The sequence below is a fragment of the Marmota marmota genome, unplaced genomic scaffold (assembly GCF_001458135.2).
Source record: "Marmota marmota marmota unplaced genomic scaffold, marMar, whole genome shotgun sequence".
Classification (NCBI taxonomy): domain Eukaryota; kingdom Metazoa; phylum Chordata; class Mammalia; order Rodentia; family Sciuridae; genus Marmota; species Marmota marmota.
This window is the reverse complement of record NW_026000026.1, coordinates 75,890,625-75,962,713: the sequence shown is the minus strand read 5'-3', so window position 1 is coordinate 75,962,713 and position 72,089 is coordinate 75,890,625.

The following is a 72,089-nucleotide window of genomic DNA, read 5'->3' as shown; positions in this document are numbered from 1 at the left end:
AAGAGAGATGTCACAGGAGGCAGGAACTTAGTAATGTGGAGTCTTCTCTCTTGTCAAAGAGTAAGTTCAAGAAATTCATAGAGAAAGAGAAGCAAGCCTTCAAATAGCATTATAAAAGAGGTGTGCCTCATAAGTCACCAGGAAAGCATGAGATTAAATTACAAAGTCCAATGCTAAGCTATTAGATTGGAGAAAACACTACAAAGTGTTAGAGTAGTTGTAAGGAAATAAGTACTATCATGTGCTCATGAAACTTTACATTAGTTCAAGCATTTTTGAAGGTAATTTGTTCATATCCATTAAAATAGTCAATGCCTCTTCTGTAAGCTCTAACAATTTCACACCCTAGAATCTATCTTAGAGATACTGTTTAATAGGTTCAAGTACTGTTCTTATTAGCAAAAATCTATAAGCAACCTGAATATCCATCAGTAATAAAATTGTCTAGTTTAGATATTTCCATGGAATCCCCAATGTAAAAATATTGTCAACTAATCTAGATCTATAAAAATAAACAAGCATACGTGTATACAAAAACCCAATCATCATTCAAATCAAATAAAACATGGTTCAATAATTATTTATATCCTTTCCATTCTTAAATTCAAAATGAGCCTTTGGGAAGTGAATAATACTAGCAAATGCACTTTTACGAGCATCTGCTAAGTATGAGTTACCATGCCTGGTATTTATGATACTTTTTCTTGTCCTTGCAAGAACCATGAGAAACAGTTGCTTTCTCAATTTTACCAGTAAGATTGTGAGATTGAGAATTCCTATTTACAGAGGAAAAGTTGTCTTTGTCAATGCTCTAATCTTGAAAGGTCTCAGCCACAGTGGGACTCATGATTCCACAGAATGAGATTTGGAACAGAGCAAATCCAAAGAGCTTAATGAAAGAAAACATTTAAGGTAAATGGGTAGAAGAGCTCAATTAATACAGAGATACACCTTTTATGTTAAGACAATAAACAAAAACAGGCAGAGTTAAAGCCAGCTAAGGTGATCTGAATGTAGTCTGTCTCTGTCTCTGTCTCTTTCTCTCTCAAAATATCTTATGGGATTGTACTCATTCTTCTTTTTCTGATGATAATGTGAAATGATGCAATGCCTCTGTGATGAGATGAAGTGAGGTTCCTTGCTTTTGAGTGCAGTATGTTGCTGCCAATCAGATCACATTTTCTGTTCATATCTTCCACCCACAATCCAATGCCTTTTTCATCTTAACTAATCACCATTATGCACTAGAGACCTAACTAACTATTGTGGTTTAAAGTGAGAGAGCAAAACTAGCAGGAATTTTTTCCTGTTTTGCATTTTCACAAATAGAAGATTCATTTTTACTATAAATCTTAAAATACTCAGCATATTGTTTTCCTTCCTTAACTTGAAAACTTTCACCTTTTCACTGAAGGAAGTACTTTATGTCTTCTCCTTGGCATATTGGAACTGTCAGCATTGCTAGTCTTGGGCTTTGGGAACATTATTAAGTAAAATGAGAGGTACTTGAACACAAGCACCATAATACCACAACAATTGGTCTGATAACCAAGACAACAATTACGTGACTAATGAGCAGGTGGTATATAAAGCATATATTTGCTGGACAAGGAGATGATTCATGTCACTCTTGGCAGGATAGAGAATGAGGATGAGAGATTTCAGTACACTAACTCAGAATGGTGTATGATTTAAAATATGTGAACTGTTTGTTTCTGGATTTTTTCATTTAACATTTTTGGACTGTTGTCAACTGTGGGTAACTGAAAAGCAAAACTGTGCATCATGGAGAAACTCCTGTATTTTCACAATTTCTGTGATCTTTGAGTGCCCAAACATTAATCATTTTTTAAAACTCCTCTTTCAATCTAACCTTATCCCCTTGCAAGTGACAGAGCGCTAACTCATATGGGCTTAAGTATAAACAAATCATTGTCTCAGTCATGAAAACAAAGTTTAGCGATATTTAGGCAAAGTGGAATTTCAATGCTCAACAATATCTTCAACTGTTGAAGGCCCTGAATTCTCTCTCTCTCTTTTTTTTTTTTTTTGCCTCCATTTTTAAGCTGAATCGCGCCCCCCCCCCACCCCGGCCATGAAATATATGCCAAATTCAGGGCTACATGCTATCCAGTATAAAAGAGTACTATTCTCAAATAGTTTCATCCAAAGGTCCAGCATTGTTTCTTGATTAAACACATTTGTATCACTTAACTTCCTTCAAATTCATCAATATGGCCTAAAACATTCAAATGTTTCAAAGAGGTAGACCTGAATCCCATGGCATCCCACTAAAGTCTCGAGTACTTAAAGGTGGAGAAATGGTTCTTCTAGAAGAAAAGTGACTGGAGGAAGTGGAAGCTCTTCAGGCAACACTGAGAAATTTCCACAAAAGAGGTTTACTGTCAATTCCATCGACACACTGTTCTGTACATGCACTCAGCATACAGAATTTTTTGTCCTTGTTTTGAAGCATGTGGTTTCTTGGACTTCATCTTATAATTCATTGTAGCTTATGCAAAGTAAAGTCAGATTCTCTTTTTTTTCCCCCCAAACCTACTTTCAATCCTTATAAGTATGCATTATAGATCTGCATAGGAAAATACTAGAGTATGAATTAGAACAAGATATATTCCATGATTGTATAATTAGGTCAAAATGGATTCTACTGTTATGTATAACTAAAAAGAACCCCTCCCTACAAAAAGAAAAGAGGTGACAAAAGCTGTGTAAGCTTTCCAGTCTTCCTATGTCCTAATTTTGCATCCTTTCTGAGATTAATCATAATCATTTCTATTCAAACATTGCCTTATGCATTCAAAAGTTATCATTATTTTCAAAAGACAATAAATAAAAGTAGACCAGGACAGCACTGTCAAATAAACTGCTTCACATTCACTGAACACTTACTATATAACAGATGGGATGTTAAGTATCTTCTGGCCCCAGTTTCCTTTTCTCTCCTCCTGCACTGCCTACAATGCAAAATTGTCTATAATTTTCCTCATTCATTTCAATCTAGCCACACTAGCTCTCTTGCTGTCTCCAGATACCCAAGTTTATTTCCAAGATACACGCTTGATAAACCCTCTCACTAGAATGTGTTTGTCTCAGTTACTCACATGACTGCTTCCTTCTTGCTATTCAGAACTCAGGCTAAATAGTAGATCCCAGAGTGCTCAATATTAGTTATCCACATACCTAATTCCATTTTCTTTTTATACATTAACCTTTCTTTTCCTTCCCCCTCCTCCCCTCCCTTCTTTCCCCGCTTCTTTCTCCTGTTTTTCTCTTTCTTTTAATTTCATCTATCATTCTTTAGCTTACCTTGGATATTTGTTTATCTTTTTCTCCCTCTTTGTACTTTCCCTTTGGAATATGATTTTATGAGAGCAAGGACTGTATCTGTCATGCCTACTATCTTATATAGGAAAATATGCTTCACATTTAGCTGCCAATGCTTTAACTGCCTTATAAAAGCGTCTTGTTTAACAATCCCATAAGAGATATTATTAATTATCCATATTTTATAGATAAGAAGATCAATGCCTGGAAAGCAAAGTGCTTGACCCACATCACACAATTAGTAAGTGGCAAAGCCAACATCTGAACTGAGAAAGCTTCCCTGTGGTACCCAGGTTGAAACCCAGGGTCCTCCTCTTCTCTGGTCAGGCTCTCTGAGAAGGACTTAGCATAAAAAGACGTACAAATCACACATCACCAATCACTAGTGAACTTACAGTCTGGAGATGGCTTGAAATCGACAAGTAATCAAAAATTATAGAATTAAAAACTAGTAAGCAACAGGAAGGAAAAACACAGACTGTTACGAGGAGCACACAACACCAAGATTTATTTTATGAGGGAGTTAAGGGGACTTGAGATTTAAGGATGAGCAGGTTTCAGCCCAGGGAAGGAGAACAGGAAGAGAGCCTGTCGACAGATGGAGAGGCACAGGCAAGTCTCTGAGTCATTAACCCAGCGCTAGGCAGGAAAAAAGAACTGGAGTTATAGAAATGTGACCATCTTCACCCTTGAGGTGCTTTAGTTGATGATGTGAAAGAAGAAAATAGGTGTCAGGAGAAATGTGAAGTATGATATGGCTCTAAAAGGCTTTTCAAATTTTTAAAGATCAAACGGGCCATAAATAGCTATGAAAATGGAGAAATAAAAAATTAATTAGGTTGATTTATAACTACATATTGAATTTTTCTGCCCTAAAAACTGAGAAGAGACCCTCTTCGAAGGACCCATCAAATATTTGTAAAACATTGACCTTCTATTTTTCCAGAAGCATAATTTGAATCAATAAATCAAGAATCAGGAAAAGCAATACTCTGGTCCACATTCTCCACGACCACCTAATTTATAACTAACATGAGCATAAACAAATCAATTCAAGTCTATTGGAAGTTAGAATAATAATAACTAACATTTACTGAATGTTTGCTATATGATTGCAGGGTACTGAGTTTTTTGTCTTAATTAGCTCACTTAATCTTCACAAACTCTTTAATATTATTGCCATTTTACAGATGAAAAAGACAAAAGACAGATTATTTAAAATGTGTCCAGTTACACAGCTAGTAATTTATATGTATGGATTTAAACTGAGCACCATAATTACGCATGTGTGTGTACACATGTGTGTGTTTAACCACTGCTATTCTGCCTCCTTTAATTAGTTTTTAGCTAAAAGAAGGAGTCAAAGTGCAATATTATTTACAATAGAAAATAATAATATAAGACACTAAGAAAAACAAGAGGACACAAGAGTAAAATGTTGATGATTCTTGAAGTTTGTAACAGATACACCAAAGTTTGTCTATTTATGTGTGTTTAAAAGTTTACATAACATAAAGTTGTAAATAAAAATAAGAAGATAAACTAATTAAATGTAATCTCATAGCTCTAAAGGAGCATCAGCTTAGACTTCCTTGTGTTGCTTATTGCTCTCTTGCTTTTTTTCTAGATATTTATATCCATCTCCTTTGTAAATAGCAAGTCTTCATTAAATATTTACTATTACTTATCTACTATATGAATGTATTTAATCTTAATAGCAACACTATGCAGTAGAAATTATTACTTCATTTTATAAATGTATCACAATGAATCACACTTTCATACGTAATTATAATGTACCAATAAAAAAATGAAGAGAAAAGGGGTTGAAATGTTGCAGCAGCTTGCCAGAAGGCATCATTAGGAAATGGAGAAAACAAAATTTGATTTTAAATCTTTTAATTCTGAAGTCCTTACTCTGTACACTATACCACATTTATGTAATTATTAACTTTCCAATGGCAAGGCACTTTTGAGCTATCTTTTTAAAAAGTCCTACAGCATCTAATGTAGCACCTGCCATGGAGAAGGCACTTGATAATATGCTATGAGAAGATTGAGGGAGAGCAGAAATGAAGGTGAGCCTACAGCGGCTTTATCTGTATGTGTAAAGTACTGGTAGAATTTAATCTTGTTTCCAGGATAAACCACCAATTGACTTGCTCAAGATTGAACAGTTTATTTAGTGATAAGACTGCAGCCCAGTTATTTCAAGCTCTATGCAGTTCTCTTCACAGGATGTGTTACCTTCATGGACTGAGCCCACATGATGGAAGCAAGGTGAGGTTAGCCACAGTGAAATAATTTTAAGATCAAGTTTGTCGTTTTTCCAAATTTCATGCATGGGTCACATCACTCAGAATAAGTCCTGAGTCTGCACCCACTTGCTCTCCTTAATTGTGAGTCACTTGAAGAACGTAGTATAGAGCTCACTTTAGTTTTGACCCAGTGACAGATAAAACTTTCATTTAGAAAACCCACTTAGGAATGGCCTCAGAATCATTCTTCTAAATGAATTTAAAAGATAATAATCCATGCACCCTCTTTCCCCAAACCAGAGTAAGAATGACTTTGTCAAAAATTTTTACCAATTTTTTTTCTGATAAATCAAGTTGAGAAAATTTCTATCATCTGCAAGTTTAGAGAGCAACTTAAAAACCCAAGCAATTAGTGCAAGATGATTTGTTCATTGTGGATCTCATCTTCATGGGTGCCCCAAGGGTACCACTTTCTTTCTATACACTCAAAACCAAGCCATAAATAAGCTACTTATGATTTTTTTTCTTTGTGATCCTAATCGGGTTAGCTGCTTATAGTTCTGAAATCAGTTTTTACAAAAACTGGCACAACATTTACATATGTAAGTTTCTGATCGCTTGTTTTCTTGAAGTACTTCTCATGCACTTGGTATTATATTTCTCTATTTGTGGGAGTTAGAAGAAAACAGGCAATTTATCAAAATGGAACCCAATTTTACTCTGAAACCCCTCATACCACATTTTTATGGTTACTGTGAAGACTAGCTAAAGCCATGTGTTTGTCTTAAATCTCAAAGATATATGCCTTCAGTGCCACCATTTCTCCTATATACATTCTACTGTCTACTTCATCCGATGGTAAATGTCATCAAAATATCTTCATTTATCTCATTTTGACACATTTCTCCCTTTTAAAATACATGCTGCAAATATGTGCTTAAACTTTTGCTGTACTGTGGGCAAAGAACACTCTGACCTTTAAAATATGTACTAGCATTTAAGTGACTTTAAGATGTTTAAAATGCTCTCATACTCATTATTAATGTAAAAAGAATTATAATATAATCTCAGTTGTATGTCTTTTATTAATATTGTTAAAATATTAGAAAAATTTGCATCCATTCTCTATTGTGTTCCTTTTTAATTTGAGAGAGTTACAAATTCAAAATAAGCTTAACAACCAGCATTGTAATATATAAAATCATAGTTCATCAGAGTAATGGACAACTAGGTAGAACTTGAAAATAATGGACTTTCTTTGTATAATGACTTCTAAAATTCTCTAGGTCATTTTACTGAGACAAATTTAATCACTTGGTGAAGAGCAAATGTATACCTATATGTGTATACATACATGTGTATATATATATATATCCATATACTCAAATACATATATACACATACATGCATGCATATGCCTAAGCATATATGTATGAATATACATGTAAATAAATCTGAAAGAATAAACCCAGATGATCTTGGAGGTTTAAAATTATGAGAGATATTTATTGTCTGACATATTAATGTTTTATCATTTCCATTTTACTGTAGGCACATATTAACTTTATAATTAGGAAGTAATATTAACAGTAGAATGAAACTGACCAAACTATCTTATGTGTATACATGAATGTACCACAATAAATTTTACTTTATGCATATTTGTAAAATACTAATTTAAAAAAACTAAATTAAAAAAATGTAGACTTTTTCTGTTTGGGGAAAAATGTCATTGTTGACTGTGAATGATTTCACTTTTATATGTCATAGGTAATTTGGTGGTGTTGATGCCTCAGAAATGATTTCTTCCATTAGAAAGATGAATGTCCTCCAACAATAATAGTAGAAACAAATATCAACAATTGGAGTAGTTCATTGAATTGTTAGTATGTGCTAAGCCCTCTCTATATGATTATTTTCAATCCTAAGCACATTATTTTAGGGAAAAAAAATCATTATTGATATTTTACAAATAGGGCACAGATGAAATTCAAATCTCATTCCCATTAATGTCAAACTCATGCCTCATATTTACTGTCCTCTTAAACAATGCCCACAGAGAAATTAACAAGGACAAAACCCATAATGATTCTCCAGAATTCAAGACGATAAATTTCTTGCACTTATTTTGGGTAAATTCAGCAAAGCTACCAAATAGCCAGAATTAATAAAATGCTTAGTAGAGACAAGAAGAGAATTAATATTTTCTCAGGCCTATGGCCCTGAGGTCCATTTCCTTGATGAAAACAATGAAGCTGCAGAACACCACGTGCATCCAAGTCACCCCCACTCTCTTTCCAGAGGCCTGGGGACGTTGTGCCAGACCACCTCAACCTCAGGGCCAAACTGCCCTTGACTTTCATGCTCTTTGGGAGAGTTCTGTGGAAGTCTTCTTGGATTCTGTTCTATTTTCTGTAACTACTTAGGAGTCTCTAAAAAAGAGATTTTATTTTAAGGAGCTCAATCATTATGAGTCTTTTCTTGACAGCCATCTCTAGGATACAGTATCTGTGTGCACAATGTCAAGTTGCAAAGGAACCCAACCAGGCATCAGGTTAACTCAGAGTGCACAAAGCATCCCAGGTTACTTTGTGCAGCTCTGGAACATAAGAAAATGGATGTGAATGATAGCCAACCACCTTAGTACAAAGCTGTCCCTTTTTGGTGTGTTTTAATACCCAATATATCTACAGGAGGTCTTCTCAGTACCCCTTCATACTGCTTAGCATTCAGAGTCACTGTGTCTGGGAAGAAAAAAGACTTGAGTTCTATAGAACAGCAACATGAGACAGACTGTTTAAAAAAAGCAAAGAATGTGTTGCAATGGTAATTGCGCTCTGACTGAGGGTGATACTTTGTCGATATAGTAAAGAGAATATCTTCTTGTAGGGTAATTCTGTCTCTGCAGGAACCAACACAGAACAATCCAAAAAGAATCCTGTGCATATTTCTTCTCAGAAAACTACATTACCATTTCTTTTTACTCTTCTGAATGCTGTCAGCAAAGAGAGAAATGAAAGTTTAGTATCACATAATGCTTTACAAAAGAATTTTAAGCTCCTGTGATCAGTTACTTTTGTTTTTTTGTTACTAGCTGGGCATGGTGGTGAGTGCCTGTAATCCCAGCAACTCGGGAGGCTAAAGCAAGAGTATCACAAGTTCCAGGCAAGCCCCAGGAATTTTGAGGGACTGTAAGTAAATTGGTGAGATCCTGCCAAAAAATAAATAACTAAAAAAAAAAGAGCTGGAGAATATATATCAGTGATTAAGCACCCCGGGATAAACCCCTGGTATCAAAAAAACAAAAAAAAAATGTTACCAATTTATTATGGCATGTGTAAGGGAGTCTGCATTGACTATCCAGTTTAGATTCAAATGTATTCTCTTTGTGAAGTTCTTTTGGCCATTTAGTTGACTATATCACAAGGGTAATGAGTTAAAATAGAAGGTAGTCTAGGAAATATTTTAATTGGCTTAGAAGTTTCCTACACGTAGGGAATTTATAGAATGCCTGCTTATGAAGGCCCAATTTCTTTTATCTATTAATATTCATTGTTTTTTTTCTTTTCTTTTCTTTTCTTTTCTTTTCTTTTCTCTTCTTTCTCTTCCCTCACTCTCCTGAAGGCAGGTTCATCCTATGTTTTGAAGGCTGCTCTGGAATTCCTGGGTTCAAATGATCTTCCTGCCTCAGCTTCCCAGGGACCATAGGCACATGCTAATGCCCTCAACTATTCACCATTTCTTTTAAGTAGTTTGGAATTTTTTTCTCCTGCTTCTTCTCTTTTATTTTTAATCACATCATGTGGTATGTATGTCATAATGCCTTATTTGGAGCCTTGGTGTTACATTGCTCCAAAAATATTCCAGGGTTTATACTGAAAAGGCATAGGATTATTCTGAGCATTTTCCTAAGTAAGACATTTGCACACTGATGATTTCTGAAATGTAAACAATAGTAATAAATCAGCATAGTTGATAATGAGACTTCAATGATAAAAAAGATTATTGAAATTTTCTAACTTTATGTTTAGGTTTATAGTTTTTAAGAAACAACTGTATGCATGGGAAATTAAAGGATATTGTACACTTTCTGGGAGATAATCCTGTAAATATAAGTGTGGTTTATTATTTCAAAACCAACTACTCAGAGTGGAAATAAGTCATGTAAATTATGTGGCTCTTGGATATCAATAAGTATAGTATAATGTTAAGAATCAATCCTTACGTGGTGATAAGATACAAAAGAAGCATTGAACTGGTATTTTTGTCACTTATTTCTTGAATTACTACCAGATTAATTGAGTTTTCCCACCCAAAAAAAAAAAAATGCACAGGACTTAAAGAAGTGACCTGGCTTCAAAGGACAAAATCCATCCTGAATTATAACATGCCTGAGACCTTCAATCATGGCCTGGGAAAAGGGCATGAGCTCTGTCATTCTGATTTGTTGTTGGATTGATTGTCTAAGCTGGAGAAAATTCTGCAAGCTAAGTTTAAGTTTGTCTGGCTATGGACTATTATACTGTAAATAGCACAAACGATTCAAGAATATTCTTCAAGTACTTGAGAGGTGTTACCCAACAAAGAAGTTGCTACGTCATTGATGAAGATGTAAGTTTCAAAAATGGGCCTTTATTGTTTCATTTACATCTTTCACATCACTTGGCAATATAAATAAAGGTATCAACAGACATTCATGTCTGGACTAGATTGGGAGATGAATGACAAATATCTACTGCATGGAGTTCTCACTCAGTGAGAACATTCTCATGACCGAGTTCTATTGCTCTTATGCTTCAGAGGCTGTGTCAAGGCTGGTTCTGGGAAGCGCTCCTGCAGGGATGTGCAGTGGCAGCTGTAATAGGAGAACGAAGCCACATTACCAGGGAAACCTCTTTTAAAAAATCTTTCCATGTTTTAAAACGTTTAAACAATAAATATCTAGCATTTTTGTTGAATGCATGTTTTAATTATTAAAATAAATAATAGATTTCATGTGTGTGTAATGGGAAAAGCTGAGGCCTGTCCTCTGGGAAGGGGTGTGTGTGTGTGTACCCACATGCACACATGTGCATCTTTGCACCCACATGTTTTGCATGGCTCTGAATATGGGAATACAAAAAAGAGTGGATGTATATGTGTCTGTAACAGGTAGGCATGGGTGTTCAGAAGTGAGGTTTTTTTTTTTTTTTTTTTTTGAGCCCTTTAATATAAATACCTTTCTTGAACATGGACAATAACCCATTTAGTTGTGCAAAGTTTTGTTTGTGTTTTTCAAATCAGAGATGTGCTTATTTCTGAAGGCAAGAGTTTGTTTTGATAAATGAACCTCTTTTAATCCTGTGCAAAGTTGATCAATAAACAAGTAACTATCTCTCTTTATCATGTTAGCCTCTTAAACAAGTGAAAATTAAGGCTACTAGAGGTAGATAAATTTGCCAGTGGTCAGGCTCCAATTATAGATCATTTCCTACTCAAATTAGTAATATAAAAACATTGAATTCAGCCAAATAATCCAGACTGGGATTCCAGTTGAGATGGGTGAGGGAAAATGAGGAGTGTGAACTTCTGGATGAAGCATCAGATGGAAGTGGCTGAATGCCTTCTCTTCAAATCTTAACACGTTCTAGGAATAAAATTCACAGCTTCCAGCTGCCAGCAAAGGATTATTTTATATCACAAGTCCTTAGCACCAGAAACTGTCTCCCCAAAGCCTCCGTGGTTCCTGAGGTATGATTGGTTGCCTGATCTGGTGATGGGAAGAGACTGTTTAAATTCAGCTCTCTTAGTCTTGAAAGACTTTGAGTGGAGGCTTTTCAAAGAGAACCATTCTGAGAGGAAACTTACGAAACAGGCTTTTGCCATTTTGCTCATAAAATCCACATCTCTTTATTTTTTTTTTCTATGTTCAATCCCCTTGTACTTTGAGGGTGAGTTTAGCCATTCAAGGATACCACATTTAGTACCTGCTGCATTCTAGACACTTTACAGAACATGTACCTAGTGTGTTTAGTTACTATGCTGTCTACCAATCCATCATCATAAAACTGTGCATCTTAAAACAATGACTTATTATTATCTTTCTTAATCCTGAGGGTTGCCTGAGATTAGCTGGTCAGCTCTTTCTATGGAATTCTTGCAGGTTTCTGATCAGACAGCAACTGGGACTGGAATCATCTGGGTGGAATCTAAGAAAGTCTCTGCACTCAGATCTGGTGCCTGGTGGTGCTCCTTGACCCTATCCTTCTTGCTACATGCTCTCTCATCTTTTGAAGGCCTCTCCACATGGCATGGTGATTTTAGTATAGTCACTCTTCTTATGGGAGGTTTAACTCCAAGAAAAAAAAAATGAAACTAAAAGCTCCTCCCAGTGCTGCCACAGAGTCATTTTGGCTATATTCTATTGATGAAAGCAGTCATGGACACCTGCCCACCTTCAAGGGCATGAGGTAACAGAAGCCATCTCCTGATGACGGAACGACATGTCTACATTGCAGCAGACAATGGCTATGGGAGATTTTGTTGTGGTTATCTTTGAAAGGTATGATATGTTGCACTTGGTGTCTCAGGCATGGAAAGTAGCAGGGCTATTTTCTATCCATGTTCCCTATTGTGTTTCCAAGCCCTAAAACAATCGGAAATAGAACTTCTTTCCTTTCTATGCCTCTCTCCCTCTCTGTTTCTCCTTCATAAAAAAATCTATTTAGTTCCTGAAAAAGGTTAGACTTTCTGTTACAGTCACATCATTTTAGGTAATGGTCTCAGTTTTATGCTGTTTTTAATAAAAAATTCTTTTTTTATATTTCCCTCCTCTTTTTATAATTAAAAACTCATGGTTAAGATGGAAGAGAAGAAATAATATAGGAATAATCCTGCCATGTTAATGTGTTAATACCCTCACCTGGTAGGATGCTCTAAGAAGCACCACTTTTTAATTTATTCATGGATCTGATGCTGCTTGAGAATTGGAGACCCAGTGGTAGGCAAAGAAGCATGGTCTTCATCATGGGGTAGGTCATGTTCCCAACATTTAAGTTAAAGTCCTGAGTTCTGGTACATTAGCATGTAGTGGTACTTGGGAACTAGTTATTGCAGGTGTAATTAGTAAAATGAGGTAATTAATTCTATATGACTAGTGTTCTTGTAAAAAAGCATAAAATTTGGTATGGGAGTCAGACACAAAGAGAGGAAAGACTATATGAAGAGACCCAGGGAAAAGTTGGCCATCTACAAACCAAGGAGAGAAGTGATTCTGTTCATATGCTCTAAAAGAAATCAACCATGCCAGCACTTTGATTTCAGATTTCTTGCCTCCAGAACTGTAGAGACAATAAATTTATGCCATTTAAGCTACTCATTTTGTGACTATGTATCTGGTTATGGCAGCCTGAACAAACTATATATGATCTGTATTCTCATTGAGCTTATGAGCCAGATGTTAATCAAATAATTCTAAAAATATACATATAATTTAAAATTGAACTAAGAAATCTGAAGGAAAAGAATGAAATTCTATGACAGCAGAGACCAGAGAAATCTTTCTTAGGCTGTTGAGTCAGAGAAACTTTCCATACATAAGTGATATTTGAGATGAAAGATGAATTAAGAGCAATCACTTGAAGAAAAAGCAAGGCAAGCATGTCCGGGTGAGGCATAATGGTGGTGGTGGTGCTGATGGCAGTGGAGGTGGTGGTGATGGTGGTAGAAATGGCACTGGTACAGCATAGTAGCAGTATGTGCAAAGACCTCTTCCCAGAGAGAGCATGCTGTAATTGAGACAGAAAGGAAGGGCAGTGTGGTTTTAGCACAGAGAACAGGAAAGATAGTGCAAAATAAGTCTAGTAAAGTAAGCAGAAAAGCCCACGCCCTCATAGCCCTTGTTAAAGACATTTTTCAGTTACTCTGTATAAATGAGAATCCTTTAAAGGGTTTTAAGTTGGAAATAACCTGTTCATATTTGAGCTGTTTTTTTTTTTTTTTTTTTTCAGGCTCTTCCACAATGATGTTCTGNTGTTTTTTTTTTTTTTTTTGTTGTTGTTGTTGTTGTTTTTTTAAATCAGTCCCACTTTCCTTAAAAAAAAAAGAAAAATCATTTGGAAAGTTTGGGAGTGGGGGAAGGTTTAGTGTCAGGGAGAAAAGGTAGGTGAAAAAAAAAAAAGGACCAGAGATGATATATAAAAATTGATACATTTGAAACATCTTTAGCAGAAGAAAAGGATAAGACTTGCTAATGGTAGAGGTCAGAGATGAACATGCCATTTCTTTCTACCATCCAACAGGAAAATTAGAAAAAGATTCATTGGGAGAAAGCAGCCTAGAGGCTTTATACTGCCATTGTTTCATGAGCTTTCAAAAGCTTCAAGCTGAGAAATTGAGAAAGCAATTGGATACAGAGGGAGTTCAAAAACTGAATTCTGGTTAGAGATGTAAATTTGAGACTCATTAGCAAATAGATGTTGATTGGAGTTTTGCGTGTGTGGTTGAACTTGCTAAGAAAGGAAGAACAGAGTACCTAAGGTGGCAGAAGTGAGACTTAATTAACTACAACATATATTTGATTTTTCTGTTATTTCATAAAGGAAATGCTGGAGTTTGTATCAAATTACTCCTGTCAGATCATTTCTTAAAATACTGAAGCTTCTGAAACAAGTCACATATCTCCAAGTTATAGTGCAACTCTAGGCAGTTTTTAATCATGTGTGTTTTTATCAAAAACAAAACAAGCAACTGCAGTTTGGCTTTACCACTGGAAAAATCCTTTCGTGAGTATTTTAGATAAAAATAAAATAAGAATTGATTTTGCTTTTCATAACTTAAAAAAAAAAAAGGTATCTTTAAAAACAACCTATGCCCACAGGGAGAAAAAGGCCTTATCTGATTATAATGGTGATTGAATTTTTGTGTGTACTTACTGACATTTGGTACAGGCCCTATCTTTGAATCATTCCATTTCTAGCAGCATCATGGTATTATTTGTAAGAGTGTATTGTCCCCGATAAAACAGAAACACGAACATGTGCTGTTTCCCTCTTAAAGGAAACGCGCTGGAGTTGCACCACTCCATTGGCCTTTGGAAAATGTTAAATTATGTCTTCGCTAGTGTGGCAAGAAAATTAAACCTGCTTACTTCACTGTATCAGGAGAAAGGCTCTTAGGCTTCCATATCTACTGTAGTCTTGAAACAGACAGAGCTGGAATAAAATAGGATTAGACAGAACTTTCGTCAGAGTAGGCAACAGCATCCCATCATTGGATGGGTTGATTAGAACACACACTCTTTGATGTTGAAGTCCACTTCACCAACTTTGTAACTGGTTTTAATAATGATACCCAGCAATAATGAAAGGGAGGTGAAGTGTTCATTTCTTTGATTACTCTTGGTTGTACTAGTTTGATAGTATGCCATTTTGTATTAAGAATAAACATAAAATTTACACCAGCAGTTTTATCTGTAGAGATTTAATTCTAAGAAGTTCTTCATAACATACTGAAAAGTTTAATCTATGGGAATATTAATTTCTATTTGTTTATTAGAATCCAAAACACAGAAACAATGATATTTCCCACAAGAACATAGCTTACAAATGGTAAGGTCCATCTGTATTATGTAATAACATGTGGTATTAAGTTATGATGTAGAAAACATGATAAAATACAAATGGTCAAAATGTAAAATCAGTTTATAAGTAAGTATATAGAGCACCACTTTTGTGTGTGAAAATGCCTAATTATAGAAAATAATCAAAATTGTATGCAATGACTTCTCTTTTCCTTATTTCTCTCCCTTCTTCTCTATTTCTTTGTTTTTTTTAAGACTGCAACTAAAAATTGTTTCTATGAACAGTATGAGCTGTTGATATCTATACACATTTTGGATGGCTAAATCAAAGTAATTAATGTATCCATCTCATAGAGTTCTTTTTTTGAGCTAAGAACATTTAAAATCTACTCTCTTACCAAACTTCAAGTACATAACACATTGTAATCAAATATAGTCATCATGTTATAGAATAGATCTGCTGAACTTGTCCCTCCTTTCTAAATAAAATTTTGTATCCCTGCCCCAATGTCTCCCTGTCCCCTTCTGCATATGGGCCCTGATAACCACCATTCTGTTCTCTATGTGTTTGACTTTTTTTCATTCCACATATAAATGAGATCAAAACGTATTGTCTTTCCTATCTGTCTTATTTCACTTAGCATAATGTCCTGTGGGTTTATTTGTGTTATTGAAAATGACAGGATTTCCTTTCTTCTTAAGGCTGAATAGCATTCCATGGTATGGCAATAACATTTTTTTTTTCTTCCATGCACCCATGAACTGACATGTATTGATTCCACATCTTGGTTAGTTAGTGTGAATATCCTGCAACCAACATGACACTGTAGATATCTCTTTGACATACAAAATTCATTTCTTTTATATATATATACCCAGTAATGGGATTGCTGGACCACATTAGTAGTGCTACTTTTAATCTTTTTAAGGAACCTCCATAGCATTTTTCATAATAATGTGCTAATTTACATTCCCATCAATAGCCCACAATGTTGCACTTTTCCCCACATCCTCACCAACACTTTACTATATCTTTTCATTTATAGTTGAACTAACAGGTTTGAAGTGATATCTCATTGTGCTTTTGTGCAAAAATATTTAAAGATTTAAATCTGAGTATACTGAAGACTCTTATTTTCATTTTTATGACTTTTTATATATTCATAGCTTACAAATGGTAAGGTCAAAATTTTATTAATGAATGTATAAGACTTTTGCATAGACATAGCAAATAATTTTTTTTAAAGTGATCCTTTTACCCCAAAATATTCATATTCCTTTGTTTATTATTTTCTTGTTAATGTTTAACATCCTAGAACTAAAGATTTATTCCTCTTAAATCCTATAAAATACTTCCTTTAGAAGATTTACAAAGCAATATGAATTTCTTTCACTCCATTTTAAATAAGCTCATCAGTTCTATCTAGAGAGTAAAGTTTGATGGGTCCACAGAGGATCAAAAGATGGGACAAGAGGGCACCTAAGAGGAAGGTGGTGTGCATAGCAGACAGATTCATTGGGGTAAGTCTGCCCTTGGGTATTTCTGACTTTTTAATATTTTACTCATGAAGGGAGAAACTGGCAGCAACTTATTAACCTAGGATGTCTGCTCAAAGACCTGGCATTTTGAAAATTTTATAAGCATGTTTTGAATTTAGTATTTGTTTTTAAGAAAATTCAGATGGAGACCCCCTTATTGCCCTGAATTTTATATACATTAATAAATATGAAACCAAGGTGCATCCATTGACTCTGGCATAATAATAAGCTCTGGCATATTAATTCTGTAGGTCTTCATCTGTTTACAATAACCTGGAAATTTCTGAATCTTTTTCTTCTTTTAGAAAACAAAATTCTAAAATTCTTAGAATAAGATGTGTTCCATTATTATATAATTACATCAAAATGGATTCTACTATCGTGTATAACTAAAAAAATGAATAAATTTTTTTTAAATTAAGTAATTCCCATTGGAAAAATATTATTTGAACAACTTAAATGCTAATTTTAGACAACAAATTAAAGCAGAAGTAGCCTGCATCATTAAGAATATTAAAACACCATACTTCTTTTAGAACTTTTAATATTACTACTTCCACTAGTGATGGAGATGATGGCAGAGGGGAAAGTGTTTATTGGTCATTTTTGATGATTCCTGTAATTTATACAATTAAATGACATATTAATTACTCATAAATATATTTACGTAAACTAATTTAAATATGTAATTCAATTTTAACAGTAACTCTTTAAAGTCAGAATTTATCCTTATTATACAGGTGAAAAACTGAAACTGAAACTTTAAACAACTTGCAAAGTACATGGAACTAGGATTCAAATTGTGGTCTTCATAACACTGATGATTCACTTTTATACAGTGTGTTGTCTGACCAAGGCAGGTTTTTGGAAGATATTAATGGAGACCTTGCCATACAATGGTGTCACTGCTGCTACCACCACCTGCTGGAATGTGATGTTTAGGGCCATTTTCAATAGTAAAGCACACCACTGCAGCCCAGCTGACTGATTGCCACTCTCAATGCTTTTTAATGATAACAACTTGAAGTCAATCAGAGTGTCTGATTCTTAGGTGATCTGTACTATCTAAAGTGCTCAGATGGCCTCAAATCACTCAGATTTCTTTGACATCTATCTCCATTTTTCTTGGCATAGCTGTCACTTCACACTTGAGTTTATTTCCATTATCTATCCTCAGAATCTTTGCAATCAAGTTATTTTAGACAATTGATGATAAAGTGGCAGTCAAGTCACCATTTTGGATGATTTGAAGCCCTTATTTATTTTATCTCTGGTAGACTTCTTTTAATATTTTTTTTTAGTTTCCTCTAAGCTTATAAACAACAACCTAGGTTGAGTATATTTTTGCTGCACTTGACAAGCTCACTGGACTGGAAAGACCTCTAGCCCAGGTTGGAATAAACATGTGGAAATGTCTAAATTACTTAAACATATTTCCTCTCAATCAGAAATGGCAGTTCTCAGCAGTCTTGTTGAAGGCAATTGGACATTTAAAGGTCCATTGAAAAGAAAAAGAAAGTAATATTTGAAAGAACCAATGAACAATCTCACTGGTATCACACCTGCTCTCTCAGGTAGTGATTTTTTTCTGCAGGTTTGGTGGGGCTGGAGGTTAAACAGTAGAGACACTGATGCGCAGTCATTGGAAAAAAAGTTTTTTTTTTTTAATTTTAATATACAGCATATTAAATACACACACAGAGAACAAGTGACTTAGTTGGTCTCTTAAAGTATGAATATTACCACTTAAAGAATACCACTTAAAGATATGTGGCATGTACTTTATCCATAATAACAAAAGATAACATCTATTAAGCATTTACTATGTACTGGAGCACACTGCACCCATGACCTCGTATGCACATGCTCACATGTGTACCCACATGCACATATACATTCTACATGCATATTTTTCACAGTGGCCCCAAGGATTCCCACTTGACAGGTAAGTGACAAACTCAGGCTGAATAAAGCAATCTTCCAATGCAATTGGTTAGGAAGGGACAAAACCAACACTGGGAACACAGGTTTTGGGCTCCAAGGTGATGACGCTAATGTGTGCTGTATATCCTCTCCAGTGAGAGGCATGTCTACCAGAGTTTCTGAAACTGTAGCTAATACCATCTCCATTGGATTCCTCAAAGGTACAATTCCTTGGTTCTCTCATTGATTTTCTGTACTACAGTTTCTTGGGGCAGGCCCCACAGATCTGCATTTAAATTTACTCCTTGGATGACTTTTTAAAGCCATGAATATTTGAGAGTCAGTGTGACTAACAGGTGGCCCTATGTCTGGAAGTAAGACAGTGGGAAAAAACTAGTATGAGAAGTCAGGTGTGCTGAGTGCTAATCCTACCCTGCTAGTAACTAGTTCTCTGATCTTGGATAAATCACTTCAACTTTCAGGGCCTGCATAATATCACCTGTAAAGTGGTAGTGTTAAATCAGATGCTTAATTTACCATTTTGCAAATATCTTAATAGATTTCCATGCTATAGGACATATTATTTCTGTTAGGTTTTGTATTGCTAAGTCGATGTATAAGTCCTGTTTATGGAGCTGAGTTGCTCTATTTAAAAGAGACAAGAGGAAATGAAGGGAAGTGGGGGTGGGGATCTGAACAGGAAAAACAGTAGAATAGAGCAGACATAACTTTCCTATGTTCATATATGAATACATGACTAGTAAAACTCCACATCATGTAAAACCACAAGAATGGAATCTTAATTAGAATAAGTTGTACTCCATGTATATGAAATATGTAGAAATACACTCTACTGTCATGTATATGGAAAAAGGAAAAATTTAAAAATTTAAAAAATTTAACAAAAAAAGAGAGACTGACTACCTGGAGTAGGGTAGGCGATCTAGCACTGTAGCCAGCGAGGACTCTGTAACCTGGGAGCAGGAGCAATTAGCCTCTTCCTTGACCTGCAGCACTTGTTCAGATATAATTCAAAACAGCTGAGTGCTGCCATTCCAAATGTGCTAGGATTGAGGTATAGAGATAACTTTCCTGAGACCAGCGGCATATTTTACTGGGAAACAAGCAGTATTTCCTGTTTGAAAAAGTAAAGGCCTCTAGGATTGACAGCAACAGCTTTCTAATCTATTTCAGCTAAGAGGTAATCATTTCCAGTTTCCAAAAGTATTCCTGCAAATCCAGCAGCATACATTCATGTGTTGCCCATACAACTGTATACCAGCCTTTACAAGAGAAGTAAATATGTCCTCAGTGACTGCTTTGTATTTGCAATTAACTAATCTGATAGAGGAATCTGGCATCTGCATATGCAAATGCACATTTAGCAGTACACCATGGAATACAGGAACACATTTTATTTTGTCCACATATTTTAGGAGGCTGGAAGAAAATGTAGTCTTTATTTTAATCTGTAGTGGCTTGTCCAGTGTTTTCTATACCAACATGTTTACTAGATGAGTGCTTGATATTCAGGCCTCAAAATAAACAGCTCCTGAATATTCATGTATGTCGAATGCAATCAGAGAAAAAAAACAGGAATAGAATCTCAGAATGCAAACTCCTACTCCCCATCTGTAACCATTAGGATAAGAGGACACAATACCACTAGTGAGACAGGGAGTCATTCATTCAACAAATATCTATTAATTGCATAATATATACAAGCCACTGAGACAGACCATAAAGATGAAGGTTTGATTTGGGCTTTTTTTTTTCTTTTTTGTATTCCAAGAAAGAAAAATTACCTGAAGATAGAGATTAATAGTAAAGATTATTCACTCAACAAATATTTATTAATTTCATACTTTATCATAGGCACTGATAAAGGTTTCAGGTAATAATTCTTTAGAAGAGTGCCAAAAATCATTTCCTTCATAGGTTATGTTGTAGTTTGAGGAAGACAAAGAACCAATGAATATAAAATATGCAGTATGATAAAATGGTGGTAAGTCCTCGCAATATGTGTGTGTATGTTTGTGTGTTTATGTGTGTGTGTGTGTGTGTGTATATATATATATATATATATATATATATATATATATACATATATATCTCAGAGAAATGAATAGAGGATACCTGAAAAAAAAAGTATTGATCTAAATAAGGAATTCAGGAAAGCCTTACCAAGAAGATAAACTAGAACAGAGATTTGATGGAGGAAAGGGAGTGAATCAAGGGGGTATCCATGAGGAAAGTGTACTAGGCAGTGGTTATTGTTTAAAGCAGGTGGTGCTGGTGAGTTAAAAGAAGAGAAGCAAGGCCAGGATGGCTATAATAAAGGGAGTACATTTTAAGAAAGAAGAAAGATAGCAAGATGCTTGACCATGGAGGAAATTGTCAACTTTGACTTTGAGTGAGGTGAGAAGTCAGTGGAATTTGTGAAGAAAAATGGCAGGATTTAACTTGCATTTAAAAAAAAAAATGACACTAGTCATTGAGTTGAAAGCAGACTGTAGGGAACAAGGGTGAAAGGAGCAAGTCCAGATGCATTGTGATCGCTAGTCACAAATTAATGAACAAAGATCCTCTGATCAGGGTGGAGGTTGTGAGAAGTGGTTGCATTTTAGATGTTTTGAACGTAGAAATAATAAAATTTTTTATGTTCTTCTAGCTTTGTGGAGGTATAATTAATAAATAAAAATGCTTTTTGTATACATCCCAAAATGATGGGACCTGGGATTTTCATCTGCTCAACCTGTGCTATGCCAGGATAGGACCTAAGACAACTGCCAACCAAAACCACATTATTTTTTCTCTCTTTGATTGTTACTTACTGTTCAGATCCAATCATTGCTCTTTGTGAAAGGATAGAAATCAGTCCTCTGGGGAGTACTCAGAAAAGCTGGGGAGTTGGAAGCATGTCCAACCTTTTTTCCTCCCCAGGGAGAAAGTAGAGGCTAGGGAATTTCCTAATGATCACACTTTTTTTAGTTGTCAATTAATCTTTATTTTATTTATTAACTTAACTTAATTTATTTATTTATATGCAGTCCAGAGTAACTGAACCCAGTGCCTCATACATGCTAGGTGAGTGCACTACCTCAGAGCAGCAACCCTATCCCTCAATTAGTTCTCACTCAGGTCTAACTCACCACATAGAATTATCAGAAATACTTAAGAAATCTATGCAGTGTCCAAAATGCCCTGAATGAGGATATTGTGATAAGACTATTGGAGGCTTGACTATTATGACCAGTGTGATTCCATTTTCCAAACTCAGGTTGCAGATCTAAAATATGTGGGAAATATGGGGAAAGCGACTGGTAGAGTAGTCTCATTGATTAACTTCAGGTTATGTAGCATTTTTATTATACTTTTATTGGAGAATATACTTTACAAACTGACTTTATCATCCCCAAAGTGAAGCCAGTGCTATGCTCCATCCAAGTCATACCATATTCCCAAAATGGATGTATGCATTTCTTCTCATCTCACTTTTCAGTGACATAATGTTAAGAACTTGAAATCAGACACGATGTGGGTATTTACTTCATGGAAATGCTACAAATAGTGATATATATATATAACATTCATTAAACATTTAATAGTGCAACATTTGTAAGTATAAGAACTTTAAACATTTTGTCCATACCTAAGATATCTTATATCTGGTTCCTAGGTTAAAAAAAAAATCTGAGATGATTTCCATTTAGAAAGTTTATTAACCATCTCTTATTTTCTGTATTCTGATGCTTTGACATCTAAAGCCTTGCTGACCCTGAAGAAACTGTCCCTCCCAGGGGTAGGCAGTTCCTAGAAATGGTAAACAACTTGTCCAAGTGGATGCATTTCAAAAGAAAACCAACAACACAAAACCCACACTCCCAACTGCCTGCTCTAATCACTCCAGGGCAGTACAAGATGAGTAGGGACAGATTTTATTTCCAGCACCCAGTGATATTACTCAAACTAGTCGGTCCTAAGCCTGGGTTCCCTGGCTGGTCTATTTCTTCTCCTGATAATAACAGTAAGGGCTCTTGCTCACAGTTTTTTCCTCTCCCCTGGTGGTCCCCAATGACATGTATGCTCTTTTCCCATTTGTCTCCTGATCATTGGTCTTATCATATCTAATAACGATAAGACCAGTGATAAAATAAATCTGTGAAGAATACTCTCAAGGTTAACACATTTAAGGAAGAAATTGAAATAGGTTTGGGAAGAGAGAAGATTTATCTATGATTTAGTCTGAAGAAAAGCTCTCTGCCAATCTGAGATGGCCCAGTATTTACATGTGGTTCCCTTTAAGCCAAGGAGCCAACCTTTTCTAATCCTGCATTGATCAGGGTAGGGTATGACCAGATCCTAGAGCGGGTACTTGACTTTGAACTTCAAAGAAGTTATTTGGCTAAGAGGAATTACTCAGAGAGGGACTTTGCTAAGGGCTGTGCTCTAAGCGCTGGTGGAATGCATGCCTTGGTTTGAAGCAGAGCAATGGAAGTACATCTCTGCACATACTACATAAAAAGTAGATAAAATCATCTGCCAAATGCTGCCTAGCTTATATAATTCATGAGCTTTCTGAGGAAGTCAACATCATTGGAAAGAATAAATAATGTCATTGAAAAGGTGCTAAAAGTTCATGCCAAATGCAGAGTCAGATAAGTCCCTTCAGTCCTGGCAGAAAAATAAATGTAAAATAAATTAGCCATTTACAGCTTTGCAAAACCCAACACACTGTGAAGATTTATCAACTAGAGCATGAAAAAAAATTGACTATCTTTGACAAAGCAATTAAAAATAAAAATTGGTGCAACTGAAATCCAAATGAAATAAGCTTCAAGAGTAGAAGAAATGTGAAAATAAAAGTTGTTGGATTTCTGTCCCCCACATATCTCCTTTTTTGTCGCTCTGGGAATTCATATCATTTAGAACACTGGTGAGTGACTGAAGATAATATGGGTTTCTTTAAAGTCTGCTTACTGGTATAAAAAATGGACAAATTCTGACTAAGATTCTCATACCCCTGAGTTAATGAAAAGAAGGACATGGAGCCAGGGTGGACTCTGAGTTACACCAGAGTGAGTCTTGGGAAATTTGCTATTTACTCCTGTTTTCTCTATAGCATTTAGAACATAAAAATCTCACAGTCCACACTTACTATTTCTTTATTATTCAAATGAACAATGATTAAACCAAAATGAAAAAAAAAGAAAACATAATTGAGCCAGATAGTCTTTAGGTTACTTAAAACCTATAAAAATATTAGATGAGAAACACCCAAGAAAGGCAGTTACATTAAAAGAAAGCGAGTTTATATAGAAAAAGCAAATACTAGAGGCCTTATAAGAATTCAAAGAAATGACCACAAAGGTGCAGAGGGAACTCATTTGAGAGGACAGAAGAAGTACCGATGACACCTCATCATGAAAAACTGAACACATGGAGGCTTCCCTAAGGCCACCCTTACTTAGGACATTTCTTAGTAAAGTGGTCTCTTGATTCTCTTGATCTTGCTTTCTATTTCAAATAGCTGTGTAACTCATGATCCCTTACTAGATCCTGAGCAATCCAGCACATATTTATTGTTCTGGTCTTTTACTTGAGGCTATTACTATGGACTTGATTCTTCATATATCTTTAAGCACTCAGCAACCCTTTGGTGATGAGCTCATTATAGTTAACTATCTAAACGTAAAATAGCTGGGGTTCAGGAATATTAAGTAACTTGTCTGAGGCGTGAGTTTATAAGCCAGGTAAGACAGACCAGATGCATATTCAGCCTGATTGCTGAGTTTGAACATTAGTTCATTCATTCTATCTGCTTTAGTCAATGATGAAAGATTTATTATTAGTAGTAGGATTCTAGGAGAAAGGAGAAATTGATTTTAACTTTGAAGAACTAGTTAGAAATAGGTTATTAAAAATTAGTTGTGAGGGGCTGGGATTGTGGCTCAGCGGTAGAGCGCTCGCCTAGCGCGGGCGGGACCACATAAAAATAAAGGCATTGTGTTGTGTCCATCTACACCTAAAAAAAGGTAAATGTTTTAAAAAGAATTAGTCGCGAGGGGGCTGGGGTTGTGTCTCAGTGGTTGAGTGTTCAACTAGCATGCCTGAGACACTGGGTTCTATCCTCAGCACCACATTAAAATAAAATAAACATATTTTTAAAAATAGTTGTGAGGAGGAACAAAGACATAGCTTCAGAATATCTCAGGGCATTCTTGCAAAATGTAGGTGAGTAATGCATTAGAAATTAGTAGAAGGTAAGATTAAGAGGCTGAGGCAGGAGGATCAAAAATTCAAAGCCAACCTTAGCAAAAGCAAAGCACTAAGCAACTCAGTGAGACCCTGTCTCTAAATAAAATACAAAATAGGGGTGGGGATGTGGCTCAGTGGTCAAGTTCCCTGAGTTCAATTCCTAGTACACACACACACACACACACACACACACAGAGTTAAGATTATAGAAACTACAGACTTTTGTGGTATAAAAATAAACCCCAAAACTATTCTGATCTGATAAGTGAAATTTGCATTTGATATTTAGGAGAATGACTGTATTTTCACTGTGGAGACTGTATTGCTGAGAAAACATGTGAAATTAAAACTTCTTAGGAACCAGGACAGATGTGAAAGGAACCAAGCTCATGTGAACCAGCCCTATTGTGTCAATCTCATCGTTCCTGGTAAGGTTATGCCTGGTAAGGTCAGAAGAGTCAAGAAATGTCAATGTGGCTGTATATTCATTTAGGGAGATATTCAACCACTTATTTTACAAACGATTGCCATTACATTGTTCTCTAGCATCACTTGAGATCAGAATCATGGTTCTTGTATTTCTCCTCTGCCAGTAGAGCCCTAAATTCTGATTTCCTTTCCTGAATGTATTCAGAAGGTCACATATCTACAGTAGAAAAGATGAAGGAAATAAAATCCTAGATTAGAAAGTGGAAGAATGACTTCTACTCCATATAGCATCTCTGCTACACTTCATCCTCTCAGAATTAGAAAAAAATAATCAGGTATAATCTCTCTTCTTCCCTCTCTCACAGTTACATTTGTCCTCAGCAAATTAATAAAAAGCAATTTTGAGGGACATGGAGCAGAAAGCTTGAGTTGGTTTCCAGCTCCTCCCACACCATTGCTTTGCTAAGAAGACCATGGTTTTTAGTGGCCCACTCTTTCCTGTTCTCAGCCATGTGGTATGAATGGGAGACCATCATCATCCTTAAGGAAAGCATCCTTCTGGTCAATGTAATTATTTAAAGGATTAGTATGAATACCATCCAAAGTATGTCAACAAAGAAACCCTGGAAATTCTGGAGAAGCAAAGTTTCTTCTGAACCATTTGAGAATTACAAAAGCAGGCCTGCTCTGTTTACTTCAGTGGTTGTAGAAGAATGATACGAAACTTGAAACTGCTAGTCCTTTTTCTACCATGAGCATAAAGTCAAATTAGAGGAAATGCTGTTGGGAAATGGTGAAGTTTTCAGAACCAAATTATACCTGAAGTTAGCAAGTAGATTTTTCAATTAAGTGAGCCAATAAATACTTTTTAATAAGATGATTTGAGTATATTTTTCAGTTTTTTGTCACAAAAAGGTTACCATGGAAGTCTCCAGCCAATCTCTTTCAGCCCTTCCCAGCCCTTAAAATTCTTTTAAATAAAATTGCCCTTCCCAGGTCCTTAATGAACACGTAGATTATAGATACGCTTCCAATGATTGACTGTGACACTGAAAGGTCAACTTAGGGAATGAAGAAATAGAACTGTCATGCATGTTAAATCCCCACAGAGAATCAGCTTAGCCATTCTTTTGTGAACCTGAGTCCTTTGCCATAGGCAAAATGTATTCTACGCATGTCCTGCCCTGCTGACTTCACCTGTAAGTAGGCATCTTCTCTTCTGTTCACAAACAATTTTGTTTATATTAACAAACTCTTCTTCTCAAATCTCTCTCCGAGTTTGAAGAGTTTGTTAATATAAACAAAATTCCTCTTCAGGCAACTATCTTGCTGCATTATGCTCCGTCATTACTTTTCTCGAGCCCTCTAATGTCAAATCGCTTTTCCTTTTAACTTTTTGCACTGCTATAAGTGTTTTCAGAACCAAACTCTACCTGAAGTTAGCAGGTAGATTTTTCAATTAAGTGAAAAATCTGCCACCTCTTGGCTCTGGAGCTCAATAGGCTTTCCTTACCTTGAGGCTACTTGTTTTTCCTAGACGATTCCCTACATTCTTTTAAAAAATCCTTCTTCATTCTTTGCTCATAGCTAAAATGGTCCTTTAGCTGGGCATTGTGGCATGTGCCTGTAATACCAGAAACTTTGGAGGCTGAGGCAGGAGTATTGCCAGTTCAAGGCTATCCTCAGCAACTTAACAAGGCCCTAAACAACTTAGTGAGACCATGTCTCGAAATTAGAAATAAAAAGGGCTGGAATGTGACTTAGTGATGAATCACCTCTGGATTCAATACTCAGTACCAAAAAATAAAAATAATAAATAAATAAAGTGGTCCTTCATCAAGTAGCCTGCTATAATCAATCACTGCATGCTATGCTTTCAATTCAGAATCCATATTATACTTATTTATTATATTTACTTTTCTGCATACATTTAATTATTGATTACCTTATATCTTATACCAGACTTCCAGCTTATCAAAGGCAAGGTCTGTGTCTATCTGCTTATTGCTGTGTATCTAGTGCCTAGTGAATCAGTGGGAGTGGGCATGGAATAAGTAGTGTCATTTAATGCAGTCATTATACATTGCTTATTCTGTTCTTTAAGGCAATGCTGTATTAAGAACCACCTGAGTATGAGATACTGCTTCAGTCGCCACAGAATGCACCTTTCAGATACTGGAAGCACACAGCAACATGTGTTTTTCTTATTTGCTTAATGGCCATCACTGAGAAGAATGGGAGGATCTATTAGCCCATGAGCCTGGCCTCTTCCTTCCCACTGCTGCTTTCTGAACCTGACTCACATGTTCAGGGTGAATTCATTACTCTCTTCCTGTCCAAGCACTTTGGAGAAAGAAGAGCTGCAAAGACTGATGAGCCCTAGAAGATCAAAACAAGCCAGATACTGCTATCGACTTGTCAGGCCCCAGTGCCTAGCTAATGTCATGCATCCCTGAGGAGGCATTATCTCAGGTGTTCTTTGAAAAACAAATTCTTTTAAATAAAATTGCTGGCTTCATCCTCTCCCCTCCTGTTCTTTCACTTGTGAACAACCCAGTTAGACTTTGTCCAACCTTCCTGTCACTGTCCTGGTCAGAAACCCCAACCTCTTTCATGAGACTGGCTCTCAAATACTGTTAATTGCCTGACAAATGAGAGCAGAAACTGTCCTTTCCTTCTTTATTCCCTCTTAAGTGACAAATCATCCAAGCTTCCTAGGTGATATCCACAGACAGTCCACAGATAATTTATTTTATGATCTAACATAAATCCCATTTTCTATTTCTAACATTCTCTCTGCCTTTCAATAGCAATTCAACTTTTCTATTATTTTTAAATCATTTAAAGACCAATTGAATAACATTCTTAGGGAATATGGTCTATGACCTTACATTGTATTTTCCCTAATATTCTATTTCCAGAAATAAAATAACTACATTGGACTTGGACCAGGACTGTTCACTGAGTTGCAGTTATCCTGTTGTTTAGTTGTCTTTTAATTTATACTGTCATTAGATAATGTTTGATTTTTGATTAAATGACAGGTAGGATGTCTTTGTCCTTGAATATTTAGATATTTAAAAAAAATTTAACTGTATCCTGTGATTCTAAGGAAAAGTAATTTCAGCAGTTTAGCATAGAAGGGATTTTGCTTTTGCTTTTCTAATAAATTAAACATGCAGCTTATAGAATGCTAGAAAAGATTTACATGAGGAATATACTCAATAGGCATGCACAGCAAAATATATTTTGCTGTTGGGCTAATCTTTGGGTTTTATGTTAAAACCTTTAATTTAATTTTCTTATTAATATCTAAAGCTTGACTGTGCACAAAATGACAGTGTCTCTTATGGCATTTAAATTCTATTGCCCCTCTTTTTTTACTCATTCATGTTAAAAGAAGATTTTTGAATTAATTATAATGTTTAGGCATAAATGAGACAAGAAACCAAAACTGAATCAGGGTCACTTGCTGCAAAGAGTCCTGTATTCTGTTAGCAATTTCTCTTCACTACTTTTGGAATGAGAGAATTAAAACTTTCAAGGAAAATTGCTATCACATTTACCAAAGAGTACTTTCAACTTATTACATTTGTCCCAGGCTCTTATTTTACACCAAATCTTAAATCTCATTTTCTGAACTCAAAAATCTTTGTCAGTGTAGAGGTCATTAATTTTAATTAAATGAAAAAATTTTATACACACAATGAAATGAGGATTAATCTCATAACTTTCATTAAATAAACACAGAAAATTAAAATTTGCAATACATCTCTAGATGGATCTAAAATAGTCTTATCAAAAGCCTATTAGGTGACAAGGAGGGAGGGAAGTGACTCAGTGGGTTACAGCAAGAGTTGTACTCAGAATCAAAGAAAAAGTATATGCTTACTGAACAAGTCATGGGCTTTGATTCTTACTTCATTTCCTTTGTAATATTACATCAGGGAAGGAGGTAAAGATAACATCAAGTTTACAGGTTTGGTTCACATAACTCATGCACCGTAATTCCAACCTCTATCCATAGCTTTTGACAACTTACAAAGAACCTCTCTATACATGCCTCTTTTTGAGTATTTACAATAAAAAGAATATATTTTTAGATGTAAATATGCAGAATCATAAAATCACCTCTCTGCCGTTTATTAGCTTTTTACTTTAGGAATATAGTTTCAGGACTCCAAGCCTCAGTTGTCGTATCTTTAAGTGGAGACTGAAATTCCAAACTTGCAAGTATGCTGTAAACAATTAATCCCTCTAATTCAGGAATACCTGATGTTTTTTTCGTTTATTTGTGTCTTCAGTTTCTTTCATCAATATTTTGTAGTTTCCAGAATATAGATCTTTCATCTCCATGGCTAAATTTATTCCCAAGTATTTTATTCTTTTTGACATTATTGTTAATGGGATTGTTTTCATGCTTTCCTTCCTAAATAGTTCATTGTTGGTGTAAAGAAATAATAATGATTTTATGTTTTGATTTTTTTTTTATCCGGTGAGTTTACTGAATTTGTTTATTAGTTGTTAACAGTCATTAAATGATAGTTTTAGGGCTTTCTACGTATAGGTTGATGACACTTGAATAGAGAGACAGTCTTACTTCTCACTTACTCATTTGGATACCTCCTGTTAGCCTTTCTAATCTGATGGCTCTGGATTGTGTATTCAATACTATGTTGAATAAAGTGTCAAGAATGGGTATTCTTGGCTTGTTCCTGATATTAGGAAAAAAACTTTCAGATTTTCACTGTTGATTATGATACTAGACAAATAGCTTCTACTGTGTTAGGGCAAGTCTCTTCTATACCGATTTTATGGAGAGTTTTTATCATGCACAGATGTTGAACATTGCCTCATGTGTTTTCCACACATATTTAGGTGATCATATCTTGCCTGCTTCCAGTGCAAGTTATGGAAATGGGTTTCCCCTTGGTGGATTGGACTGGTCGAGCAATAAAAGCTAGGGAAAATAGAATTATGGAAAAACCACAGGACACAGAAAGTAGTTTCCGAAAGCGGGGGCGAGACAGGCTAGCTGATCGTACTGATCGAGCTTCTATACTTTGGCAAAATGGAGCCCCTGCTTGCTTTATTTATATGGGGGACACCAAAGGCAGGGATAAGGTTTCAAGTCTTGCTTGCTGGCGTCTTGCAGTCAGCAGGTTGTTTGACCTCTGGGCAGGTCATACATATCTCAGGTGCTGTGTGGGCTACCACAGAGCTGGAAAGAGATTCACATTGTCCCTGGGCAATTAACCAGAGGAAATGTCCACTGGCCATTCCCAGATATCAGATGTCTCTATCCACGCAGCTTCCATGCATGGTGACCCACATGCATCCCATGTATGGCTCGTGACAATCATATGGCTTATGTCTTTGATTCTGTTAATGAGATGCATTGCACCAATAGATTTGAGTATGTGGAAACCACCTTACATCCTAGAGAGGAATCCCCCTTGATCATGATGTGTAGTTTTCTTAATGTACTTTTGAATTTGTTTTTCTATTATTTTATTGGGTTTTTTTTTACGTCATTCTTATTATGTATTTGGTCTACAGCTTTCTTTTCTGGTGTTATTTTTGTCTAGCCTCAGTGCCTGGTTGATGTTGTCCTCATAAAATTAGTTTGGAGATGTTTACCCTTCTTCTATTTTTAAAAGAATTTTAAAATGATTATTATTAATTTTTTTAAAATGTGTGGTAGATGTTAGGTGTAAAGCTGCTTGGTCTTGGGGTCCTCTTCATTGAGAGGTATTTGATTACTAACCCAATCTCCAAGTTTCTAGGAATTTATCCAATTCTTCTGGGTTATTCCCTTTGTTAGTGTCTAACTGTTCATAATGGTCATTTATGTTTTTTTTTTTTATTTCTAAGATATCTATGGTGATATATTCTCTCATTTCTAACTTTATTATTTTGCATCTCTTTTCACAGCAGAGGAAAATATTGGTTGATTGATTGTCCGTTTAAAACCAACTCTAAGTTTTGTTCCTTGTTTTCTCTTCTTTGAATTATTTCTGTCTGTTCACACCAGCATTATTTTCTTCCTCCTTCTAATCTGGAACTTTAGTTGTCTTTTGTAAGGTCCTGGAGGTGTAATATCAGAGTGTTTATAAAGATGTTTCCTCCCTTTCAGTTAGACATTTACCATTAAATAGTACTGCTTTGACTGCATCCCCTAGTTTTGATGTCATACTGTCATTTTTGTTTATGTTGAGATGGTTTTAAAATTCCATCTTGATGGCCTTTGTGAGCCAGTGGTTATTCAAGAATGTTTTGTGAGTATCCATGGATTTGTGATTTTTCTGGTCTTTCTTCTGTTACTGACTACTAATTATATTTTATCATGGTCAGAAAAGTTACTTGGAATGATTCTGATCATCGTAAAAGATGTGATCTACCCTAGAGGAAATTTTGTATGTGTTTGATCCCTCTGATGTTGGGTGGAAAGTTCTGAGTATCTCTGTTAAGTCCATTTGGTGTATAGTGTCATTCAATCCATCATATTTTTATTGATTTTTCAGTCTTTAAAATTCTGTGCATAAATGAAAGTGAAGTATATCAATTTCCTACTTTGATATTCTTTTATATGTTGTATGACTCTCAATTTTTCCTTTAAGCTGGGTCAATATTTGTTTTATGTAATTAGTGTTCTGGTGTTAGGTGCATGCATTTTTGCAACGATTATCCCTTCCTATTGAGTTGATCCTCTTATCATTATGTACTTATTTACCTATCTCTTTGTTTTGCTGCTTTTGATTTAAAATATATGTTATCTGACATAAATATGCTTACTTCTGCTTTCTTTGGGATTCTATTTACAAGAGTATCTTCTTCCATCCCTTTACTTTCATTCTATGTGTATCATTAGATGGTTGTACATGGGATTTAGATAAATCTTGTTTATTAATCCATTTAGCCACAATATGTATTTACATTGAGAGTTTAATACATTTATTTTTTAATTGTTTTATTTATTTATTTTTATGTGGCACTGAGGATAGAACCCAGTGACTCACACATGCTAGGCAAGCATTCTACACTAAGCCACAGTCTCAGCCCCTGCATTGACATTTAAAATAGTTATTGAGAGAGAAAGGTTTGCTATTGTGATTTTGCTTACTGCTTTCTGTTTTACGTATCATTTAATTATATCTATTTTACTCTCTGTCTTCTTTGTGTTAGATTACTTGCTGTTTTGTATTAATTAGCTATTCTTTATGATTCTTTTTCTTTTGTATAACTTTTGTAGGTATTTTCCTTGTTTGCCATAGACTGCACATAAAATATAGGGATAAAAGTCAATTTCATGCTGATAGCAACATAACTTCAAATGAACACAAGAACTCTAAAACTTTACCTCACCTAACTAAAACTGATGTCACAGTTTATATTTGTTAATTTTGTATAACTATAATTTAAAATTATTTTATTTCTTTCAACTTATTACATTTACATAGCATAAAAGTTGTCTTTTTACTCCTATTAGAGTAATAGAGTATTTGTCTTTGTCTATATATTTACCTTTAACAATAAATTTCACACTTATACTTTTGTGTTACTGTTTTTTATTTGTTATAAATAAATTCTGGTAATAATGAATTTCTTCTGCCCTTTTTTTGTCTGAGAAATTATGTATCTACCCTTCATTATTGAAAGATAAGTTTTCTATCTGTAGTATTCTTTGTTGACAGTTTTTATTTTTTTTATTTTCTTCAGACACATTGAATATACCATCTCACTCCCTTCTGACCTACAAAGTCTCTGTTGAGAAATACACTGATAATCTTAAGGAGGCTTTCTTGTAGGTAACAATTCACTTTTTGTGTCTGTTTTTAAAAACTACTTTTTTATAACATTTGACAATTGGCTTATGACATATATATCTGGGTTGAGTTTAAAAATTCACTTTATTTAGTGTCTTTGGGATTCTTGGATACAGATGTCTATTTCCTTCCCCAGGTTTGGAAAAATTTCAGTCATTATTTCTTTCACTATGCTCTCTCTGTCTCCTCTCTTTATTTGATTTCTGCAGTGTTTAATTTTGTATGGTTAATGGTGCTCTATAATTCCATTAAGTATCTTTGTTTGGTTTTTACTATTTTACTTTTTTTGCTGCTCTGATTTGATGATTTCCAACAACCTGTCTTTGAGTTTGATTATCCTTCTTGCTTGATCTAGTCTCCTATTTAACTGCTCTATTAAATTCTTCCTTCCAGTTATTGTACTCTTTAGCTCTATGGTCTCTGTTTGGTACTTTTTACATCTTTCTCTCTCTGCTAAAATTCTTCCTTTCTTCATTCATTGTTCTACTGACTTCAGTGAGCATCTTATTAAGATTATTTTGAATAATCTTTGAATTCTGTCATGTACACCATTATATTCCCCATTTCATTACAGTTAGTGCTTGAAATTTAACTTCCCTTTACTATCAGAATTGTGTTAGATGAAACATCCACCTCTCCTAGTCTCCATACACTGATCTTACATAGTATAGGATCTTGGTTACTATCATGGCCAGAGATTCCAGTGCTTCTCAAACTTATGTGCTTGTGTAATTATCATCTTTCTTGCTAGTAGCCCCTGGGAAATTGGAGAATTCTATTTCCTGTCAGTTCTCTGAGACAAGCAAGATAAGATACAGTGCTTTGATTATCTATTAGTGAAGTTCAGGTGCTAGATATGTGTTCAGTTCCTCTCTCCTCAGAGAGAATATGAGACTTGGAATCTACAACCTTGTTTTGGTTTGAATGTAAGGTATCCCTGAAAAGCTCATGTGTGAAACAATGCAAGAAGATTTAGAGGAGAAATGATCAAGTTATGAGAGTCTTAACCAATCAGTGAATTAATCCCCTAGCAGGATTAACTGAGTGGAAACTGAAGGCAGTTAGGTTATGGGCTGAAGAAGGTGGCTCATTGGAAATGTGCTTTTTGGGTATATATTTTGTATCCGGCCAGTGGATTCTCTCTGTGGTGCCTGATCATCATGTGAGCTGCTTCCCTCCACCACACTCTTTTCCCATGATGTTCAGCCTCACCTCAGGGTTCGAGGAATGGAGCCTGCAGTATATGAACTGAGACTTCTGAAACCATGAGAACCCAAGAAAACTTTTATTACTCTACAATTGTTCTTGTCAGGTTTATAGTCACAGCAGCAAAAACAAACAAACAAAAAAATTGAGTAGGTGAACAGTGATACATGCCTGTTTTGTTTTGACCATTTGGATATTTCAGGTTGTTTCTTTGGTCTCTGTTACCCTCAGGGTCTAGAGAATGCCTGGTGGGTTAGGGACCAGTCCTTCATACAGCAACCAGAAAGGTTTTGAGTTAGAAAAAAAGTACAACCTCTTCTACTAAAACACCATAGTGTTTTTTTTTTTCTTCAGTAGAGCAAGCCAGGGGTAGGAGCAGCAGAATGTGCCCTCATTCCCACTGAAACTCCCAGGGAGAGAGTAATTGCCATTGCTATAGCAAAAGAGACAGACAAGATAGAATTCAGATCTCTAGGCAGTAGCTGAAAAGACAAAAGAACTAGTTGTGCCATCTACATCTCTAGTTTAAAGCTGGGGCCTGAAATGAGCCAAGGGAAGGAATCACAGGAGAGCCTATAAGGTCATTCAAAACTGCCATTTTGTTCTCTATAGGCTGAGGGGGATGAGCAAATCCAAGGCCTTGGAAATTCTAGCAACTTAATATTGAGACCTTTAGGCAGAATCTGCAAAGTCAAGAACTATTTATGTGATCTAGACCCTTCCAGGGAAAAGATAGGAGGTTCTTTCTTCCTTCCTTCCTTCCTTCCTTCCTTCCTTCCTTCCTTTCTTTCTTTCTTTCTTTTTCTTTCTTTTCACTATAGAAAACCTGAAATAAATGGATGGAGTTAGAGAAGATAATGCTAAGTGAAGTTAGCCAATCCCAAAAAGCTAAATGTTGAATGTTTTCTCTGATATAAGGAGGCTGATTCATAGTGGGATACAGATAGGGAGCATGGGAGGAATAGATGAACTCTAGATAGGACAGAGGGGTTGGAGGAGAAGAAAGGGGGCAGGGGCTTATAAATGATGGTGGAATGTGATGATCATTATTACCCAAAGTACATGTATGAAGACACGAAATGGTGTGAATATATTTTGTATACAACCAGAGAGATGAAAAATCATGCTATATATGTGTAATAAGAATTATAATGCATTCTGCTGTTGTATATAAATAAAAAAATAAATTAATTAAAATAAGAAAACCCAAGGAGGAGTTTCAGGAAGCATCCACATGTCCATTCAAATTTCCAGAGGACTAGAGATCACCTCCCCAGTCAACTTCTAGATATGAGTTATTTAGAAGTCAGACTGAAGCCGCAGCTGAAAAAACTATAGGGATAAATGTGCACAGGGAGAAGCTAGGGGCTGAATTTTATTACCTGCTCACTCTGCAAAAGAGAAATGGAAGTGCACCTGTGCCTGTTTAAAAACCACATCTTTTTATCTTCCCTGATCCATGGGATTATGAATGCCGTTCCCTGTAATTCATTGAGATAAGCAAGTTGGTTGCTCTTGACTAGTAGCTATAAAAGTTAAGGCACTGCATGTGTGAACCAAACCCTTCATTCCTGCCTGTAATACTAGCTAGTTGGGAGTCTAAGACAGGAAGATCACTAGTTTGAAAGTACCCTGGACAACTTAATGAGACTCTGTCTCAAAAATTTACAAAGAGTGAGGGGTTTGGGAATGTAGCAGAGATAGAACGCTCCTGAGTTAAATCCTCAGTACCAAAAAACAAAACAAAACAAAGCAAAACAAACAAACAAAAAATCCCTTCACTCCTCATGGAGAGTTTGGAAATAAGAGTTCCCTCGCAGTTGCATAGCACTGTGCTGGGGATAGGGTTGATGGAGGGAGGATGCCTCAACGTTTCCTATCTACTTCAAAATGGATGTTTTTTTTTAGCTACCTGGTATACAAGAGTCTCTTAACTATTTTCTTAGAAGGAATTAGTCTATGTGTAGCTAGTTTTTTTTTTTTTTTTTTTTTTTTGGTGCCACTGTGGTGAAAAGAGAGTCTTGGGCCTTCTGCTCTGTTATTCTGCTGGTAGTTATAGAAAGCTAATGGTTTTGGAATCAGTAAGGAAATTCCCAAACAGCTAACCTAATAGTAGGATATATGTTTGACATGGTTCTGAAAGAACCTAGAGAAACCACTGAGTTTTCCATATCCTGACACCATGTACACAGCATAAAATAAATATATAAAAGTATGCCAAGTAGACAGACATTAAAATTGACACAGGCTTGCAACTGAAGTTGTCCTTGCTCTTCTCAAATGGCTTTACTCTCATGTTGTGTTCAATGTAAAAATCACAAAATTGGTTTCTGCTTTGACCTGAATTCTATTTTTCACCAAAATTGTCCTTAGTTCTGGATATGTCAATAAAAAATTTAGAAGTTAATAATATTGTTTAATAATGATAAGTAGCTGTTAATTATTTTTTGATGAAAAAATTAGCATTTAATTTTAAAATATTATTAATTCTAATAGTGAAACTAAACTTATTAATAAACAATTAAAATGCGACCATAATTCAATTGACACAATTCAGTTTTCATTGTGGGTGAAAATTTCACACAAAATATATGTACATTTGTTTACAGGTGTGTGTGAATTGACATTTTAAACTATTTAAACTTTTTTTGGTGGGTGGTACTGGGGATTGAACCCAGGGCATCTTGCATGGTAGGCAAGGAATCTACCTCTGAGCTATATATTCTCAGCTCCTAGTTTAAATTATTTTTGAAAAATAAAAATAAAATTGAGTTATTTTGATGCATATCCTTCTTTTTTTCTATTATGACACAAATAAGCACAAAAATGTAATATAACCTAGTTTATTTAATTTATTTTGTGAGGACAAATAGTCTAAATCATTTTTGGTATCTGGGATATCAGCCAGTGGTTTTGTTTGTTTGTTTGTTTGTTTCATGGATTGCTATGGAGTTGTAAATACATAACTTCTATGTTTGTAAGAAGCAAAACTGTATGTTGTCTTGTGAAACAGAGAGGAAATTGTATTTTAAATGAATTGGCTGAGAAACTTCAGTAGCTTACTTTTACATCAGTGGTTTCAATAATTATAGCATCTGTACGTAGAAGATGAGAAGGAAACTGTTGTCACCTGTGTTCCTACCAGAAGATAAATTCCAGACCAAAAGATAAATTTTTATTGTATCTCTTTTCTCTGGGAGCACTTCTAGCTCAGACTTGGGGAGGGAGAATAGATTCCCTGTTGATCAATCAGGAATTTGCCTACCGCCAGTCAATGGGTGTAGTAGTCTCACGGTTTGTGGAAAGTTTTTCATCCCACAAAAATGCATCTCCCTCTGCTCTTACCTATTGGTGCCTGTGTTTCTGGAACAGTGTCACCTTTTATAATAAAATCATCTTCCTATTAACTTCCAGTGGATAATAATGATTATAGTTGTAAGTGAGGTACTTACTCATACATGTGTCCACCTGTATGAATCAATGCAGATTCATACTAGGAGATGGGGAGAATTGTTAGCTCTATTTAAAAATGAAAAAAAAAAAAGTCAAAACCTGTTAAATACTTGTTCGAGTCAACTAAGAAGTGGCAGGGACATGATTAAAATCTTAGCTATCTGGTTCTAGAAACTATGTATTTTAAATATCATAGTCAGGGAAGAGCATATGGAGAAGCTGACATTTGAACAGTGATTTAAATAACATGAAAAGACAGGCATGCAGGTCTCTGAGGAAACTGCATTGTAAGGTAGAGGGAATAGCCAGTACAAGGGCCCTGAGGCAGGAGCCTACTTCTGTGAGAAAGGAGTAAGGAATGCATTTCAGGTATTTTTGCAGAGAATAGAACAGTTTCTGTTATCAGAAATGAGGATATCTGGGTGTCATAGGTTTTGTGGGACAACTAGAAATACAGTTTGGAACCAGTTAACTTTGAGAAATCTATTGAATCTTTAAGTGATGTCAAGTAGGCAGTTCAATACAGTCTGAGTTCACAAGTGAGAAGGGATATGGGTATGGCCAGCTTTATGCACACACTTACTAGAAGACTAGTGATGAGCATCATGAGTGCAGATGAAGATAGGCAGGTTCTCCAGGACCAAGCTTTCCAATATTTCAATGAGGAGGAGGTGAGATCTGTCAAATGTTGCTGGTAAAACAAGTAAGGTGAGTGCTGGGAATTGAGCACGAATGTAGCAATACAAATGACATTGATGACTTTAACAAGTAAATATTCATTATAATGATCCAAGGAAAGATCTAGAGAACATTCATAAATGATCAAGCATTATTACCAAGTCACACAACTGATATTTATCAAAGAACATATATCCTTAATGATTGCCTTGAGCAGTGTATAGTTTCATAGAAATATAAATTTTTTTAAATGACGAAAAATTTTAAATACCATGTTCAATTCAATAAAGAAAACATTAAGGAACAGTGGAAATGTGCAACAAAATATTTAGGAGAGAGATTTAAAAGAGAATCACATCTCGAAAAGATGAACTGATTGAAAGGATATAACCAGGTCATATGCTCCAATTGGGAAGTGCCAGATAAACCACCTGACCTAGGAAAAAATGGGAGAGACTTTTTGGAAACATAATCAAAAAGTTCAGGCACAGCTTAATCACGGTGGTCTATGCCACTATCTGAAAGCTCTGGCTTTACTTTCTGGCAAGTTCACCAAACATGGTGGTCATCAGTGGCTCCAGGCTCACCTCTCATGGTCTGGCAATCCCTGTGGAAGGGACTTTTCTTTCTCAACAGTTCCTGCAAATTTCATGTATTGATTGGGATTAGTTTGGCTTATGTTATGTATGGGCCAGTAACCATTTATTCTGTTTCTGCAAGTACATTACCTAGATTGAGGTCTTATTTCCTCTTATTAGAAGTGGAATAATAATGACAGTTCTTTCCAAACCCTAGGAATTAATAGAGACTTACTGATAGAAAAATTAAGGTTATAACTTTATCTAAATGAATAAATGAATGTTGGCCACATAAAAGAAAGATTTCTGTGTACAAAAAAGAAAGGATATTTGAAAGAAAGAAGAATGCAGACAAGCAGCTATGCAGCATTTACTATATGCTTCCTAGATTTGCTGACATCTCCTGCAATACTCCTGGAAACCCCAAGAAGTGTGTGTGTCTGTCTTGGGGAAAACTGGGAAAAGTGAAACCATTTTTAATATTATGTTAGAGAAAATTTGCCCCTAAGACTAAATTATAAACTCATCTTTCAAGCCTTGAGATATTTTTATTCATAATCATTCACTGAGAAAAATATGTGTAGTTTATCTATGTAGCATTAAAATTGACAACCATGGCAATACCCTTGAGCAGGTACATGTAACAAAGGAATAGTCCTACCATGCAACACGAGTCTAGAGACTCTCTGCCTTGGTTTCCCCAGCAAGTGAATATTTTCGGCATGTGGGGGTGAGCTAAAGAGTGGTCAAGTGGGTGTCAGGGGTGGCAGAGGAGCTCTAGTTTGAGGTGGGAGGCAACTTACTCCATGTTAAAATATTTCTCTCAATGCATCCTCTCTTCTCTGCATCACTTAGATTTGTACAACAGCACTAAATCCTGGCTTATTTCTCATTGACTGCTCCACATCAGGCAAGTAAAATTCAGTTTCATTTGCTCTACTAAGTTTTTGCCAAACTTCCATCCATTTCATTCCTTATAATGCTGTTGACATCTTCCACCCTGGGTCCTCCCCTCTGTCACTCTTTCTTCACAGACTGTCTCCTTATTTCACTGTCATTTTTCCCTCCAACTGTTATTTTTGAGATAAAAGACATTAGCACATGCTTTTAATCTCTGTCACTTGACTGAAGGCACTTCATCCATTTTTTAATCATCTCTTCACATGTTCAATAATTGATGATATTCTGCATATTATTGTAATCCCCATTAGTAGCCCCACCTCATAATCTCATAACTCTGCCACTGATGTATACATATACCAGTCTCTAACTGCTACCAACCTCCATACATTTGAACACATTTCCTTGGCCTTAGTCTTACTTCCATGTTTATCTGATCACCTGCTTTTAGATTGCTTCCAACTCTGAAGTGTCAATATGTATTAATACTGATCACATTGTAGCTGACAGAAATTAATATGGCAACATTTAGATTGCATATTTTAAATTGTGTTTACCAATGTTTCCAAGCATTGTGAAAAAAATGATTGATCTAAAGTAAATTTTCATTCTATCTGGAACTTTCTAATCTACTAATGTAAAGTTAAACTCATAATTGCCTCAATGTTTGTAAAACCCTATATTAGATATAATAAAAAGATTATAAAATTTTATGTACAGTGATACTCAAATAAATAGGTCATGCATCTCCCCATGAAGCTTTAATATCTTACAAAGCATATGCATTTGGTAAAGAAAGAAGAACCAACAAAAACATGGCTTGAAGCTGCCCATTTCTTTTAGTTGTTGGTGAATTTTTGGTTGTTGCTTTGCTTTGTTTTATAGCTTTCTTTGGCTCTGTGGAGTGTGTTGACATACTGCCTGTGACCTCTGGCTTGCTATCTATTCCACTTTTTTTTTTTTAAGAGTAAATGAGATGCCATTTTGAAAGGCACCGAGCCGTCACTGTTAAATCACACCCACTGTAAGTGCAGATGGCCATGTAATGAGCTGACTCCTACTTACTTGTTTGGTCTTAATTTATTTATAGCTTAAAAGAACTGTGATGATCACCATGATATGATAGATTTAATAGTTAGATAGGTTCATACATGGGTAATCTTCCTTATAAGGTATAACCATTATTTCATACTTTACATGTCAACAATATCACCAAATATTCAAATATGCTTTTCAAATGAAGAATGTGTAATTAGTTGAAACACAGGTTAATAACCTAGCATATGAACTAGCATAGAGTTGCTCAATAATCTTCCATGACTCCATCACATTGAACATCTTTAGTTAGTTCTTTTATTAAGTCCTTTGTTTCAATGTTCCACGGCCCTAAATGCCCTTCTTCCAGGTCTTAGGATGGATGTCAGTTCCCTGTATTTTTACCATCAGTCTGAAAGTGGCTTCTTCAGAGAAATCTCCACCATTCACTGACTCCAGAGTCTCACTCCTTCTTGAAACCCATTTTATTTTTCTTTTTGTACTCATCAGGGCTTGATATTCTCTCTATTATTAATTTTATTATATAATAGAAAAACATAATTCTATTTTGCCATTTTTATTTCCAGTGCCTAAAACAGTGTGCTATAGTAGACATTCATCTTTTTATATTTTACAGAGAAAAGGGCTTTATCTGGCTTATTCATTGTCATGGTTTGAACACCTTGCATATGTTATGTCCTTCATATGTGCTTTATTAATTAGTTAATGACTTCATTTTGTATTTGATGCCTAATTATATTTAAATTTTATAAGTTAAATTCCCATTTTTCCTATTTACCCAAGATAAATGAAAATTTTATAATCAATATGCAAAATTAATGTTTTTAGAGAATTTACTCATAACTGGATGCTGGATAAAAATTTAAAATTCTAGTATATGAATAAAGAAAATGTGGTATACTATTCAAAGGCATAATACTCAGTGATAAAAAGTAGAAAACTACAAAAACACACAACATGGTTGAAAATTCTAAGTTAATTCATAATTCTAAGGAAGCCAGACTGAAAAGGCTACATGTCCTGAGATTCTATTTACATGACATCTGGAAAAGCAATACTGTAGGGTCAGAAAACAGATCCATAGTTACTAGGTCATGGGTATTGGGAGGGGTTTGCTACAAGGAATAGTAGAAGGGAACATTGTGGAATAATGGGATTGTTCTATATCATGATCACAGTGGTAATTGGATGAATTCAGTTGAAGAAATGACAGGATCCCAGATCTGGAAATAATTTGAAAGCTGTCGATAGCGTACTATTTATCCTGAGATAGAGAGCCATGAAAGTTAAATTGTAAAAATAAATTTATGAAGGTATGTATTTTGCAAAAGATGCCACTATCGAAAGGGTGCTTTTTGGTTGTGAGTTTGATAAACACTACAACCAAGACCTGCAACATTTTCATTATTTTATTCCAGTTTACAGCCAGTTTTCTTAGGGCTACTTTCTTGAGAAAGAACCAATCCCTTTTTTCCCCCTCATACAGTAAAACAGTTTTCTATAAATTTAAGTAATTTAAATAATACATTGTGAGTTCTTTTGTGGCTGGCTTCTTTTATGAAGAATATTTTTGATCTTCTTTCAAGTTTGCCATCTTCTGAGGCTAGTTCCTTTCAATCCTGAATAGGATTCAATTACATGGACACTTCAACTGATTCACCTACTAATCTGCTGATGGACATTTAGATTGTTCACACTCGTTAGAAATTAGGAACAAAGTTACAATGAACCTTTGTGTTCAAATATTAATTTGAAATAGATTTTTATATCTCTTGGGTTATTACCTAGAATTACTGGCTCACATGGTATATATGCATTTAGCAGTGTGTTTGGAAAGGCAGAAATGTTAAATTTTGATAAAGCCCAATATATCAATTTTTTATTCTAATTTGTGATTTTTGTGTCCTATATAATAAAAATTACAAAGATTTTATTCTGTATTATCTTTAGAATCTTAGAATTTTAACATTTGTGTTTGAATTTGCAGTATATTTTGCATTCAGTTTTATAGTTGAAGTGAAGTAAAGTTTGATAATGATGCCAGAGTATTTCAAAAGAGAAAGGAAAAACTGATAAAAACAATAGCAAAACCTATTGACAGAGTAAATGCCATCATTCTGGACCTTCTGTTCCATTCTTTCGACAAATGTGGCTAAGATATGCCAAAACCTCACTGACTTTATTATAGCAGTTTTATCATAAATGCTGACATTAAATTACACAAGTATTTCAATAATCTTATTGTTCAAATTAATTTAGCAAGGTATGGAATCTTTGACATTCTATGTGAGTGTTAAAATCAGTGTCAGTTTCTCAAAATGTTGGCTAGGATTTTAATTGAGATTGAGTTGAGTCTATAGATATATACTCTTAAAATAAATATCTTAACAATATTAAGTATTCTTATCCATGAGAAGAGTACATTTCTGTTTGAATTCAACAACATTTCTATGTTTACTGAGGTCAATCAATAAATCTCCACCATGTTTTGGTAATTTCAATGTATAATTTCAATTATAATATACATGTATGTATATTTCATATCTATACATGTATGTAAACACAAATGTATAGATAGGTCATTATATAATTTTTCTCCATCTTAATATTTAGGCTGGATCTTCCAACAAATTTTGAATATAAGTAGTGAGTGCTGGTACTCTTTCTTGTTTTAGCCATTAGGTACAATATTACAGATTTTCATGAATTGTCCTTTAGCATATTGAGGAAGTTTCTTATTATTCATAATTAGCTAAGAAACTTTTTAAATGAAAATTTATTAAATTGAATCAAAATCTTTTTCTTTATTATTCTTTTAATTAGTATATTAAAAGAATAACTCAGTATAGTTATGTGAATTGACTTTTATAAGTAAAACCAACCTTGCATTCTTGGAATAATTTGGCTATGGTGTGATATCCTTTACACATTGATACACTTGATTCACTAACTTTTAGAAAGTATTTTTGCAACTATGCTTCTAAGAGATATTGACCTTAAAGTTTTTTTTAAGAAACTTTTTTTTATCTCCTGACATAAACAACTGGCAAACTAGGAGATATATGAAATAACTGCTTTTTAAAATTATGTAACAGGAATTTTCTGAAAGAAGGTAAACAAATAATGTGAGGCTTTCAGTCATTCCAGATTTCTGCTTGGAAGCACTTTTCTGTCCTTTGTATAGAGTGGGAAATGATGAACAGAGCACATGTGTCTTGCTGAATTAAGGAAAGAAAAATAAAATTTCAGTGAGGTTAAGTCTTCAAAGAGGAGGTAACTATGCAGAAAAGAGCCCCATATAAGGGATGAGCTTTTATTTTTCCCTGAATGATAAGCCCTGCAAGCATAAGCCTTGGTAGAAATTTTGTTCTTTAGCTGTCTCTGCCTTCTTTTCTACTTAATCAAATGTTTGGCATAATGGTGATTCAACCTTGACTTATGGCTCCTTCTCCAAAAATGAAGAGTTTAAAAGAATGAAATTTGTTCACTTTGTTAATTGTATTCATGTGCTCAGCAAGTTGTTTTCCCACTGAATTGGTGTTTTCTTTGTTCTGGAATTAACAGAAGAATGGCCTCCAGAAACATCTTGTTTTAGCAGTAGATAGATGAAGTGATTAGGTGTGGTATGATCCTTTTCCATTTTTAATTTCATGATGATAGCTGGCAGAAGGCAAACAGCAGGCACATCCACCTCAGGTGTGCCAGCATATTGCAATTAAAGGAAGAGACTTGGGGTCTCCCAGAGGAAAGAGGGCGATCAAAGTGTTGAGTTGTTTATACTTAACATAAACAACAGTTCTTTGACCCCAATACTACAATTTATTTGTAGGATATCTTCCAAATCCAGACAGATATCATTCTCAAATTTTGGTGTATGGTTCATGAATGAAATACTTGTTCTCCAACAGTTAAAAAATATTTGGTGGCTTCTCTGCATTCATCTTTATTATAAATAATTGTTCCAATTAGTGTTATCCAAATGCTGTGAGAAAGCTCAGGTGAGGATGCAGTTTAAGCAACGTAAGCAAGATTATTTTTTATTGTCAGTGAAACAAATCCCAGTCAGTCAGGGAAGGGTCTCATGACAGAGAAATAGAGATGCAGATGGAAAACAAACTTGAAATTACATAAGCAAATTAGGCCAACCAAAAGAAGAGTAAAATCTAAGGGCACTCTGCTTACCACTACTGTCCTAAATCCTTTATATTGATATGGATAATGACCCATGATCACTAGTTAGTTTGGTGTGAAACAAATCCCATGATGTGGGACTTCCTTGACAGTACAGTGTAAAAAAAATATTAATGATGTAGGAGATATGTACCTCTCATATTGGTAGTATGCTTTTCTCAAATAGCATTTAATATCTACTATATCATTTTTATTCCACAATGCAAGTATAATATTATGATCTGAAGCTACACTGCCTTGAGTTCAAATGCTGATCCTGAACTTAATCTCTATGAGCTTCACTTTCCTGAGCTATGACATATTGGCTAATAAAAGGATGCTATTTCTTAAGCATGTTAAAGATGAAAATCAACGAAAAGCATTTGGAATGTTAAAATGACAAAAGATCTTAATGCAGGTTGGTAATGAAATTCAGAGGAAAAACACATAAAATCAGCTTCTTGAATCAACCATGCATATGGTTTGGATCTGTCCCCCAAAAGCTCCTGTAGAAATGTTTGGATTGTAAGATCTGTAGCCCAATCAGTCCATCCTTGTTTGAATGGACTGGCTGAGTGGTAACTGTAGGCAGGTAGGATGTGGCTGAAGGATATATATTATGATATATATTATAATATATATTATATTACTAGGGAGCATGCCTGGAAAGGGTACATCTTCCCTGTAGCCTCTTCCTCCCCCCCCCCCTCTGTTTCATGGCTACCAGGAGAGGAGCAGCTTTCTTCTGCCACAAACTTATCCCATGTTGTGCTGCCTCAGCTTGGGCCCATAGCAATGGATTTGGCCATCTACGGACTGAGACCTCTGAAACCCTGAGTCCCAGATATATTTTTACTTATCTAAGTTGTTCTTGTAAGGTATTTTGGTCACAGTGAAACAACCATTGATTAAAACATGGGGATTTGGGAGGATTTAGCAAAACTATGCCTGTGGGCACTTAGTCGATTGTTTGGTGTGCAATATTCAATGAGGAGTAGCTAAGAGGAGGGTGTAAAGAAGTTAGAAGAAAGAGAGGGAGAAAAGACCAGCCATTAAGTTAGAGAACAGGATTACAAATATTTACTATAATGGGTCAGGTAGTGAACACCTCAGCTTTTGTGGAATATACATTCCATCACAACTTCTCAACTCTGCCATTGTAGATAGGGAGCAGCAACAGATAAGGGATAGGTGTGACAGTGGGCCAATACTATATTACTTACAAACATAGATGTTGGCTGGATTTTCTCTCTCAGGCCATAGCTTGGCAATGGGAACAAAGAACAATGACTCAAATGCAGTGTTTTGATGAAGTTCGTGTTCTATCCAGTCTCTCCCAGCTGCCTTCCTCTGGCCTATTTCATCACAAGAACAATGGAGATAAAACCATATGTCCTCTGAGGCTGTTTTCAGAACTAATGATCCAAGAATTTATGTACAGTCCCAGTGTATCTGATGATTTAGTGACTGTCAACCAAGAAAACACTAAAACCAAATTTGAGGCATGGGGAGACATGGCTCAGATGGTGATAAAACTGACATCTGTGGCCCCTCTTTCTCCACTGAAAGCAAAATTAATTATTATTAGATGTTTGCACTTGGTTACCCTTAATCTTCTTCATCCACTGGTTGCCAGGTGATGAGTGGCCATATATGCTAGTTAGCTTGTGAAAGCTCCAGGGTTTGGCCATGATGCCCATCTAATACTGATAACATCTATCACCAGCTGGCCGGACTGGCCATAAGAACTGGGTTCGAAGGAGCTGGCTATTATGATTAACTAAGAAAACAGCGAAGAAACTACGCAGCACACATATATAAGTTCTAAGGCAGGACAGCTCGGTGACCCCCAAGGGTCAGCTTCAGCGCTGGAAGAAGCAAGAGAGTGAGCACTCCTGAGCACTATTTATTGGGGAAAAGATATTTGAGAATGTTCCACCCAAATAAGGCAAGGGATTGGGTTTCGAAGGGTGGAGTCTTGCTTGGTGATGTCTTGTGATCAGCAGATTGACTGACATCCTAGAAAGCCATGCCCATCTCATATGCTGTGTGGGTTCAGAGCGAGAGGAAAGACACAGAGCCCAAGAAGGGCATAAAGCCAGTCCAGTCCCCTCATGTGCTCAAACACGTATAGCTCACACACAGCCCATGGATGGCTCAGGACAAACATCTCTTTCTCTCTCTCTCTTCTAAAAATGTCACAATTTGTTGAAAAGTCAGGTAAAAACTCTACTAATAGGAGATGGAAACCAGTTCTATAAATTGCTATTTCTTTTTGGAAGCTACAAAATTTCTATCCAGAAGATAGAAAAGGTTCATCTAAATGAACAATTCTGGAAAAAAATATTTTAGAAAAAAATTATTGGGTATGTATTGTATGACTTGTACTATACAAAGACAATACGGATAAACTACTCCCTCTAAAGTTTCACTTTAGTTTTGGGGAGAGATTTTTTAAAAAAAAGTTTTATATGAACTCATTCTCCAACTGAGCTCTTTATATTCCAAAGTCACAGATTGTGTTTTTCATATGTCCTATCCTTATTTATTCCACATGACCCAAAGCCACATGAGGGCAAAGGCAGATTGCACCTCTCTTCCCCTGTCACCAGCAGCTAGTCATGCTTACTGCATTATTAATTGAGCCCTCAGCAAGTACGGTTTGAATAACTCAGTACTAGTCAAAGTTTTTCTCATTAAACATTGATTTTGCATTTCCATATTGTACTCTGAAAGGTAAGTAAAAGGAAGTAAATTATTTCACAAAATTTGACTTGTACGGGTAGCTGCAAATACTTACCTTCATACTATCTACTCACTGTTCATTAAAATCCTACTGCATGCCTGGCTTTTATATATAAGAGTTTTGAGCACTTAATCCTCACAATTGTCCTAAGGTAGGAGCTAACATTTCCTCAATTTTATGGATAATAAGACTAAAGCTCAAACAATTCAGGGAATTTACATAAAGCAACATAGCTAGTAAGCTTTGGAGACAGGATTTCATCCCACCTTTGATTTCCATGAAAACTGAAAATATTTTGAAACCTGTTTAATTTAGATATATAAAACCTCAATGATAACCTTAATTAAAACATTTGCTTTAATACTCCTAGTATCACCACTATAAATATTGTATGAATCAAAATAAAAATTATTAGTTGTTTTTTCTAAAATTTAAATTCAAGTATGCTGTAATTTTTTTTGTAAATCTAGAAACACTATTTAATACTCACTCTACATAGACTACTTGTAATTTATTAAAGCATAAAGAAGTCCAAATATAATGAGTTTTGTATCTCTTCCCTGATTTCATGGCTATATGTGGAAAAAAGACAACATTCCTAGTACCGTTCTTCCAAAGTACAATGAAAGCATTGTTTATCTTTTAATCAGTAATTATCATGTGGATTATTTGATCTCAGCCAGAAAATGTTAAGTACCCAAATGTCCCTTGAGCAATCAACATCATGTGGAACATGGTTTTGCCTTGCTCAATTTAATCCCTGAGTGTAATTCCTCTAGCTTTCCTTTTGTAGTGATGAGATGCAGCACAGAGAGTCCAGCAACAAAAGTGGAATACATATAACTACAGCAATGGCCATAAGCAGGTAGGATGAGTACCAGCCAGCAACCTAGAGAACATACCAGGAAAGCCTAAGACTAATTCCTTATTCAAACATCCTATCATCTCACTGTAGATAAATTGAAACAAATAGGTATAAAGCTCCTTAAATAAAGAATGTTTGCAAAATTTTGGACCCCTAGGCTTCTAATTCCAACTTCCAAAAAGTACTCCAAATTTCCTGTCTAAAACCACCTTTCTCTATTTAAAAACAGATTTTTAAAAATCAAGGATTTTGAAATTTCCTGTAACCTTATAGCTAACCCATTTGGACAAAGGAAGACATGGGACTGGGTAAGTACAAGGAATGAGAAGAGACATTTATTTCTGGAGAGAAAAACTTCTTTGTGGAAGCAATCATCTGGGGCCTTGGTGGTATGGTGCTTCCAGTGTATCACTGCATTTTGGTACTATGAAGAAGGCAGCTAGAATCTCAGGAATGTCTGAGAACAAAGCTGAGTCTGCAGAAGGCAAAGAAGGGTGACTTACACAATAGCTATAATCTGAGTGCATAATTTGAATTTCTGGATCAAGCTTCAGCTAAAGCCTCTAGATTTTTTTTTCCCCTCGTAAATAAATTTTCCTCATTAGACCAGCCAGTTTTAGACGGGTTGTTTTGTCACTTGCAACACAAAGAGATATGTGTCTACTGATTTCTATTCAATTTGAACACCCCAGAAAACATATAAGTACAAAGGCTACAAAAATGGAACACAGATTATTACTGTGTGATAAGGAAAAAGTATGTGAATGTGGACACGGAGAACCACTTAGGTTTGAAATGGGGCCAGAAATGAGGCTCAGATAAAAGACTTACTGAGAGGTCTTTAGTTTTGTTATGAGTGGTGCAGAGATCTTAAAAATAAGCTCCCTAACATGCTATGCAAAGGGAACCACTTGTTTACTCAATTCACAATATCCTCAAGCTAAATTCCAAGAAATTGCTCAGAAGAATCACAATCTATAAATATCTAAGTAGAAAGGAAAATGACCATAATAGGTTGGAGCAGTTAAGAAGTTTCCTTCTGGACACCAGACTTGAGTTGATCCATGAGAGGACAGAAGACGATGTGTAAGGAGAGAGGCAGGAAGCTTCAAGGAAGGGAAACGGCATGAGGAAATTGAAACTGTGAAGAACATTGTAAAAAGATGAGCACAGATGAAGTCCTGAGAAGTCATGGTGGGCCACAAGAGCAGGGAGCAACACATGTTCATATAATCCTGCTCTTGGCGCCAATGTTACTTACAGAAAGGTTACCGATTACTTGAATTTCTTGGGATCTCAAAATATATCCATGCAATTAATTTTGGTTTCATGAAAACAGTCTACAAATAAATCTTGACAAAAAGTAAAACTGAGGATAAACAAACTCCCATGCAAAAAAAAAAAAAAAAACAAAAAAACACAATATTTTTAGCACAATTCTCCTGTTGCATAAATTAGCCTTTAAGACTAATTTAAGTAACTTTCACTTCCCAACCTAGAAAGCTAAATCTTTAATAAAATAAGTCTCATTTTCACTATGTCAAAATCATATTTTGGGTGCGTCAGCTGTACTTTTTAATCTGGTCAAAGCAACAGTGGAAAAATATAAATTCTTACTGCTATCACTCTAATTGGAGTGTCCCACGAACTGGCCTTAGCACATACTTACATCATAATACTCATAAATCACTCTGAGATCATGGATTGTCAATGGATAGCATGTAATGCACACGCACTGGATATTTGTGGATTTGTATCATATTTTGATGGAATTTTCATAATAGCTCTCTGTAACCCTGAGAAAGGGAATTAGCTATACTGAGACATTGGTCACTAATTGCAAAATGGGTGCAGTAATAACTACCTAACAGAGTTTTATGAGGAATAGGATTAAAATATACAGTAAGTTCCCAACAAAGTAAATGTCATTTGAGCAATTACTATGGGCCAAAGTCCAAAATAAGTTACATGGATTATTTTAATTATCATTAAAGTCCTATGGATATTTTCCTCCTCTACATCTGAGTAAACTCAGACCCAGAAACACTTTTCTACCTACCTAATATAATAGTTTTTAAAAATTCCTATGTTGTACTGGGGATGTTGCTCAGTGGTAGAGTACTTGCCTAGTATTTGCAAGGTCCTGGTCAATCCCCCATTGCCATCACCAAAATAATAATAATAATAATAATAATAATAATAATACACACATACATTACTTCTCTAATAGAGATCACTCTTTTACCACTAAAGTGGCAAATAACAAAATTTATTTTATAACGATTTCTAAGGGACCAGAAAATATTTTACATTAAAATAAAATATTGGTCCTCAGAGAGCTCTTTGAAGTAGCTGAGGTCATAAATTATTGTTTCTATCTTATAGAAATTCTAAGAAGTGACAGTTGTAATAAATTAACTCAGTGATTTATTCTGGGAGAATTATTACCTTTATTTAATGATTATGTGTTTCAATGGTTATTAAACTTTAGAATTTCTAAGAATAACTAGGGGAATTTGTTAAATACACAGATCACTAGTTGTAACCTTTAGGGATTCTACCCTGGAGATGAGTCCAAGAATCTTAATTTGAACACATACTACAGGAGATTCTGACATAGTTGCCCATAAACCAGTTTTTATGAAAAACTGGTCCGAAGTGCAGTAACTCCTTGAATTCATGGGCTGAAGGTAGATAACAAAAGCAATGATAGGAAAAAAAAAAAAGAAAAAAGAAATAAAAAGATGGATGGAGTGGCTACTGCTTGTTTGCCTCCAAACCATGAGTTCTGGATTTTCTAGAGAACATTCATCATACCTGGTTTTTCCAACCTGATTCTGGGTAGCATCCACTCCACATCCACAGAGGATCTTGTAATTTAGGTCTCAGCCAATCAGCACATCAGACTGCTGCAGCACACCATGATTGGTCCAAACCTCACACAGCATTCCCAGTCATCTTAAATCACAGAGCTATCAGAGAGGAAGTTCTGTCTTCCTGATGCAGTGAGAGTATTGAGGAGCCATTCTGGGGCCTTTGGATTGGGCGGGGTGGGGGTGAGGGTGTGAGAGGTTTATAAACCTTTTGTCACTATAGGCTGAGATTAAAGCTAAATTCACAGAATTCAAATCCTAACTTTGAGTTCTAAAGCCAGCCTTGTCAGAAACCATAATATACCTCAGTCTTTTGTGCTGGTAAGTTCACAGTTTGACTTGTGCCAATTTCACCTGCGCATAGATCTCTATTGATGGTTTTCATTTAAATTCAGGACCAAGAGGGAGAAATTCACTGTGGTGGCAAAAGGTGGTTCTAAAATTTTCTTAAGGATAACATTTCCAGGCCTTGTAACATTCTTAACAGTTCAAGAATTTAAAAAAATAATAAGGATTACCTACTGAAAATTCATTACACCAGCAAGTATTTCAAACACTCTAACCTTTAGTTCTCAAAGAAACTTTCTGTGGTAAACAATATCATTCTAGTTTGGGAAAAATGAGTCTTGAAAAGATTGAGAAACCTGCCCAAGATCATCCAGTTTGTAGATGATAGAGTCAAGATTTAATCCCTGACTTCCTGACTCTGAGAATAGATCTTAACCCTTCAGTACATCATCTCTAACATTTTTGGTAAGAGATGAGCAGTTACTGTAATTAGGCTTCCTCAGAAAATAAAGTGCCATGGGGAATTTGCTATTTCCAAACTTCAATTGCAATTTGACTCCTTTATTTGGGACACGTGCATTTACACCACATTAAACCTACATTTCAATTATGCATGGCAGGTCTCCACTCATCTAGAATTTCTTCCTCATTTCTAGTGATTTAACATGTTTTATGAAAAAAAACTGGAATTTTCTTTTTTTTTTAAATTTTTTATTGTTGGTTGTTCAAAACATTACAAATTTCTTGACATATCATATTCCACACTTTGATTCAAGTGGGTTATGAACTCCCACCTTCACCCCATACACAGATTGCAGAATCACATCAGTTACACATCCATTGATTTACATATTGCCATACTAGTGTCTGTTGTGCTCCGCTGCCTTTCCCATCCTCTACCATCCCCCCTCCCCACCTCTCCCCTCCCCTCCCCTCCTCTCTCTCTACCCCCTCCACTGTATAACCCTGAGGGTCTCCTTCCATTTCCATGCAATTTCCCTTCTCTCTCCCTTTCCCTCCCACCTCTCATCCCTGTTTAATGTTAATCTTCTTCTCATGCTCTTCGTCCCTACTCTGTTCTTAGTTACTCTCCTTATATCAAAGAAGACATTTGGCATTTGTTTTTTAGGGATTGGCTAGCTTCACTTAGCATAATCTGCTCTAATGCCATCCATTTCCCTGCAAATTCTATGATTTTGTCATTTTTTAATGCAGAGTAATACTCCATTGTGTATAAATGCCACATTTTTTTTATCCATTCGTCTATTGAAGGGCATCTAGGTTGGTTCCACAGTCTTGCTATTGTGAATTGTGCTGCTATGAACATCGATGTAGCAGTGTCCCTGTAGCATGCTCTTTTTAGGTCTTTAGGGAATAGACCAAGAAGGGGAATAGCTGGGTCAAATGGTGGCTCCATTCCCAGCTTTCCAAGAAATCTCCATACTGCTTTCCAAATTGGCTGCACCAATTTGCAATCCCACCAGCAATGTACAAGTGTACCCTTTTCCCCACATCCTTGCCAGCACTTGTTGTTGTTTGACTTCCTAATGGCTGCCAATCTTACTGGAGTGAGATGGTATCTTAGGGTGGTTTTGATTTGCATTTCTCTGACAGCTAGAGATGGTGAGCATTTTTTCATGTACTTGTTGATTGACTGTATGTCCTCCTCTGAGAAGTGTCTGTTCAGGTCCTTGGCCCATTTGTTGATTGGGTTGTTTATACCCTGTTCATGGATAGGCAGAACCAACATCATCAAAATGGAATTTTCTTTTGAATCTTATATGAATAGTGGTGAGGATATAAGACAATGGTGTGTGTGTGTGTCTAGTGGAGGTGTGTGGGGGTGTGTGTGATTGCCGCCTGCACTGATGTTTCAAATGACATCATCCCTCTTTCAGGCTTCTATCTAATTACAGATAGATGCTTTCCCTCCTTTTGTTCAATTTATTTATCATCAGCAGCCTATTACATGCTAGAATTTGCATCCAACTAGATGGCAAACTTGCCAGCCAACAGATACCTTAATGAGGAAAACTGACTTGATATGGAGGATCATGGTTTGCTATTGCCCTGGATGCAAAATGAAGTATCTGCTTGTGACGATGTTTAAGATTTCTTGCAGCAGAATCACTTGCTGCTGAAATTTGTCATTTTTTGCATGCATTTGAGTTGTTGAAAAGTAAATTATTGTGTTTTAATCTCCGGGGAACTATTTTTGATGAGCCAGCATTCTTGATGCAATCTTCAATTATGAAACATCTTGTACTCTCAGTGATAAAGTGATTTACATGATGGAAGTGATACTTATGATGCTCATTTGAATTTCAAACATTTGTTTGTGTATTTTGTATACATTATCCCATTTATTACAGACCTATAGGAAAGATGCTGTTATTGCTTCTATTTCATAGTTCAGGAAACAGAAGTTCAGAGTGGTTCAGTGACTTGCCAATATAGCTAATGAGTTGAGAAGCTTGGATTAAATCCATGTCTATTTGCTTTTAAACTCTTAATCATTATATTAAGTTAGTTAAGATCAGGGCATATCAGAATCACATAGAAGGCTTGTTAAAACACAAATTACTGGGTGCACCTCAGGGTTCCTCATCAGTTAGTGTGGGATGTGCCATGGTAATTTGCATTTCTAATGAATTCCCAAGGGGAGCCAATGTTGCCTGAATTGTGTACTTTGAGATCTACTGATCTAGTCTGTCTGAATGCCTCCCTTCAGAGATGTAAAACCAAAACTCAGAGAGGGGAAAGGATCCATTCAAGATCAGTGTGAATTTAATGCCCCAAGAAAACTCATGTTTATATCTTTTGGTTCTCAAGCAAATGGTTCCTTAAATATGAAAAAGCACCTGTCCTCTACCCCTTTTACATTTGCAAGGAAGAGGCATAATATGTGGCTAAAGTCCTGACTAATAACTCCTCTGAGTCATGCCCTGATTCTCCAAGTTGGCAATCAATTGTAAATTACAGTTAAATTAACTAACTTTCTTAAATTACTACAAAATTGGGGTTACCCAATTCCTACTTTCCAGCTCTTTTAAAAAATTACAAATAATTAGGCATTTTCTCTCTGTGGAATGTAAGCTCCATGATGTCAGACACTTTGCTGATCTTTATTTCCTTGTGCATTTCTCCATTAGGAACACAGCCTCCCACATACTAGGTAGGCATTTGTAAAACTCTTAGCAAATAAATACAAATAACTGACATATCATGAAAATTTAATAAATGGTGGCTTTATTGCCATTTTAATATGATCATAATCATTCCAGAGTTTTCTGATGCATTCCTATTTTTTCCCATTCAATATTTTTTTCCTACTCTCTTTACCTGCCAAGCTTTATCATATTCTCTGGTAATGATGTTTCCATTTTATGGCTTCTGGGGAAAAAAAAAAAAACAACCAGTCCAGATGTTAAGCTTGCTTTTTTGTTATTCTTTCAGCAAATTCACATTGCAGTCATTGATCTCCAGTTTTCAGATGGGGAGCTCTAAATTACTGTAAACATTCTGCCTCAGCTGTCTTTTAAATTCTTTCAAGCAGTCAGCATTGAAATGAAGATGGTCATTAGTCATTGGGGACGATTTTAACTCTTTGGGTAACAGTGAGAAGTCTCTTCCCACAGTGTTGGAAGTGACCCTTCTATTGCCCAAATAGAATTCTCTTCTGCTTCAGTTAATACTCAGGCAAACAAGAAAGAAGTTACTGAATTTACTTGGCAACACATTTTTTAAAATTTGTGTTAATTAGTTATACATGACAGTAGAATGCACTTTGATGCATCATCATAAATGGAATATAATTTCTCATTTTTCTGGTTGTATATGATATAGAATCCCACCAGGCATATAGTCATATATGTACATAGGGTAATAATGTCTGATTCATTCTACCATACCCATATACCTTCCCCTACCTTCACTCCCCTCTACCTAATCTAACATTCTTAAAGCCCAAGATGATTTGATATGAAGTATCCAAGCTATTTGTGAAAGGAAGTATCCATATGAACTGATGCCACATTTTAGCTTTGAGTAGTTAAGAGCTCCTAGATTAAAACACTGACAGAAGGGGACTAATGTCCTGCTAGCTCTAGACCCATGATTCTCAAGCCTGGGTGCATGGTAGATTCATTGGAAAAACATTTTAAAAATTCCTATGCACAAACACCTTTCAATACTATTAGAACTAGAATCTCTGGGAAGAGGGTCCTAGATAGAAGCAGCTCTGAAAAACTCAATGATTGTCTCTTCCTTCCAACAACCAGTTTGAGTGCAGAGTTTTTCACAGATGTTCAACAGAGTGGGAAAACTAAGTTAAAAGTGCAGGATTTTTATAATACAAAACTTGATCCTTTAAGAAAGGTTGCCTTTTCTTCTAAGAGCAGCTATTTTGCTTTGCATTGCTTGAGAAAATCCTTTTCCATTATTAAATAAGTAAAATGCTGTCACAACTCAGCTTAGAATAGTTTATGCATCCCGAGAAAAGGCAAGATTGTAATCAAAACCTGTAATTCAGAACACATGCCCTTCTGGCTTCAATCTGGGACTCAAATTTGAAATCACCAAGTTCCTTTGTAACAGAGACATGTGAGGATCTCGGTATATGTTATCAGTGTTTCCCTGTCAGCTTAGGCTCAGTTTTACTTGTTCTCCAGGTCAGATGTCTATCATTTGGGTTTCTATCCAGGCTTCTCAACAGGAATTTCATGGATGATACTCAGCTTCCACTTTAAGTCATATGTTCTTAGGCATATACTCTAGATGTCTTGAGAATCTATGATGACTTATGTGAAATGCATTAGGCACATAAAAAGAACAGCTTAATTTTATTTATACATTATTCTTTTTTTCTTAGTCTTCAAAATATGATTTTTTAAAAATGACAATAGCCAAGTCTAGTGGGGCACGCCTGTAATCCCAATGATTTATGAGGCTATGGCAGGAGGACTTCAAGTTTAAGGCTAGTCTCATCAACTAAGCCAGGCCCTAAGCAGCTTAGTGAGACTCCGTCTCAAAATAAAAAAAAAAAAAAAAATTTAAAAAAAGGGCTGGGAATGTGAGTCAGTGGTTAAGCATCCCTGGGTTTGATCCACAGTAACCCCCCAAAACAATGACAGCAATAGTAATTGCAGTTTCAAAAAATTCTGAGTTTGTGTGATATCATAAAGTTGTTGGTAATGCTCTTTGTTGGAGACCCTTTAATTTGATTTTAGCTATAATTTTAATTATTTCTTGCCTCCTACTGCTTTTGCTGTTGATGTGTTTTTGAGATGTAATGTGAGGTCATTTATTTGTTGACTTTTTCTTCTTTTAAGGAATGAACTCCATGCAATGAACTTTCCTCTTTGTACTGCTTTCATAGTGTCCCAGAGATTTCGATATGTTTTTGTCTATGTTCTCATTTACCTATAAGAATTTTTTCATCTCCCTCTTGATGTCTTCTGCAATCCATTGTTCATTCAGTAGCATATTGTTTAGTCTCCAGGTGTTGGAGTAATTTTTATTTTTTATTTTGTTATTGATTTCCAATTTCATGCCATTGTGGTCTGATAAAATGCATGGTGATATCTGTACTTTTTTTGTATTTGCTAAGAGTTGCTTTGTGGCATGTTATATGGTCTATTGTGTAATAAGAATTGTAATGCATTTTGCTGTCATTTATTTTTTTAAAAAATCAATTTAAAAATTTAAAACATTTAAAAAAAGAAAGAAGAGCCAATATCCAAAGGTATACATATTGTATGATTCCATTTATTTAACATTCTCCAAAAGACAAAACTATAGAGATGGAGAACATGTTATTGGTTCCCTGGGGTTAGGGATGGGGATATTTGTGGTGATGGAATTGTTCTGTATCTTGATTGGGGGTGTGTGGTTAATATGAATATATACGTGTCATAAAAAACAGAACTACAAACACAAAAATGAATGAATGTAGAACTGGGAAAACAAACATGCAACAACAAAAAAGAGACCCTTTAATTTATTGATTTTTGGTTGTACTGGTTTTTGTAACTCAAAAATTTGGGGACTCCACACTCTGAAAGAAATACTGAGCACAAGGTGACTTGCAACCACAATTGTTTTGTCATACTATTCAAATGAACTATTTAGTGAAGGTCCCCATTTTCTCCTGGGCAACAAAAACTATCGGACAACCATCCATTTATGTCTAGTTTTCATTCTGCTCTGTTCTGAGGACTGAAATTGGTTTCATTATAACGGAGTTCAGTTATCAAATGATAACAGATAAATATGTGCTTTGTGAGAAGGGCATTCTAGCTACAGTCTGAATAGCTCCTTCAAATGCTACCCTTCCCTCCTCCAACCTCCTGCAGGACCTTGTCAGTCCTCTTGACTGGCATTTATCACTTGCTTCCTTGAGATATATGTAATTATATATGAGCAGATCCTTGGCATCTTGTGAATTTAACATTTCCAGTTTTAACTCTTCACAAGTGACCCTGAAGTGCTTATAATTTGTATAATGTGTCATATTGTTGGGATATGAATTTAAATCACACTTTGAGCTGTGTGACTTAGCCACTGTGATAGCTGAACAACTCCCCAACATCTCCTCTCCTTGCAGTCCAGTTGTTCTCTGTTATTTGTACAAGATCAAGACATTTTATTCTTATTGGAACAACCAAAAATATTTTAGTGCAAACTGACAGATAACTAATTGGTGAAGTAAAGATCTTTGTAGCAAATCTTTCAGCTTTGATAGAAACAAGACTTAGGAAAAAGAGAGAGAGAGAGAGAGAGAGAGAGAGAGAGAGAGAGAGAGAGAGAGAGAAACATTCAGTGTTTGCTATGTGCCTGAAACTTTACAAATAACTTTATAATCATGATCTCATTGGATCTTCATAACCCCACCAGCAATGTTGTTAAATTCATTCTGAAGAAGAGGAAAACGAAACTTAGAATGTGGGGCTTAGAAGTACATGAACAGAAGCCAGGGGTGGTGGTGCATTCCTGTAATCCCAGTGGCTCTGAAGGCTGAGGCAGTAGGATTGCAAGTTCAAAGCCAGACTCAGCAAAGGCCAGGTGCAAAGCAATTCAGTAAGACCTTATCTCTAAGTAAAATATAATATAAGGCTGGGGATGTGGCTCAGTGTTTGAATGCCAGGGGTATTCAATCCTCGGTACTCAAAAATAAATAAATAAAAGTTTGTGAACAGAGCTGTGATGTGCAGTAAAAGGTATGTTTGACCCAAAATGTGCACAGGTTAAGTATTCCTTATCCAAAGTGCAGAATTGTTGCAGATTTTTTTTTTACAAATATTGAAAGATTTTCCTGTTTTTTTTCTAATGATGCATCTTGGGGATAGGACCCTATTCTAAACATAAAATTAGTCTGTTGCACATTTTCACTAAACACAAAGACTGAAGGTAATTTCATGTAAGATTTTTAGTAATTTTGTGCATGTAACAAAATTTTATAGTATCAAAGGTTCCATTTGTGGTGTCAGATTGATATTCAAAAATTCCAGATTTTTGAGAATTCTGAATTTTATACTTTCAGATTTGGGAGGCCAAGTTCTACCTACGTCCTCCCATCGCTCCACATTATTCTCATATTCCTTCTGTCTTGTTATGAGTTCATTCAGATTTTCCTTGGAGCACTTATATCAGAACAGTTATTATTACTGATTTGGTGGACATAGGTGGATGAATGAATAAAAATAAAAAAAAAATAATGGATCTGTTCATTCATTAATTTATTCTCTTGCCTTTTCCTTCCTTCCTTCCTGCCAGCCTTCCTCCCTTCCTTTCTTTCTTTTTTATTTTATTTTTATAGTACTGGGAATTGAACCCAGTAGCACTCTAACACTGAGCTAGGTTCCCATCCTTTTTATTTTAATTTTTAAATTTTGAGATAGGAAACTGGCCTAAAATTTACAACCTTTCTACCTCAGCCTCTCAAGGATCAGGGACTATAAGAATGAGCCACTAAACCCAGCCACTTGCTTTTTCTTTATCAGCAAAAATTAAATGAGACAAAAATGTCTATATATTTTAAACATTAAACACTATAAATCAATCTCTAGCACTCATTTCATTGTCATTTGCAGGTCAAGAGAGCTGTGGTGTGAACCCAGAAGGAACTATAGACTCTATGTAGACAGAGTGCCTTGCCTAATCAACTATCAGAAAAAGACAACACTACCTCTCATTTGTTCATGATAAAGGCTTTAAAATAACATGTATTTGATATTTCCATCTGTGTAGATTACCATAGCACTAATTAGAAAACTGTTTATAATTATAATAATGAGAAAGAAGTACAGAGGGCTAATAGGATACATAATAGGCAATATACTTTATTTTTCAAGGTTTCTGAGAAAATTTCCCTTAGGATATCATATTTCAGTGGAAAGATGCCCAAGACAGATGGGACACCATGTCCATGGGGTTAATAAGCCAAAAGGATCAGTAAGCATTTGAAGAGTTGAAAAAAAATGCAGGCAAAATTTGGAGACTGAAGTTCTAAAGTTATGCTATTCTGAGTGGGAGGGAGGTAAAAGAGAGAGAAGGAAAAAGAGAGAGAGAAGGAAAAAGAGAGAGAGCAGGAGGACGGGGGAAGGGTAGGGATAGAGGGAGATAAGGGTAGCAGTGAAGGAAGAAAAATAAAGGAAGAGAGAGAACAGGGACAGAGATGATTTAGACATAGTTAGCCAATGAAAAAATGAAGCATGTACTTTTTAAAATGATTTTTTTTCTCTTCAAAGATAAAACAAAATACATCCTATTAATTATTGGGCCAGAAAATAAATCAACCTTAAATTGAACACTTAGAAAGCAGTAAAGAGAATACACCATAAAAATATAATAAAATAAAACTCGTATTTAGAGGATAATTTGTTTTTTTTTCAAAGCCTTTAAAGTTTAAAGACTAAATTATTAGAAACTTAATCCTTATCATAAGAAATTAGTAAAAGAACAAGACAATACATCAGAATAGATAGAAAGTGGTAGTTTAAAAAATGAAATTGAAAATAAGGACTTAGAAATAAAAAGAAAATAATAAAATAAAATGGTCAAAGAGGCTAGTGCACCCAAAACTACTTCTCTTAAATAAGTAAATAAACATAGATGACATATTTTCTTCCTAGAAAATATTAGGAGTATTCATTAGTGCTCTGCTGTTAGCTTGTTCAAGCTTATGAAAGCAATTTTATGTATATCTCTGTACTTCCCACTTGCTAAACTGACTGTTGAGGGACATGCACACCACAGACACCGGTAAAATGCTATTAATCAGAGCTTTGTTTGTGTGTGTGCCCTCCAGAGAGATGGTATTTAAATATTTACTCATATTACTCCAACATTTTGGCAATATTTTTTTTTACCATACGATTTATTTTTATTTTTTTTAGTCATACATGACAGCAGAATGTATTTTGACATATAATACATACATGGAATGTACATATATCAATCATATTGTCTATTCTATTCTGCTGCCCTTCCTATCCCCCTACTCCTCCCCTCCTCTTCCATCCTTTCTCTCTATCCAATCTAATGTGACACACTTTTTTTTTCTTTTTCTCATCACTACATCATATATGTATTCTGTATAACAATAAGGTTCTCCTTCCATCTTCCGTGTAACTCCCCTTCTCCCTTTTTTTCCCTCCCACCTCTCTTCCCTATTTAGTGGTAGTCTTCTCATGCTCTTCCTCTCTATCCCATTTTGCATCACCCCTCTTATATCAGAGAAGACATTCGGCATTTGTTTTTTAGGGATTGGCTGACTTCACTTAGCATAATCTGCTCTAATGCCATCCATTTTCCTGCAAATGCCATGATCTTGTTATTTTTTAGTGCTGAGTAATAGTCCATTGTGTATAAATGCCACATTTTTTAATCCATTCATCTATTGAAGGGCATCTAGGTTGATTCCACACATTTTGGCAATATTTTTTTTAATAAAGGAAATGAATGATTTCATAGAAGAATACATATTATACAAATTAAACCATAAAGAAAAATATTAGTAATTGAAACCAATTATCAAAGGATATTTAAAAGGTGTTTAACTCTACCAACATCAACAGGACCAGGTGACTTTGCTCTTGTGGGGGTATTTTGTGCACAGACGATTGCTCAGCTTGATGTTTCTGTGAGGAGTCCAGCATTAGAAACTCTTATTCTGGCATCTTGCTGATGTCACTCCCCAAAAGACATTTTCCAAGGTATTGTTGAATAGAGAAAAACTAACCAAAGGAGAACAAAATAGAAAAACCTTCATCTCAGGTAAATAAATGAATTTGTGTGTGTGTGTGTGAGACAACTCTTTTCTTAACTATTAATATATACAAGTATGTGGATATGCTATTTGCATATGATTATCTAAGTGTGATGACAATGCACACCAAGTTGATTATACACATCAAGTTGCTGGGGAAGGAGGGTATAATTATAGATAGGAAGTGAGAGTAGAAGATGGGGGAAAGTTTTAATGGAAAAAAAAAAGCAGTAAAATAACCTGATTATGGATGTTCACTGGCCATGTAAAAGTATAAATAGATATTTGTTTAGGAACCAAAGAGATACATTATATACATAAATATATAATTATATATATATATATATATATATATATATATATATATATATATANATGTCAGGCATGGTGGTGCATGGAAGACTGAGGCAGAAATTACATTTTAGAGGCCAGCCTCAGCAATTTAGAGAGACCCAGTCTCAAAATTACAAAAGGGGGTAGGAATGCTGGGGATAAGGCTAAGTTGTAGAGCATCCTTGGGTTCAATCCCAGTACCATTTTTTTTTTTTTTTTTGCCAAGCTATGGACTCAGCCTAGGTGTCCATAAATAGATGACTGGCTAAAGAAAATGTGATACATAAAAACAGTGGTTTTATTCAGTCATAAAGAACAAATTTGTCATCTGCAGGAAAATGGATGGATCTGCAGAATATCAGGTTAGATGAAATAAGACAGACTCAGAAAGAAAAGTAATGAATGTTTTCTCTCATATGTGGAAGCTAGGGGGAACTGAAAAAAAAAAGATGTCATTAAAGTAGAAGAAAGACTTTTAGACTACAGGAAGAAGATCCTGTGGAGGGAGGAGGGGCAAGTAGAGGGAGGTATTTTAGAGTGAAACTGATCAAATTATGTTATATGCATGTATGAATATGCCAAAAGAAAGTACACTATTATGTATAATTGTTGAGGACCAATAAAAATAGAAAAGACAGAAATCTGTTATATTTTCTGGGCAGCACTTTAAAGGAGTTTTAACTTCATCTGCACCAGACCCACAGATAATTAGGGCTTTGCAGGATCTTGCAATGGTACAGAACATTTGGAAAATGACCTCTAAGTCTCAACTTGAACTTGAGACTTCTATTTCTTGGGTATCGAGAAAAATATACAGAAGCTATGACATTCTCAAAGTTATCCATATGTTCTTTTGACAAGTGGAGAGCTATATTGTCTTAATTTAGTAGTGGTGCTTCACATCTGATGTACCTCCCTGAGGCAATGGTGATAGTCATCTTTAAAGTGAACTATAATCAGGATTCTGGGAAGGGCAAGATAAGAATTAGCTGTGTATGTATTTATCTTCAAATGCCAGCACTCTGTTCTGGAATATTTGATAGAAAGTCATCATTGATTCCTTCTGCAAGCATTAGCTGAGAATTGGAACTCAGAAATAGTCTAATTGAATCATATTGTATGACAGTATAAGTGGAATGTGCTCATAGAAGGTCAAAAGAGGTAACCCATAGAGATATCATATAACATCAACAATGACAGGCTTGCTTACTTCTAGATAGATTTTTCATCAGTCTAGTGCTGGTTACAACACATAAGACTTAGAATGAGGGAAAACCAGAATGCAAGTCTCAAAAATCACTGCATCTTAGCTAGGATTGACTTATTGTCATGAGCACAGTTGTCATTTCTCTGAAATACATGTTGCATTATGCATGTTCATCTAATTACATCATACCAGTGCTCAAAACTCTACATCTATATGCTATTGCTCATATGTACTGCATACATGTAGGTTCCTTTAAAAGATGCCCATGTCTTCTGTGATTTGGCCCCTGTTTTACTCAGCTTTTTCACACTGTGACTAAATGACCCAATCAGTACAACGGTAGTGGAGGAAAAGTTTATTTGAGGGCTCAGGGTTTCAGAGGTCTTAGTTTATAGAAGGTCGGCTCCATTCCTTGGGCTCTAGGTGAAGCAGAACATCATGGCAGAAGAGTGTGGCAGTGCTGAGATCCACGGCCGAGTCTGTATGGCCCCTGGCATTTTGCCAACAGTATTGATTGACAGGCGAGGCATTACTATCCGCCTCTGCCGCAACTTTTGAGTTCTCGCACTATTTTGGAGTTCTCGTGGGGATTTCCGGGGATTCCCCGAGAGTTCCCATTGGTTGGGGAAGTGCAGGAGGAGGGATTTCCGGGAGAGATATTTCCGGCGGGGGGTTCCTGGACAAGCCTCATGGCGCGTTCGGGAGGATTCCCCGGGAGCTGTGTGAAGTGTTTTCCTGCAGTTTAAAAATAAAGTTTGTTCCTGCTTCAGTGGCTCGTGATTTGTGCCCAGCCAGACTGCGGCATGGCAGAGAGAAACAGCTCACATGATGATCAGAGAGCAGAAAGAGAGTCTCCACTTGTGAGATACAAAATATATACCCCATAGCCATACCTCCAGTGCCCCCACCTCCTCCAGCCACACCCCACCTGCCTCCAATTACAGCCCAGTTAATCTCACTAAAGTTTAATCCACTGAATAGATTGATGCTATAACCCAATCATTTCTTCTCTGAACATTCTTTCATTGTCTCACTTGTGAGCTTTTGGGGGACATCTCACATCCAAACCATAATGGCCTCAGTCTACTTTCCCTGTACCTCTCTCCACTAATCTGCAGACTCCTCAAGGACAAAGTTATTCCTTGCTGATGTCTTCAACACCTGGAAGACTGACAGTCACGTCACATGTATTGATTAAACATTTGATAAAGGAGAAAGCAAAATTTATTGAGTGTTAGCTGCTTTGATTCAAAGAAAAAACACCATGATGATTTCTGATAATAATCATTAGTATTGGAACAAAGGAAATTATACATCCTTGAATCTAAAGTGTATTATATATATACACACACAAAATGTCAGATTATGGTTATTATAAATTATTCTACCTAACATTATATGCCAAGCAGCTTGGTTAGGGAAATCACATGGTTAAATTTTTTTCTACTTCAAAAAGTAGAAACCACAATCAGAACTCTCATGATACATATTCTATATAAAATTTATTCCTTAACAAAATTTTTAACTTGCACTGCCTTGAGACTAGGAATTTTTGTTTGATATTTTAATAAAGTTACATTTGGTGGTATTGTTTTCACTGCTATATGAAGGCTTTTGGTGAAAGAGTACTGATTCTAGCTGAGCAATACCAAGGTGTAAAATTCTTTTAGAGAAACTTGTGAGTAAGTTTGTTTCCTTTTGTAGATCATGACTGCAACAAGGTCCACTTTGGAAAAGAATATAAACAAGTACAAGTATATAAAGGTGATTTGTGAAAAGAAGCTAAAACCTTATATGATCTGGGGTTTGTAAAATATTCCAAATATTCCAAAATAAATGTGCATTCCAAATATTCCCACTTGTTCCAAAAGATCCCATAGAAAACAATTAAATCAAAGGAAGATTAAAGAAGTAATAAAATATCTATAAAGTAAACCTTTACATACAGAAGGGTTAAATTGAATCTGCTGATTTTAGCATTTTTGATAAAAGACAGGATTCAAATAATTATTTTTGAAAACATAGTCCAATTTGATTAAATAAACATTTTTTCTAGTTACACATTAACTTTATTAACCAATGGGATACTTGCAATCAATAATGCAGACTGCCATTCCTTCCTTTCAAAGGGAGAAGAACAGAGCAGAGTAAGTTCATGTGATGGATTCTATGGACTCGGACTAGGATATCATCCAATTGTTTGCTTTCTGACTTGAGCTGCTTATTCTTCCTAGGTCTTAGTTTATTTGCTTGCAGAAAGTAAAAAATATTGGTAAGTCACAAAGTTGCTGCAAAGATTATATTTTAAAAATTCCTGTGAAGTGCTTGGAAATGCCTGGCTGGAAATAAACACATAAATATAGTAATGTTTTCTTAATTTACTTTTGGGCAAGTTTTAGCTCTAAAAGGAAAATCAGGAGGCTATGGTAATCTAAGAAATTACCATACAGCATATTCACAATTTCAAAGATAATTTTAAAAATCACTAAAATCTGCAACTCATTTCTGAAGAAGAGAGAGGTGAATAAGGAATCTTCATGGTTCCCAGGAGAGAAAGAAAGAAAGAAATGGTGTTCTGTTCAGTTTGAAGAAAACTCCACATTCATCAGAGTCATCTATCCAGAAATGGAATGATCTGCCTCACAAGTTAATATATTCTCTGCCACCAGATTTAGCAAATAGCATTGGAGGGTAATTTGAGACTGTAGAGAGATTAAGGTGAGTGACAATTTAAGAATAATTGGTAATAAGTACTTAGTCCAACCAGATGATAGGAAGAGTCTCCAAATCTGAATCTATGACCTGACTCTCCATTTATTTTGCCTCACAGAGGAGGCCATAATTAAGTGGCTGTTGCTTTACCAGTCAAACTAACTGTACTCTGGTTGCTTATGAACTAATTTTAGAGTAATTTATTAACCCAGCTGTGAAACTATTGATTCCCCAGTGACTGGCCATCATTTTGTTTCCCAATACCCACACTCAGTGAAATCAACAAAATCCAGATAATTACAAATCAGTGATGAAAAAGCTGTGCACCATTACCTGCATAAGTTTGCTGTTTATTTGGATTTGTGGTTGAAGCTCTGAAAACAATGAGCTTTTTTTTTCTTTTATTGAGAACTCTCATCAGCACATATGTTGTACTTTTGCCAGAATAAAACAATTGATTAAAAAGTTCATAACTGATTCTTTCTAAATGTAATCATTAAAAGTTATCACTTGGTATTGAAAATGATGAAACTTGGAATCAGAAAGACCAAGACCTAAGCCCCAGCTTTATCCACTGGGACTCTGGGGAAAGGTAATTACTGGTAATATAAAATAATACCTATATTTAACATGGGTTAAATTGATTGCCGCACAGGAAATTTGTGGGATCAAAAAGAGATGATGCTTTCATGCCTAGAATGCTCCCTGGCATCTTTAGTATCAAGTAAGAAAAGAGAATGTTTTATTAATGTAGCTTTTTGTTTTCACTCCTTGATATGGTGTCTCCTATTTATTCTTACATACTATAGAAGATACCTGGAGATACAGAAGTAGGAACAGGGATAAGTTGTTATTTGCATTTCTCCTTTTATAGAGGAGTAATTGAAACTCAACATCCCACACCTAAGAAAAGGAGAAAACTCCCCCACCTCCAACAAGTCAAGTGTTCTTTCTACAACAAATTCCTACATGCTGTCTCTGGTAATGAAACAGTTTTGAAAGAATCATTTCCTGGTCTTAAGAAAGGTATTAAGTACAGCAAAAAGCAGAAGAAATGATGAAAATTTTGAGGTCACACTGCTCTGGATTTGACTGTGAGATCTGCTACTTGATGGCTGAGTGCCGTAGGCAAATTATATTATGTCTGACCCTCCATTTTCTCACCTAACCTTCAGGTAATCATGAGTACTTCAAGGGGCATCTGTAAATTTTTGAAGTAAAGAATGCATTGCCCTTGGAACAGCATTTTTCACAATAAGGCTTCCTGCTAAATATTAGTTAACATTGACAAAGGTAATAGTAAGAGGTTTAGGTGTCATAGTCCATTCAAGGAGAAAATAGGGACAAGAATTCCTTTTGGTTCTCCTTAAGTTTCCTAAATGTGATGCTTGCTCTTGGAACAGGAGTTTGTTTTTTTTACAGGAAAATACCGTGTGCTGTGTTCTCCATCTCCAGTAGTCAGAGGAAATAAGTGCAAATATTTTTCTTAACCTCTCCCTTCAGCTTTCCAAGTTCCAGTTCTTTTTCCACTCCTAATTAGCATTCTTCTCAGGAATGCCCATGGAGTGCCTGCAACTTTATTTCTGGCCCAATTCTGTTTCTGAGGCTCCTGGGTACCCCTGAGTGCCTCACACCTGAGACCCAGACATCCATCAAAACCTCTTCTCAATGACTGTCACAGTCCCTAGGGTATGCTCACTGTTCTGAATTAAACTTCCACCCAGAGCTGAGCCCAATCCTACCAGCTTCTTCAAGGAACTCATGAGTTTAGTTCTCCAGTGTCCACACACCAGTACACTACATGCCACCAAATCCAGCATGCACCATGTTGCAGTGTATTCCATCTGACTGTTTCTTCTTCAGTTGCTTTGCTATTCTTCACTGCCACAAGAATGTCCCGACCTGTGATTTTAGTAGGTATTTCTTTGTTTGCTGAATATATCTGCTGGAGAAGCTGGTTATAGATTTTATAGATAAATAAAAATATTCTCATGAGTTTTATGACAGAGTCAAAGTTTCAACAAGGACGTAAAAATGTATTTCCCTCAAAAGAAAGTTTGAGCTTTTAGTTTGAATACTGAAAACAACTGGTATTGTGACCACAGCAGCATAATGCTTGCCAGAAGTATTTATAACAATTTCAAAAGTTCCTTAACTAGAGTAGCTGCTCTCTGCCATTTTCTAGTTCATCTTGTCAACAACTTTTTTTTTTTTAATGGCAATGCTGAGGTTTGAACCCAGGACCTTGCTCACTTCAGACAAGCACTCTACATCCCAGCCTCTTCCTGTCTTTGTAAACAGTCTAATTTGCATCCTGCCTTCTTTATCCTTAATAGACCAATAGATGCAAACACTTTATAAATAAAGGTGTGTTTAGGAACACTGATTTGGAATCAGATACATATGGTTTGAATTCTGCTTCCTCCATTTATCTTGTGAATTGCATAAATTGTCTTGCCTTGATTTTGTTTTATCTTGGTTTACACATGTAAGATGGTATTATAATATAGAATCTTACTTATAAAGATATGAGAATTTAATTATGCATAAAAAGACTTGATAGAATGTCTTTCAAGTAGTATAAATTAAGTAGTTTTTTTTAAAGAGAGAGAGAGAGAGAGAGAGAGAGAGAGAGAGAATTTTTATTTATTTTTTAGTTTTTGGCGGACACAACATCTTTGTATTTGGTGCTGAGGATCGAACCCGGGCCACAGGCATGCCAGGCGAGCGCGCTACCGCTTGAGCCACACCCCCAGCCCCTAAGTAGTATTTTTTAAAGACTGAAACATCTAGCTAATGGGGTTGACATGCACAGGACTATAGAAATCCGGGGTATAAAGAATGTTGTAGTTACTTCTGTTAATTATCATCACTATCATCACCATAACTATTCATGAACTATTAGTATATTATGTCAGCTTTCACAATTTCAAGAGATAGGTATTATTTTTTTTTCCACAATTGAGGTAATTGAGCCTCAAAGAAGTCTAGTAATTTTCAAGGATTACTCAGTTAATATGTGGAGGGGGAATTTGAACAAGTTTATGTAAAAAGTTTGGTTTCCTAATCTTCACAATATATTACTTTCGTTAGTTTGAAAAGTTTAGACAAATGGTAGACATATTGGTAGCTCACAGATGTGTTTTGGTTGTTCTAATAAAGATTTTGTTTTGATTATCTCACGTTGAAAACAGGAAAAAATCAGAACATCCAACGTCTCTAAGTCACCTCCTACAATTTTCTGAAACTCATTGTCACCACTTTTATCACTAGACATGCTTCTCCAGTTCCCACCACCCCCTATTAATAATCATTGTTATGATTTAGATATGAGGTATCCCCCAAAAGCTCATTCATGAGACAATGCAAAAAAGTTTGGAGATGAAATGATTGGGTTATGAGAGTCTTTACCTAATAAGTGCATTAATTCCCTGATAGGGATTAACTTGGTGGTAATTGTAGGCAGGTAGGGTGTGGTTGGAAGAGGTAGGACCCTGGGGTTTATATTTTCTCCTTTTTAGCAGAGTTCTCTCTCTCTCTCTCTCTCTCTCTCTCTCTCTCTCTCTCTCTTTCCTGGTACCATGTCTCTAGCTGTTTCTGACCAGCACACTCTCCCACCATGATATTCTGCATCATCTCTAGTCCCAAGAAATGGAGCCAGCCTTCTGTGGACTGAGACCTCTGAAATGGTGAGCCCCCAAATAAACTTTTCCTCCTCTAATTGCTCTTGTCAGCTCTTTTAGTCACAGCAATGAAAAAGCTGACTAAAGAAGTCATCACCTGCTTGATCTTCACGGTCATGTAAATTTTCTGGCTCATTGGAGGATATGTTAAGTATGCAATGTATATTCATTTCTTGTCTATCAGAAAAACAATTTTAACCTTGTTTAATTTGAATAGATATTAAACTAAATACACTATACTTCCTTAATAGATTTGCTAATTGATTGAGGGGCAAGACTTCCTTTTGGTTCTCTGATGATATGTTTCAATTTGGTCCATGCAGTCATAATTGAACTGTGTTACCTCATGGACACTGTTGCCTCCCTATTCTAGTCCTTTGCTTTTATGATGGAAACCTCAGGAAGCACAGTGTTAAGGATGGGTTTCCTGACTACCCCATTCCAACAGAATTTACACAAATCACCTGGACAATGAAGTTTGTAAATTTCTCAGCCTGTAATTCCTTCCCAGCAATAGTGCCAGGAGTAAAGTGGGTAAAATAGGTGGCCACATAAATTCATGTTGGTCTACTTACCTTGGTTTCACTCTTATCCATCAGAACAAGGTAGAAAGTTGCAGAACTTGCAAACTGTTTTGAGCATGGAAGGATAATAACTACTTTATACATAAATTGTAGTCTTTATACATCAATTAACTATATAAAGTCCTAACACCTCCAAAACCCTTCTCTAGACCTTGCCCAGCATATGGCTCCTGCTGTAATTATTATTTAATTTGTTTGTGTTAGTTTTCTTGTTATAATGGCATTATCCTGGAGGCAGTTTTGATGGACTTTTTAACCACCAAACTCTACTAGTTCATATCATATTTATTTCCATAATTCTCAAAAGCAAGGCATGATTTTGCCTATTTTCCTTCTTTCTCTTTCTTAACAAAGTCCTTCCTAAATATTTTAATTTAGTTCATTTTTATTTCTAGCTATCTTTGATGCTATGTTGTTTTCTTTGTGTTTTGACTCTCATTTTAAATGTTTCTTCAAATATTGCTTATTTATGCCTAGATACCAATAATAATATTTTTCCTTCCTTGAAACCAGTCCCTGTCTATATCCACAGAAGAGATGACTCAATAGTTAATAGATACAGAGGAACTGTCAGAAAGAGAGATGTGGAGAGATAGATAACAGACATTTAAATAATAGACTGATTAACATATAATAGAGACACTGTTGGGCAAGAATTCCCATTCTGAGAAAGAAGGGGAGATGTTGATGTGCTTACTTTTTTTTTAGTCCCTTTGTCAATCCTGTCTAATCTATCTGCAAAATATATTTTCAATTCAGCCACTTTCCTCACTATAATTATTTTATGGTTTGATATGGAATTATACAATGCAGGCATGTTCAGGAGTAAAGTGATTATTTTATGAGAGCTGTAAACTAATAAGTGGATTACTCCATTGGCTGGATTAATTTGAAAGGACTATTGTATTGGGTTCTAACTGTGAGTAGGGGGTGTGGCTGGAGGAATTAAGTTACTGGGGCCATACCCTTAAGATTATATTTTGCCCTTGACTCCTTGTTCTCTTTCTCTGTTTCCTGGCTGCCATGAGCTGAACAGCTTTTGTCTACCATTCCCTCCCACCATGATGTTGACCATGGATTGAACCTCTGAAACAGTGAGCCCAAATAAGCTTTTTCTCCTCTAAACTATTCTTGTCGGCTATTTTGGTCACAATGATAAAAGACTGTCTAACATACCTCCTTCATGATGGTTTGGAATGAAGCACCTAGCTGTCTATTCTCCAGAACAGCCAGAATTCTGATAAAGCATAAATTGGATTATGTCAATCCTTTCATGAAATCCTCCAGTAGAAATACATCTTACTCACAGCAAAAACTAAAACACCTTATCCTGACCTACAGAGGCCAACATAA